Source organism: Dermochelys coriacea, chromosome 1 (genome assembly GCF_009764565.3).
Source record: "Dermochelys coriacea isolate rDerCor1 chromosome 1, rDerCor1.pri.v4, whole genome shotgun sequence".
Taxonomy (NCBI): Eukaryota; Metazoa; Chordata; order Testudines; family Dermochelyidae; genus Dermochelys; species Dermochelys coriacea.
Window position 1 is genome coordinate 246,380,187 of NC_050068.2, and position 72,089 is coordinate 246,452,275.

Genomic DNA, 72,089 nt, shown 5'->3' on the forward strand with positions numbered 1-72,089 from the left:
TTTTGAATCTTGAGATATATAAGTATGTCTCTATATCAACCTTGCAAAACTATCACGAAAGTTTACCAGCCCAGGCACAAAATCTCATGATGATGATGGTGATGAAAACCAAATTACAGTTTATTCTCCTATTTAAAAAATTGACATGCCCAAGGCAAGTGGATGAGTAAAACTTTGCAAGGCTGTATGTATATATATTTATTTATTAAAATATAATCTTGAGGGTTAAAATATCATGGGACAAGAGGACCAAATCTCTAGAAGGAAACAGTTTCTATAGGATTCAGCAAAGGTGGTTTGCAACAAATTTTTTCAAATGTTGGTCCCTTTTTTGTTTTTGTTTCCAGTAATATATAAAGAAGGCCTATGTGTTTGTGTAAGTAATTATTTTATGCTTGGTTTTACTAGAATATCAAGACTAGCTTTCCATGGTTTTTCTGGAGGAAATAATAGACATCTCAGAATATGTTTACTGGGAGCTATCACACCTTAATTAAAAAGCTGGAGGTGATGGATTTTTATAAATAAATTATTATCCAAAATGTTAGTCACTGAAATAAATAGGTATTAACAGAGCCAACCAAACCAAAAAGATTTTTTTAAGTCTGAGTAAAAATCCCCTCCTCTCAGTTTTCATTCTCTTGACTTCTGTCATGTCAGAATCTGGTAGTTCTCCCATCATTACAGAGTTTTTCTGCATAAATAGGACATACATTTCTAATTTTAAACTGTTTTGGGATTTGTTTTTAAACTAAAACCTTTCTGGCTTTCTTTATATGTCAAAAAGAAACAAGCAAACAAACAAACAGAAAAAAGGGAACAACCATAATTAATTTTCCTATTGTAGCTCATCTTTAAAAGTCCAGGGCCCAGTCCTGCAGCCTTTTCTCTATCCTTACTCAGTACAAATTCTCTCACTGAGCTAAACTGGAGTTTTATTGAGACTTGGATCAATACTGCAAAGCTACGTGCTAGTATTTATTCAGTTTTTTAACCAACTAGCTTTAACTGATGCTCAGTTTGTATTTTTTTTCCTTGAATATTCTTGAGTTTACTAGCAGGAACGTTCTATGAGTTAGTAACATTTAAGTTTCTACCTCACTATATTGACAGAAGGCAAATTTCAAATTCATAATCACAGATATTTTCACTGAATGCCTGATTCTAAGAAAAACACTTATCTAGTCATATTGAATTCATAGGAACAGAACAGAACCAATCCCATGTGAACAAGGCATCCAGTCAAAATAGCTTGGATGTCAAATACCACGTAGTTGTCTCCATAATGTCAGTAGGATTGTTGTAAGGGTTCCACTGCATGCATTCATTTGCAGGATATGGTCCATAGGACCTGAACTAAAACCAAATGAATTCAATAGGATCCTTTCCATTGACTTCAGTGGGTTCTGGTGCGGGCCCATGTTGAGAAAAGTAACATTCAAGACAATCATAGAGAAACTGGACATTATGTTGTTAGAATTGTCTTTTCCTAGTACATCAAAAGCTGTAAAGGTTTTCTTTAATGGTCATATACGGTTTAGTGCAAAATTTGTAATTTAGAGGCAAGTTACAAAGTAAGTGTGGTATATGACAATTTTGCTACTTTAAAAGGAATAGCATCATAAACTCCATTTATTTTCAAGTGCTAGTATATATGTATTTGTTTTTTTCTGATTTCCTTCCATCTGCAAAGAAACAGGTTGTATCAAAACAATAGTTTATGACACAGAGAAAAATGAATATCTTTGCATAAAGAAGGAGTATTTTGGCTCAAGTGAAATTCATTCTTAAGAAATTATTAGAAACTCTAATATAAGACTTAGAACAGGAAGAAAATCTATTTTAATACAAAAATATGGATACAGTTCATCTCAGGAAGCCAAACCTTTTGTTAATGTAGGTGTGATGGACATGGAGCTTGGACACTGGATGTGATGAATCCGTTCTCGTGCCCTAGGGTGTAGGTGGTGGTTTTGGTGATGAACAAGACCCCTGGCTATCAAAACTGGTTGCCTGGCCAGGTAACTGAAAGAAAAGTTTTAGTTTTACAATCATCATCAGGTCTCTCCACTCATCATGGTTATTTCTGAGGATGAGAGATCATAAGGACTGTCTCCAAAAGAAGGAGCTGAATTGTACCCCCAATGAAAAAGACTTTTTTAGAAAATGAAAACTTAATCTGAAGTAATTTTTATGCCTCAGGACACACCCTCCTGGAGAATTAACCATGCTAAGGAAACTTTTTTGGGGGGACCTCATAAGGACCCTCCCTGAAACATTCCATTTGGATGTGGTTTGCTTCACCATCTACTGAGTTCTGTCTCCAAACCGTGCATATATTCTGGAGAATCCAGGAGATGGCCAGGAACCTCTGTGCAGTGCCCTCTGAACTGTTCTGGCTCCAGCTTCCTCTCTCTCACACATTCCCTGAGAGTGTAGCTCTGGCAGACACTCCCCAGCTGCCACCGCCCTGGATGCTTCTTTAAGGGTGGTTCCCCACAGTAGAGGGAGCCATGAAATAGTCAGTGCTGCCTCAGGTTGCATCAGCTCTCAACTGGGTTATCTGCAAGGCTTGATTGAAAAGAAGGGGTGAACAACATTTGTCCCCCTGACCCTAATCTTAGCCTGCTCCTTAATGAACTCAGTCTGCACCTCCCAGCCCAAAAGCCATGACTCCAATGGGTGTTATGGATCCAGCAGGATGTTGTCCTAAGACACTGAAGGGGATCTTCTCAAAGTTCACAGTTACACACAGAATTTTCTCTGCCTTAGGAGTAGAGGGTTCAAATAAGAGACTGTTTTAGTATCGCTGTATGTGGTGTGACAAAGCTCTGTCCTTGCCTCCGTGGATCCCGTGTTTCCTGGCCAATTTCGCTAGCCTCAGAGGCTCACTGTGACCCTCCATGTAACCCTTCTCTCTCTAGAGACAAGGGTCACAGTCTACTGAGCCATTTTCATCATAAGCCAGCAAGGAAGGTGAGGAGAAGTTATCCTTCCTTGCACGGTCTCTGTTGTCTCCCAGTCTCAGTGATTAATCAGGGGACAAAGGTGGGAGGGGAGCCCTGTTTTAGAAACATGACATGTACAATTCCCTGGGCTACTTCCCCCACAGCAGCCCTCACTTCCTCAAGCTCCACTTTACCCTTACCTCAGGGCCTCCTTCCTTGTGCCTGATATGGTGTGTACTACTTAGCTTCTCCAACAGCGCAACTTTCTCGTACAGCTCCTGACATGCACACCCACTTGACTAACTGGGAGGCTTTTAACGAGTTTCAGCCAGCCCCTGATTAGCTTCAGGTGTCCCAATCAACCTAGCCTTCTCCCTGCCTTCTGGAAAGTTCTTAATTGGCCCCAGGTGTCTTAATCGAGCAGCTGCCATTTCACTTATCCTGGTACCAGGGATTTGTTTAGCCCGGAGCTAATATATCTATCTCCCACTACTTTTCTATAGCCATCTGGCCTTGCCCCGTCACAGTGGCTACTGGTGTGTAGCCTCAACTCAGCCTACTTAATGGAGAAATCTAAACTCAATATTTTAGTGACACAACTCTCTTTAATGCTAATGATTTCAGATAAGAAAATGATTGCCCTTGAAATATTTACATTTACCACTCCAAAGTAATTTTTAAAAAAGGAGTACTTTTGGCACCTTAGAGACTAACAAATTTATCTGAGCATCCGATGAAGTGAGCTGTAGCTCACGAAAGTTTATGCTCAAATAAATTTGTTAGTCTCTAAAGTGCCACAATCACTCCTTTTCTTTTTGCAGATACAGACTAACATGGCTGCTACTCTGAAACAAGTAATTTTAAGCTACCCTTGGTAATCTCAAAATAAACACTAGGTAGCTGCTAAAAAGATTTGAAAGAACTTTATATCAAAAACTTGAGAGCAGAGCAAGGCAACTTCTGAAGTGACACTTTCAGATCAAAATTCAACCCCTAAATCAGAACCTCACTGATTAAAATAACAGCATAAATCAACAAAAGCATTCTTTAGACGTGAACCGAGTCATAGATTTCTTTTGACTGTCCACTATTTAGAGAAAATTCAATCCATAAACATAAGAAACTTCAGGTCCTATTCAGTGGAGTGCATGAAGGCTTAGGAAGCGAAATCCATCCCTGAAGCCCAGGGTCTATTTCTGACCCCTGGCCTTCCCCAAAGTGGATCTCCATACCAGCCTTTTCAGGGCAGTGCAAGGTGCTTTTCTGCATTATGTAAGGTATGCACAAGCATCTCTGCTTGGCCATTCAACCCTCTCTCACCCATCACACACAACTCTTATGCAAGATTTAAGTGGTATGGAGAGTCTTCCACAAGCTCCTCACAAGGGGAGTGGTACCCACACCTTAGTAACTGTCATGATTCTCAGAGGCTCATGGAAATGAGTTATTAAATGGAGAGAGATGTAGCAACAAGTTGGCTATAGAGATATTCTACTTCTTACCTCTACCAATGGATGCCAATGAGTAATAGGTTTACGGGGGTAAGCCAGCATTTCATTCCAGTGATCTCTTCCAAGTCCTTCAGCATCAAGTCCTGTCCTACACACCCCGATCACCTCATTGTGTCCTACTCTGAGGATTACAGAAGGGCAGAGAAAGCTTTTCGTAATGCAGATAGATTTATTAACATCTTTGAACCATAATGCAGTTTGATTGGTTTAGCACAAAATATTTTTGAAGATGCCCAAAGTGTGCACATTATTGTTATTAATCATATTTATTACAGGATGACTGAAAAATCCCAGGCAGGTTTGCGGCACCATTTTGTTAGGAGCTATAAAATCACAGATGAAGAAATTGGCCCTGCCCTGGAAAGTTTACAGTTAGAGTCCTGCAAATCTGTGGATATCCACTTTAAATCGACAGATATCTGTGGATGCGGATAACCACGAACCATGTTCGCAGGCTGGATGCAGATACAAATTTGGTATCTGTGCAGAGCTCTACTTACAATCCAAAAGAACAGGCAAAGAGTTGGAGACAGGGATAACATACAAATAAATGATCATGGTTTTGAGTATGCAGTGTTGTGGCTGTGTCGGTCCCAAGATATTAAAGAGACAAGGTGGGTGAGGTAATATCTTTTATTGGATCAACAACTTCTTGGTGAGAGAGACAAGCTTTTTTTGAGTTTACACAGAGCTTTGTTTCAGGTCTGGGAAACTTACTTATTGTCACAGCTATTTCTGTATTGGAGCAGGTTCTCTCGGGATATTTGGGTGGCCCATTCCATGAGATGATCTACTTCTCTGGTGGAGTGTCCTTGTTTGATGAAGGTGGTTAAGTGTGTTAACTGTGTATTCCGAACTTTCTCCTTGGAGCATATTCTATGGTATCTGAGTACCTGGCTGTAGCTAACAGATTTCTTGGTGTATTTGGGGTAGTTACCAGATCTATGAAAGTAAGCATGGTGATCCATGGATTTCTTGTATATAGTTGTCTGTAGGTTTTGAGTGTCACAAGTTAGTTAGTTACATGTTTTGCTGTTGTGTTTTAAACTGTGGGGAGAGGGATGATGATGAGTAGGAATTGGAGGAATGAGGGTCCAGCCAGGATCCAAGAGTAACTGCTGATCTTAAGGTATATTTTTCATCTTTAGTCTGTTATAATAATTAGAACCTCAGGTATAGAAACATAAAAGGTAGATCTATGCTTCTTATCAAGGCATTCGGGGTGTAACCATGACTGGCAAAAATCTTAACACCAGCTTAATGCTTAATAGTGCTGACTCTAAGGTTGATCTGTTGTGCGACCTTGATCAAGTCACTTTCTCTCTCTTTCTTATTTCTTCCCTCTGTAAACAGGCAGCGATACTTATCTTCCCCTATGACAAAGCCTTTAATTCTGAATGTCTCTGGAACTCATGAGTAATAGTAGGTGTGAGTGAAGTAGGCTCTGCCCAAGCAGTATTCTGTCAATCCATTTCTAACGTAACTTGCAACCCCCAGGCTATTTTACTCATAGTAACATTGACATTGTCCTCTTTGTGTTAGGAAACTGTCTGGGAAAGGATGGGAGGGGATGGATCTCTGCCCATATCAGAACATAAGTGGGCGATGCAGTTGTGGAGTATTTCCCTCCTCTGTATGGAGACAGAAAGTAGGCAGGATTAGGGTAATTGACCTGAAGTAATGAGTTCCCTGGTTGAATTATCAGCAAGAATTTAACCCAGGGTCTATAGAGCTAAACATTTTTCTATTGCTTAAGCTAAAGGAATAACTCCATTCGCTGGAAGTTTTACAGACTTACAAACCCTTACATGGTCTAGCCACGGAGTTGTGGGGAGGGGAATGGAACAGACAAAGACTCACACTGTTAATGTGGGTTACATTTATATGACAATTTCCAGTCATGTTTAATTTTCTTCATACCATCATTAATGACACTGATAAACAGAAGTAAACACTGAAAGGTATGGTAGCTTTGAATCCTCCAGCAGAGTATTCAAAGGTGTTATTTTAGCGACAGTGGATTTACTTAAAACACGAGGCAGTTAAAATAATAAATCAATTGCAATAATGAGGAAACCACTTGCTGAAGATTAATATTTTCAGGGAACAAATTGCACTTACCGATCGTAGTCCATTACAGCAATGGAGAGGCTGACCTGGTCCACATTCTCTGGAGGGATATCGAAGATGATGGCCTCATTATAAATTGGATTAAGTGTGTTTTTCTTTGTAGTTGTTTTCCGTTTTTTCAGCCTTCGACCCTCACACATCAGTGAGACTTTGACATATGGATCTGAGTAACAGGAAGTCATTTTCATACACTGGTCTCAATGCAGTTGAAATGAAAAGCAAAAGAGCAGCAAATTCTTAGCAAGTGAACATTCATGAAAACCTATGTTGTATAGGTATTAGTGACATAAGACAACCAGAGCTGTCTCTGCTGCAATTTCAATTTCCTGTCTATTCAAAAGAATGGTGCAAGCAGATAGAATAGATACACCCACCTCTACCTCACTAGCTCAGCCAGTAGCTCTAACGTAGACCTCTCCACCTTAACCAGTTCTCCTGAAGTTTTCCTGTGATAACCATATTAGTTAAAAAATAAAAGGAGGAGATTTTCAAAAGTGCAGAGGGCAGTTAGGTACCTAACTCCAATTGAAAGTGAATGGGAGTTGTGTGCCTTTGAAAATCTTTCCCCATGTTTTTAATGCTTCATTTTCTTTTAATTATCTTCCGCTATTATTTTAGCAGGATAGATTAATCCCCATTGTCCTACCCCTTCAGAAAGCAAAGCAAAACTTAACTAAAAAACAAACAAACAAATCCCAAAACTTTGTAGGTGAAAATCAAAGTACAATTTAATGTCAACTATATCAAAACTTTTCACTGGCTATAGAGATTTTTAATGCTCCACTAAAGAGGTGTCTTCTGAAGAGCAGTTCCATTCTGAAAAGTGTCTTTGGTACAACAAGACTGTGGATTTACATGTTTGCCTCGCAGTGCTTTCTGTATCAAGTTTCAGTTTACAACTTTAAAAACAAAACTAAACAACAGTCCTGCAAACTCAGCATGAACTCTAACAGCCAAACAGTGTTTTATCTTATTCAGCATCAAAATAATAAATATTGGGATGGCCAAATTATACCCTCTCTTTCACCTGCATAATCCCTTTGTCTTCAGTGAGTGCCCTCAATGACTATTGCTTTCAATGGCTTTGCATGGAATTGTTTGGAACTTTGTAAACAATTTGGTTGATCATGCAAAAGATTAAACAGAATCCTCATTTCACTCTTTCTGAGCCATGTTGTCTCTGCACAGCTAATAAAAAGAAAATGCAGGAAAAAACCCCAACCCCTATTTTTTCCACAAAACTGAGCAGATATGACTCAGCATATTCAAAATATACATATTTGTTGAGTAAGAAGTTGTTGTTTTAATATAGCTACTTTTCAGACCAGAACCCCACCTTGTTAAGTGAAAAGAAAAATACCCACCCGAAGCGCCAGTTACATCCATGGCTTTGAGATTTCTACATTTGATTACTGTTAACGTCATTCGCCCGGCAGTAGGTAAATAGCAAAGGGAAAACATGATTTCACCCAAATCTATGCTTTCCTGAAAAGGAGAAATATGGTTAGAATTTTGTTCATTATGCAAACAGCTCAAACAATCCAAAACTGTAGAATCATTCAAAAACTGAATGCAGAAACCTATTTTGCTGAAAATCCAATCTCATTTAGATGTGTTTATAAAGAGATTATAAATAAACTTTTCCAAAAAAAATTATTTGAAGTATAAAAATAATTAGAAATGGAGGAATATTTTGGTGACTGGCTTTTGAGTTGCAGATTGAGGACTTTAGTTCAGGAACAACCTCAGAACTCTGATGTTCCAGGCTGGTGGGACCAGAGGCATGTTGCATTCAGAGTGAGGGACAAGGAATGCTGAATGTAGGATCCTTGCATGCCATGGCTCCTTAGAAGTCATACTAATGTCAGCTCTGGAAGGAATTTCATGTTCTACTCTCCCAGCCAGGCAGTAAGGTGGTGAGGTATCAGCCTAATGTATATTCACATAAATTTAAGCCCATTCCACAAATGTGTGAACAATTTGTGTGGATGTGAAAAATTTGCCTCATTTTGTGAGCATTTAGAGAGGTCATTGTACTTGTAAAAGTCATCAACATGAAGCTCGTTACCATTTCCTTCTTCTATGTTCTATTGGTCAGATAGAAGGAAGGAAAGAGCAAAGTAGCATTCCCTACACTACCTCATTCCTTCCTGGGTGCAACACAATCTTGAGGAAGGTGATGTACAAAACTGGGAAAGATGGACAAAGTCCAAATAAAATTTCTTCCTATGGAACTTACTCATCATATTACATAGAGATATTATTTACATACAGGAGAGAAACACTGGCCAGAGATGGAACAAGGAAATAAAGTGGCCCTGTTACATAAATATGAAGCTTGAGAACTGAAGGATAAAAAAAGAGAGATGAATTATGGAGCCTTTCTCCCACACATGTGTACAGTAATTTCCCTACAAACCAAATATATTTGACAGCAGATATGGTAGATATTGTTCAGGTATGTTTATCCAGTAAAATCAACAAACAAACAAACAAACAAACAAACAAACAAACAAACAAACAAACACTTTTTAAATCTTAAAAACACAAAAATGGACAAAAAGAAGGTTGTATAGTAAGAACTAAAGGCTCAATCCAATACTAACGGAAGATAATGGAGGTCTTTCCATTGACTTCAAAGAGTTTTGGCTCAGGCATCAATACCTGTAGTTATATGGGTAGTGAGAGATGTGCTGTAGCTACTTAATCTTAATACATTTGAAATTGGCTTATAAATATATCATGTTACTGGGCCATTTATGGTCAAACAATTATGGTACGTAGAGGAGAACGTGAAACATTTTACCATAATATGCTGGATTAATAACGCCTGTGTAGAAGGTGATACACAGTATGTTGCTGATAATTATGGGCCAGATTGGATTCTTCATTCACATTGGTGAGCAGTTACTCTCATGAGTAGTTTCATTGACTTCAATGGGATTTAAGTGCATGACTAAATTTAAATATATGCTTAATGACAGTCTTTTGCAAAGGTGGATGTAACCACGTGCTTCATTGCTTTTCTGAATCAGGGCCTCTAATTGTAGCTCTAAATTTGAGAATGTAGGTTTCAGAATAGCTTTAAATTATTTCTTGTACCATTAATAAATACAAATAACTGATTGCCCATGTGTGTGAAAAAGCCAAAAATAGCATATAACTTAAAAATTGGATGGTGCCTGCCTGCGAGTCCCAATGATAATTCAACCTGGTGACGAACAAAAAATGCTCTTAACCATTCTTGTAGTTGTTTCCTTTACTTCACAGTGACTCAACAGACTTTCTGAGCATCAGAGTAATCCATAGACATAGTGACAATCTTGGAAGCTTATTTAGATTGAATTTTGTGCAGGTCATCTTATATCCCATTCACATATAAAATAGTTTCCTTGGGCTTTTGTTTTGAAAATTAATAGGTTAATAGGCATGTGCCTATGCAATTTTCATTGCTTGACAAAGTTTCCAAATATTTCAAAAAGACTTCTGCTTACATTCAGTCCACATCAGATGGAATTGGCCACTTCACCTCTTCTCATACCTCTTATTTTGTGACACATTACTTTCAATTTTATAAATTACAATGCATTAAAAACACTTCTGGAAAATATGAGTAAAACATAAACAAATGAAAAGAGACATTTTTCCACCCATTCACAAAAGGGGTGAAAAGCCTTTAATTACCTTTAACAGTTTTGTCATATCTGCACGTTTATTCTAATACAGCCCTTTCAGTTATTAGTACTAATTTACGTACCTGGGGCCAGATTATGACCTGTGTATTTGTATGTGGAAGGTACTCTCTTTGCATGGATCCCATCCCATTACACATGGAAAGATAGTGTAGCTACCTTCATACACCATCCCCTCCACGTCCCCTCCACCCGCAACAAATACCCTACAGATGCTTCTTAACATAGTCTAAGGTCCATGCTGGTGGGGAGGAATAGAGATGGACTGGCCCAGGTAAGGGAGTGGGCTGGCCAGACGAAAGACAAGTGGGACACACATCATCCTTCCATCTAGTCCTGTGGCTATTAAGAGAAAGAGCTAACATAGCCCAGGTGGTACGATCATTCCTAAATAGCCTTTAAGACCCATGACCACTTGGCTGACCTGAGGGCTACCACAGCCAAGGGGATGCCTTGGCAGAGTCTCTCTTTGGCTTTATCATGCATGTTAAGGCTTACAGCTATGATTTGTGATCTTAAATGGGAGTTTCTCTTTTAAATTAGATTTCCAAACACTTCTAATGGAAACAAATGAAACCACAGTTCCCAGAATACTCACGTAACCCAAAGTCTTGGAACGTTTGTATCATTCTTTTTTTGTTAATGGCTATTTGTTTACTAAGCATGAACATGGTGCTTGGCACCATACCAAAAGTACAAATTGGACACAGATTGTTCCTGAAGTGCTTGTACAATTACAGCTGGGCAAAAATTAATGAAAGAAATTGCAAATGTTTTTCAAAATTTTAATGAAAAGTTGTAAGCAAAATTTCAAATTTACTAAAGTAGTTGACCACTCCGTAAGCTAGTTGTAAAAATAGCAAAATATTTTGGGGGGAAATTTTCAAAAAATAAAAATCACAACATATTTTTTGGACTTTTCAAAATTGAGAATGTTTCCCCCTGCAGTTATACTTACAATCTAAAACCTGAACAAATATGGGGCAGGAAGATCCAGAGGATGATGGTTACTTAGATCTTTTAAAAACATTTCTTACAAATATCATAATTCAAGTGAGAGTGACATATTATGCCTTTGTGATGTATAATCTTTGGTTCAGTAGGCGATTGCTAGAATTATTCATACACTAAAAAGCTGTCATTGAAAGTGTGTGGAGATGTAAGTGATATTGTACTGCAAGGGTGAGGGTGATATAGCATTATAGCACAAATTATGTTATATTTGGGATGGACACATTGTGCCCTATTCTTCCCTCAGAAAGCCAGATGTGGGGGTAATTTGTTATACTTGAATGGAAAAATTCTCATTGTACAGACTTGTAAATTCTTAGGATAGTTATTATGTCTTCCTCTCTGCATTCTGCAGTGCTTAATAAATAATAAATAAATAATAATTCATGGCTCTGGATCATCCCTTTTTCATCCATTTAAATATTCCATATACAATGTAGATGGAAAATGACCTTGAAAAATTACTGTCCAAATTCCAAGTATGTAACAATATGTTGGACATTGAAGAGAGTATGCAGGTTACCTTGAATGTAAAGGAAAACATTATTCCTAAATTTCCAAAATATTCTGTTCCACATACTATTACATATATCACAGAAGGAACACTGAGTCATCTGGGAAGCATGGCTATCACAGGAAAAGTAGGCTATTTGGAATGGCCTACACCAGTTGTAGTAGTCTTATTCCATTGCATAGTCCATTTATATGGTGACTGTCTAAAGTGACCATCAGTTAGGAATAGATTGCAGCTGCTTTCAGCTATAGTACAGTAGATCCCTGTTCACTCAAGCCTCCATTAGCCAGCTTCCTATATTAACTGAACAACCAGCACACACCCCGAATGGTTGATGAAACAACTCCATGATTGTGCAATAAAAAAGAGAACCTTTCATCTAAAACAACGTAAACTGTTCAATTTTTTCCAGCCATTATGAACATGAGTGCTGCTGTAACTACCACTGTGCTGTATACAGTATTGTATTTTAATGTGATACTTTATGCATATTATGTATTCTTATTGTTGTTAGTTGTTACCATTGATATTGCTGTTTGTTGCAACTTAAAACAATAATTTCTGCATTTTTAAAAACTGGTACTGGTTACTAGAAGTAACATTTCGTGTATGCTGTAAATAAAGAAGAGCTCTATGTTTTAATGCTTTTCCGGGAGGGGTCAGCTAGTTTAAAAGCAACTCTGCATCTTTAAACTAATGGATAGAAAGCTTTTAGCCCATTCTCCTGATTGTGCAAATTTTGGATTATCTGATCTGACCTTGGTCCCAATTAGGTTAGATGAACAGGGCTCTGCGGTATTATAACTGCTCAGGTGATTTCACCCATTACACTGACATTTGTGCTCCGATGGCTGGACTGCTGGCCTATTGTAGTGTGAGTGTGCTTTAGAATCTTACTACTAGTAAATCTGTTTTTTTTATTTAGCATGAGCATAGTTGTCTAGCCAAGTGATGGCATCTTCAGTGGCGTGATGCAGTTCTTCTAGGCTACCGCTGAACCTAATCAGCAGGCATTCGTCGACAATGTGCGTCATCATCTGTGTTGCTTCACAGCTGCACAAAGGACTGTCATGAAGGCCCCAGTGATACTGGTTGGCTGCACAGAGACCTTGTCCGGCCCGGAACCTGTTCAACAGGGACCATTGGTGATGGAGCAGGTCAAAACCAGGTGGGAAAATTGTGGGGTTGGCAATGAGGGACTGGTTGCGGATTATAACAGATATCCATTCCTCTTGCCAGAGTGTTTCTGCCCTAACATCCTGGTGTGGCAGATGAGATCATAAAGGGTGATGTGACAGCAAACGTGCAACTGGTGGTTTAAAAAGGTCATTGTGCAGCGGCAGGCTTGAGTTGGCGCATACTTTCTCCAGTAACTTGCCAGTGGCAACCTCTCATCCGATATGAGGAGGAGCAATATTGCTCAGAACTGGGAGCCATGGGAATGGAGTAGGACACAGGGTGTCAGAGATGATTCGCATGGTGGCATGTAACTACTTATCCACCAGTTTGGTGTGTGACGATCGGCTCCATACTGGTGCACAATACTCCACCACCAAATATGAGGTGGCAAGAGCTGAGGTCCGCAGAGGTGGGGCACGAGCACCCCATGACGAACCTGCCAGTTTGCTAAGAAGATTTATTTACTAAATAAATTAGTAAATCAGGCCCAGATGCTCTGCCCAATGTCTGGGGCAGTGGAGGGGGGGAAATATTTCCATCCAGGGTGCAGAGTGGCTGAAGAGCAGCTCCACAGAGGTTACTATGGCCCAGTGAGCCCTTTCATGGGACTTCCCGATCTCCACAGGCTGAAGGCTGTGTTTATGCCTAGAAGCAAGGCTCTATACCCTTGCATTGTCTACACATATATCCTCCAGAGTAGCTGCTAAACTGCATCCATGGAGCAGGAGACTGGTGTTATCCTTAAATGACTAAATAATATATAGTAGAATCAGTCTACCTGAGGGAAACTTATTGCCCTATGTCTTGTGACAACAAATGAGTTCTGAACAGACTGGAATAGATACCATCCCAGAGTATCTAATCTCATCTATGCCATTTATAAAGTGTCCTTCACTGAAGAATCAAGGTATCAGAATTGAAATGAATGTTTCACTGAGATAATCCATAGATTCCATCTCAAAGTCCTCTGTCATTGGAGACTGATACTACAGTGGTGTCTAGAGAGAACTGGTATGCACAGATTGCCACGAATGACTTGGAATTCTCTTGCTCTCTGGGTTCAGTATAAGCCATTTCGATATCCTTTGGAACAGTCTCCTGGCTTTCTATTTTTAATTTAATTGTGGTGGCACCATATGTGCTGGGCTGATATCTATATGAAAGGCATATTTTTGGTAAGTGTGGAATGGAGGTTACTAGTATTTTTGTTCTGTTCTTCTTTTATAGATCTGTTATGGCACGTGATTCTGTTTCATATTTGTCTTAATTATGTATATTTTGCTAAGGTATCCAGAAGCATATGGGAACAAAAAATTAAAATGTATTATTATAATATATATGCTGGGCAGTAATTCATATAGGTGAAATCCATCCTTGTGCAGAAGAATAGCACAAAGCCTATGCACCTGCTATTTTGAGGGCTTGAATAGTGCATATGTAAATGACAGTAGCAAAGATTGAGTTTTTGTCCCCCTCTAGAAGCTGATACGCTACAGCTCTCAGCTACTAGTCAGGGTTCTTTAGCTCAAGCAGCAGAGTTCATACTTTTAGTGCTGAAAGTCCCATATTCAAACCCAGCTAATGGACCAAGCAAGGATGTATACGTACACACACACACAGACTACCATGAGATGTGGGTCTATATAGCTGCATCTACACTTGCAACTGTACACAGTTACATGTGTATTGTTATGCCATAATACCCTTATTGTCCACATCTGAAACCCTAAAACATGTCCCTGAAAGAGAGTAAAGGGCAAGAAAGCTAGTACACCTGAGGGGTGTGGGTAAGTGCATGCATCTGCTGGGGCACAGCCTCATACTCATTCTACAGTGTAGTGGAGATGAGGGTTAGGGGTGTGTACGAGGTCACAAGTATCAATAGTCTTCCAGGGCCATCCCATATATTGAACCTTTTGCTGCCTCACCCTTAGGCAAAGGTCCCTGACCACCCTTGGCCAGCAGTAGTAGTGACCTGAGAACCTCAGAAAAGTTTTCTGGGTGAACTCTATAGATCAGCACAGGCAATCATGGAGCACATTCCAAGAGCTGCTGCCTGGTCTCTGGAGCACACCTGATCAATGTGTAGTCAGAATACACCATCCTTTACAACTTCACCCAACAGGAGCACAGACCTGTACCTGGAGATTTTTCAGAGGCTGGAGGAAGCGGGAGTTTACTGGACTCCATCTACTGCCAGGAGCTCATGAAGCACCTCAGACTTCTGTACTAAGGGTGAAGGACAAAGAGTTGCTCTGGGGTGGGGTACGGGGGGATCTAGCTCATGCCCAGGCTCTGATAAGCTGGACTAGGTGCTCTTCAGGGCTGCAAGAACAGAGTCTGAAGTGACTAGTGACTTATGACCCCATCCTCAACCCCACTGGCCTCATCATACAATGGGACACCAATGACAGGCAGTGGGGACCTTGGAGGAAGCCCTGGGAGTCATGAAGGAGGAGGAGCATGCGATTCTGCCTCTACCTGTCAGACCTGGTTGAGGAAGCCCTCCCTGAGGAGCCTGAGAAGGACCCAGAGACACTGCAGAAACCAGAACCCAAGGCTGGTAAGTTACAATACACCCCCATACTCCCTGGAAATATTCCCTCTTGCTCCAGTGATACGTGCCTGAAACAGCCCCTTGCCTCCAGCCCCCTGCTCCAACCTGATATGATCCCCAAGCCAGACACAACTGTAAATCAATTATTTTATTGAAATTCCATACACCACTGTAAAGTATTTAGCAGAAACTATAACAGATAATTAAAAAGCAGTCACTGTGACCCTGTGCCTGTGTCTTTCTTGGTCAGCACTGAGACCTATTGCCCTTTGGCTGTGCAGACTGGAAAGGAGGGAGGAAGAGAGGGAGTGGGTTTGAAAGGGCCCAGGTGGGGAAAGAACAGTTTTGTGACATTTATGTTTGTTCAAAGACCCCAAACCACATATCCCACTTATCCCCCATCTTTCCATCCCCATATGAATGGGAGCTGCATGGAAGCAGGATGGGGGTGGTTGGTGGCTTGGGTGCTGGCCTGCCGATGTCTGGCAGTGGAAAGGGAACTGTCTGATTGTCCAGCAAAAGCCATAGTCATTCATTCTCCCTGTGGCCATTTCAAATGTTTATTACTGTTCCCAGTCCCTGGTGTCTAGCCTCTCCTTGCACTGAGCCACTCTGCAGTAGCCAGCAGAAGACAGGGTGGGTGAAGCATCTGCTTTGCCAGTTGCACACACACAATGCTATGTCCCTTAGCAGTGGAGAAGTAACAGGCTTGAGGTGTTAATCTGAAAGTTCAGGGAAGAAAATACACTTGCAGCACAACTCCCCATTTCCCTGTCCTTTTCCAATGCTGGTCACTGGACATGGGTCCTGAACTTTCTGGTGCTGCAGGGAAGGTTAGGGGGTGGGTGGATGTTCGTTGTACTTTGTTCCTCTTCCATGGAACTCTGTCTGCTAGGTTAAAATACAGTCAACTTCTTCTTGAATTGATTCCCAGTGCTGTAAGCATAATTCAGCAAATGTTTGGTGTAGGAGAGATTCAAGCTGGTTGTTCAGGTTCAATGGCAGGGCAAATGTGTTTGGTCCACCTTTGTAGCTCTCCAAACCCCTCCACTCAGCAATATGTAGAGAGGTGACCTTCAGAAGAAACATTGCACTGGCATAGGAGGCCAGATCTCCTCCACAGGACTGGTAAACCGCCACTCTTTTCCATCCCAATACCTCAAAAACTGCTATGTTCTCCAAATGATGCCTGTCTTTTCAAGAACAAATAGGTGCCTGGTAATGTACCCCCAAAAGGAACCAACCCCACCCCAAATGACTCCTTGATGCACTGTAAACATTACAACTTTTTAATAACAGTACTGCAGAAACCTTACCATTATTTGCCTCAGCTCCTTCCTTGTGGGCTGCAAAAGTTGTCTGAGAAGGAAGGATACTGTAAACAGTTGCATTCCTGTGATATTAAAAAGTATCAACATTGTGGTCTTCAGGAGCACAGTTAAGTTGTGTGTGTGTTGGGGAGAGGGTGTTCATAGGTTCCTTCAAAAGAGAAATGAAATAACACTACCCTTGTGTTTGACTCAGCAGGATGTTCTGATGCCAATGGGGTACCCGTTCTGCCAGGAGGGCAGGAGCAGCACTGCAGAAACAGAGGAGACAGACCTGGAGCATCTGCTCATTGGAATACACAAGAGAAGTCAGGAACAGTTTTGCTTTCTTTGGGCATCGGACAATCAGGCTCTTAGGCAGGGTGGGGCACTGATGAACCAGTTCCTGAATCTAGAGCAGGGGTTGGCAACCTTTCAGAAGTGGTGTGCCGAGTCTTCACTTATTCACTCTAATCTAAGGTTTCGCTTGCCAGTAATACATTTTAACGTTTTTAGAAGGTCTTTTTCTATAAGTCTATAATATATAACTAAACTATTGTTGCATGTAAAGTAAATAAGGTTTTTAAAATGTTTAAGAAGCTTCATTTAAAATTAAATTAATACGCAGAGCCCCCCGGACTGGTGGGCAGGACCTGGGCAGTGTGAGTGCCACTGAATATCAGCTTGTGTGCTGCCTTTGGCACATGTGCCATAGGTTGCCTACCCCTGATCTAAAGTCATGCCACAGGGAATGGGAGTATGCCCCGTGGGCAGAGGATCATACACTCATGCAGTCAGTAGTACAACTGGTGGTGGAAAGCTTTTGAGACCCACCTGCTGCTGGTGACACTGCTCTTGTCTGGGAACCGGCAGCACCTCCTCCTCTCCCTACTCCTCTTCCGGGTGCCTCACAGGCTGCTGCTGATCCAACACTACCCACTCCACAGTGGGGAAGAACATGCTGATCTCCTGGTACAATATCCTTCGCTGGCACCCAAAAGTCCTTGCAGGAGAACCCCTCCAAAGCATACAGATGTTGAAAAATGAGCCTGAGCCATGCCCAGCAGCCCAACCAGTGTTCATCCCTCAAACTCCATGCAGGAGATGTCCCCTCATCTCCCCCACAATTTTTCTCATCTAGTCCCCCCTTGTCAGGGGAAGGGGCCAGACAAGGAGACAGGTCCACAGAAAGTAATGTTTGCACAAGGCTCAGGGAATTTGATCTATTTTTTGGTTCATTCGCAGTTCTGGATAAAAACTTTTGTTCTATGTTCCATAGACCTTTTAAATAAAAGTTATTGTTCACTTCACTTGTGTGTGCACCTTGCTTTCTGAGTATCATCAATGGGATATTTCCCACACGTTTGGGATGGGTCAGCAGGATGCATAGCAAATGACTATCAGTTCTGTAACTTTCTAATGCAGTGATGCCATAGAAAGACAATGAATTTTCTGTCCCTCCCACAAATCCTTCCCGCCTGCTGCCATGAATTTCCCAATGTTTAACAAAAAGAGAGAGAGAGAGACAGAAAAGAGAGCAGGGTTTATGACAATGAACAAAGCTCTGAAAAAACAGTTGCTGTCCAATGCACCAGAATGAAAATCAGAGGAGTTTACTTAAAATGTCTTTATGGCTTTGTCAATAATTTAAGTGAAAATACAGAGAAAGGAAACAAAACTAAACTAATACTGAAGATGTCTGACGCTGAGCAGTGCTTTTACGACCCTTCCTCCTTCACCCCGTCAAACAGTTGCCACATGCAACCAGGGGAGTACTCCCGCAAAGCGGCTGATCATAGAATCATAGAATATCAGGGTTGGAAGGGACCTCAGGAGGTCATCTAGTCCAACCCCCTGCTCAAAGCAGGACCAATCCCCAATTTTTGCCCTAGATTCCTAAATGGCCCCTCAAGGATTGAACTCACAACCCTGGGTTTAGCAGGCCAATGCTCAAACCACTGAGCTATCCCTCCACCCTCAGTTCTGTGATCACTAGTTGCAGAAAACATTGTGAAGAAGGAATGAGTGAACCCCCCAAAAACCTTACAGAACTGTTTTTCAGTTACTTTCAGAATGATTAAGTACTCCTCAGAGAGCCCCATGAAACAGAGTTGTTAACCTATAACAAAAAGATCACTTAGTGCTGGCACTGAATTGCTTTTACACCCTCGAAACCAAAACCACAGCCAAAGGGATTGACCCTGAGGAAGAACCCACACATAATGGTCTGCTTTCATTTGGTACATTAACATGAGTTGCAGGGATCAAAACCCACCAATGGATGCCACAACACAACTATATAGCAATGCTCCATTGAGCTTTTACAGCAGCACCGTAGCATCACATAGCATTCTTTGGTGTCTCTTGGCACAGATCAAAGTCACCTTCTGACCCCCCACTGTTCCATGGTGTGCAAGCAAATAGCACCACAAATTTCCCTTGCCCTCTAAGAGTTGTGTGCACATGTTTAGGATCTGGCTGCCTGTCTTGTGCCTGCTCAGTCCAGAATTATTCCCCCTTATCCTCACATAAGTTGGGCAAGGCACAGCATATCACGATTATGCAAAATGCATAGGCCACATTGGTATCCAGAGGGGTCCGACAGTATCACCAGCAAGTTTTCAGCCTCCCAAATACACACTCCACCATCATTCTGCAGCTATTGAGTCTGTAGCTGAATTCTCTTTTTATTAGATCAGCAATGTTGGGATACAACTTCATGAGCCAAGTTAGGAATGGGTCTGTGGGGTGTCCCAAAATAAATGTCAGACCAAAAACACTGTATATAACCAAGTCATTTCTGGGGAATAAAGTCCCTTCTTTCCGTCTGCAATACAATCCCAGTCCCCTGAGCACCCTGGCATCATGGACTTTTCCTGTGTCCCCAACATTGGTGATCATGCACCAATCACTGTGGTACACCAAGACTTCGAGAATGAGTGAATTGTAACTTTTTGGTTCACATATTCACTTGCCCCCTTTGGTGGATAAAGTACTGGGCTGTGTGTTCCCTCGATGACCCCTGCACAGTTCAGAAACCTGTTCCTCTGAAATCCAGCTATAATTACAGGGACCTGGATTATGACAATCACTTGTGGGCAGATTCAGTATTGATAGCCTGGCAAACCTATACAGCCACCACCCTGATAGTTGACTTCCCAACCTCAAATTGGTTTGCAACTTACCAGTAGCTGGCAGGTGCTGTAGCCACCCGCTTCTGTACTGGTATGGGTTTCTGAAATTGAGTGGCATGGCACTGGAGGGTTGGCGCAAGCTCCTCACATAACTCCATGAAGGTTTGCTTCCTCATTTGGAAGTTCTGCAGCTACTGGTCATCCTTCCAGGTTTCCAAGATGATGTGGCCTGACTATGTTGTGCTGGTTTTCCGGGACCAGAAGTGGAAATCCAGCCATGAGCATACTACTGCAACTGCTGAATTCAATATATCTGTTCCATGGGACTATAGTGGATTTTCATTAATCCTCTCGGTCAGCTCTCTTCAGCATCTGAACTATTTCTGGACCAATTCCATCCAGTATGAGTGAATGAACCTGCATGAACATTTGTCCTGCAAGCAGGAGCAGAACCACATCATCATGGACTTGGCTCTATGTCTTCCACATGGGTTGGTAGAAAGGAGAGGTGAGTGAGAGTTGCCATTGCCAACTGTGTGAAGGTGGCATCTAGTACCAGCAACAAAAAGCCAGGCAATTCCCAGAGTGTCTCCTGTGAAACACAGGTCCCTGGGATACTGTCCCTGCAATGGTAGTGCTACCATCTTGTACCAAAAATGGGGCAGCATAGACACAGGTATATATGCCTGTGCACAGTGTCTAGCTGTGCCCAGCACTGCATATGTAGACACTTGGCACTGGTATGGGTTCCATGTATTAGTAATACTTGGAAACGTACATGGGGTGTACATATAGACATAGCTTATATATTTTATTCACCCGCCCATAGTATTCTTTTCTAATAGTTTGGGTCCCTCTGGGTAACATTTTTGAAGGTGCCTAAATGACATAGTAGCCAAAGTCCCATTGACTTTGAATAAGTTGTAGGCACCTAAATCACTTAGGTGTTCTTGAACATTTTACCCTATATCACTTTTTGTCACACCAGTTCACTAAGTTTTACCTCAGCCATCTGACCAGAGTATCTCAGTGCTATCAGACAAGGTGTAGATTGTCTGCAATGTTCACTTTTGTATCTCCAACACACTTGTTTATATGACCTGTGACTCAAGAGATACAAGCACAAAGAATTCCAGTCCAAAGTTAATCAGATAAGTATTTATTTAACTATAACATCAAGAATTAAGCTTGCCAGAGTTTATTTTAGAAGCAGACTTTTATACTGAATGTTTTATTTTATTTTTTATTTTATTCATAATGGCTACAGGTTTTTTCTTTTTTTTAGGCAACTCCAGTGAAGTTTTCCAAATTTCATTAGTGTGTCGTGAGTTTTTCGTCTTCTTAAATTAAATTAAGGTTTCAGTTAAGAAACTGAGCTAGCCTCACTGAGAGATACTGCTTTACTTTCAGATCCACACTGCTCATAATGATTCACTGCCAAAGGCTTGCAATAACTTGTACAAAAAAAAGCAACACTGAGCACAGATATAATAAAACATCCACTTGGTGGTGTGTATCTTTTATCTATTTGTTTCTTTGTTGTGAACACAAGCCATTATACAGAACCATGGAACTGAAACAATGGTAAGCACTATACCAGCTTACATTTATTTCTATTGCTCCCTGTTTACATGACTAGCCAATATATTTCTGTCATGGTGAGGCAAGAAAGAAATACAAAAATAGGAGAAACAAAATTCAAAATAAAGGCGTCCACTATTCATATCAACTCTATTATTTAACTATCGAATATAGATTCCTTAGACAGCATTACATTCTTATCCTTCACTTAGGGACCAACTCTACAACCACTCCTAAGTGACCCTGAACGTGTAAAACTCCTGTTAGGTTCAATGGGAGTTTTTTGAGTTCACTGTCTGTCAGCTGGGAGCTTGATCCAGGGGCCACTGAAATCAATGGATAGACTACCATTGTCTTGTAATCATTGTCATCTGGCCCACTGGAGAAAACTAAAGCTCCACCCATTCTCTACCTCTACACACCTGTGTGGGAGAGGTAGCAGCAATTCTGCAAATGCTGCTAGGCATGATGCAGGTGTAAGGAGGTGCCTCATACGCCCTTGTTCCCTGGTGGAGTGCACAGGATGGTCCCTGACATGGCCCTTAGGACTTTAGTTGCTGGATAAAGCTTCACTCTTTCCCACTCAGACAAAGACTTATGGGTTTTCCCAGTTGTTCTCAATAGTTTCCATATCAAATTCTTCAGTACGCAATTAAAAACACAGTTCTATAGCGGCAAGCCCTGCAAACTCAACGGGGGATCAAACAACGTCCATTCCTAGTGATAACATCATCAGAAATTCTAACCCAAATGAGGCATGTTGGTGATGTAGCTAACCTGAAGCCTGTATGCCTATTTCCTGCAATATCAGGGAAAGATATTGCAATAAGAATTTAGTAATTCTGTTCATGGGAGAGCTGGGACATATTTCATCTCACTTTCTAATAGCTTTGCGGGTTCTACAGTGCTAACAGGAACAAAGAGCTAACAGGGAGCAGATCTGTGAAGTAAGAAGGTGTCATTTTTGCATTATCATTTTTCTGACCATAACTGTAGTCTAAGCAGTTACTGTATTGTCACATCATTATTTCCTCTCTGATTTTTCAAACTTCCCAAGTAACTCAAATTAACTCCTTCAGCAGCATTTCTCGGTTCGCTACTGCCATGGGCTAGTTAGATGTTACAAGGGCTTGGAACTTTATATTGTTTTATTCATGCTAGTTGGTGATTAATTGCTAGTATTAAAATAATAATGATCCATTTAATTAATACTGAATTACAATGGACATCCCCTAGAATACTGTTGATGACATTAATACCATTCAGATTATTACAATGAAAACCAGAGGAATTCATAACCATTTAGGCTATTATTAATCAATATTTAGTCACTTTACCTGAAATTTCCTGTTAAATACAATGTAAATGTTTTTTTAATACTAGATTTTGTAACAATAAAATAGCAAAAATATTTGTGGGCAGCATCTTTCTATTCTATATGCCATTATGTAGATTTCTAGCAAACCATTCTACACATTTTTGTTATCACCACTTTTTGGTTCACTTTCCAAATGAATCTAATTTACGCTATTATTTTATTAAATAGTGAGTCCTTTTTTCAGTTTCACAAGATGACATTAAAAATACCTACAATGATCTCATCTCCCTCATAGACAGTAAACTCCAGCAGCATCAGTTAGCTCTAGTACACAGTCTCTAAGTGTTACATTAATACGATACTATTTTGAAAACCCAAATGATTTAGGACCCTCTTCTGCCACTTTTACTCACATTGAACAGTACCTTACTCTGGAAAACTAACATTAATTTCAACAGAAAGCTGGCAGAATCAGTCCTGAGATAGTTTGAAATGACAGGAAAGCACAAAAAAGATGTTTTCTGATTTTTAGGGACATTTCAATGTTCCTGGTTTCCACCAAAAAATGTCCAAATGAGTTTTAACATACAGAATAATTGCACTTTCCAATATCCAATCAGGGACTAAATAAAACAATGTTGAAAAATCAGATTATTCTGTGGGTTGGGTGGAAATTAAAGAGGAGATGGGCCTTGGCCTCCAAGAGCCTGATAGAATTGCTCTCAGAATTATGTTACAAAAATTATAACTTCACTAGAGGAACCAGTGTCATCTCAATGAATGATTACATAGGACCCAAACTAACAATTGTGATGTTTGTCTGTCTGTGTATTATGAGCTCATCATTGTGGTATTTACCTTGTAAAAATTACAATAAGTCACATGGGCTTTTCAAAAATGCCTCAGGCAGATAGGAGCACTAATCCTATTGACTTTTAATGGGATTTATCCTTTTCAAAACACCATCCCCAGATGATATTTTGTTCTCTTCCCTTATTCCAGGCACATGAATTTCATTCTTTTTTTCCTTCCCAGCATCATCTATTGACTTAGTTATTCTGCTGGGAGATTAGTGTTATTGTGGGAAGCTAGGCCAAGGAGATGGGTTTTACATTTTGACCTGAAGGCAGTGATGGCTGGTATTAAAAGCTGATAACAGTGCAAGCAACATCAGCATGTCCAATTAGCCTCCATCCATAACTACAAGAATAGCGTCTGAAGCCTGAATAGGTCTAGAGTGAGGTATATGTGATTGCCCATTTTTTAAAAAAATGTGGTATACATATACTTACACCCTATTCAGTAATACCTTCCACTTATTCATATTCAAAGTGCTTTACAGACAATAATTAATCCCATATCACTGCTTTAGCTCTTGGATTTAACCTTCACTCACAATACTGTGTCTATAAGCATGCATATCTTGCACCATTACTATCTCCAGTTTACCGATGAAGAAACTTTGACACAGAGATGTTAGTGACTTATCCAAAGACAAAGGAGTCATTGTCATAGCTTGGACTAGGAGTCAAGAGTTTCTTGCTCCAAGTCCTTTACTCAGACCACTATATAGCATATCTCTTCCTATTGGTAGTCTGGTATCCAAACGTGCAGAGGCACACAAAGATTAACCTGAATAGATTCTACATTTATATCAATAAAAAGCAGAGATTTTATCTTTACTTATACTTCCTGCACTGGAACCCAGAGTAGAGGGCAAGCTGGGGTTCCCCTACCAGCCACTAAAGGATTGGCACCTGAGGCAGTGAATGGGAAGACTGCCCAGGACTGCTGAAAGAAAGACTCTGATAAACCCGGAAGAGGGAGGTCAGAAGGTCAAGTCACGAAGAGAACCCTATGGTTCCTGAGATAAGAGAGGAGCTGCAGACATGAGAGAGAGATGGTGTGACATTGTGTGACCACATGAAAGGAGTCGATCATGAGAGCCAGAGTGACCAAGAGGAGGCTCCAAACAAGCAGTGTGTGGAGCACCCCATGACAGATTTAGAAATATAAGAGTCCAACCCAGCAAGGACTTCACATGCCAAATTCTCATTAAGATGGAGTAGACTATTTCTTTTACTTGGGTTCTTTGCATATTTCTTTATATTAAAAACCATCAAAGTGCAGCTGGAAGGATTCATTTATTTCTTTGTTGGCTGCCTTTCATTTTTTAAAAATCAGTGGATACAATGAGCATGTTTTGTGTGCATACTGGTTTCATTTTCTTGAACCCTCTTACAACAGATTGAGTGAAGTCTATGACTCCAACCTTGGAAAAGGGATGGCAATACACTTAGGCACTCTAAGGGAGCCGAATGTGACCATATATGGACTCTCTCAAAAGCTTTGAATAAGAATCAGGTTCCATGGATCTAGAACATAAGATACTCCCAGAGCTTCCATATATCTGCAGCCCCCATAAGGAATCCAAGGATGCATCATTATCCTGGATATGGTGTTAATTTAAATTCTCAGCACATTTTACTGTTTCTATTAAATAGAATATCTTGATATTGTTGGGCATACTAAGAAATTTTACATAAAACATTTAAAATTCTCCATCTTTAAATTGACAACTATGTGTACATATGCTTATGCTTGCAAAATGCATTGAGTTTCTGATAGATTTCATTTATTAAAAATACTACATTTCTATGTGTAGTAAATATTACCTAGACATGTCTCTTGTATATAACTAATTTCTACTGTGTATGGTAAGAGAAAATGACATAATAAAATCAATATTTTCTGTAATATAATTAATGCAAGTGTTCAAAAAAATTTTCTGTACATAACATATTGTTAGTTAGACATCTATTACAAAATTTCTGTGACTGGCTGAAGATTCCAACTCACACATTATCTTTTCTCAAATGAATATGTCCATAATAGTTGGGGGTGGGGGGGAACGGGAGAGTCAGTAAGCTGGTCTACACAATGAGACAGAAAAACTACATTAAAGTTAATTTAAGACAGAAGATGAATACATTTCATTCTTTTGACCAGAAAATCCTGGTTGAACTACAGCATAGCTCTTGGAAAGACATCCAATCTTGATTTAAAGACTTTGAGTGATAAAGAATCCCCCATATTGCTATATTGTTCCAATGGTTAATTGCCCTCACTGTTAAAATGTTCACTTTATTTCCGGTCTGAATTTGTTTAGCTTCAGTTTCCAGCAATTGGATATCATTATGCCTTTGTCTGCTAGAACCAAGAGCCCTCTGCCACCAGAAACCTTATCCCCATGTAGGTGTCTTTTAATGTAGAAAGGGGAACTAAGGGAATTCTTAGCCATACTCTACTTTCAGAACAGGACATGAATATTTTTCTGTGGGAGGGAGGTGGTCCTGGGAGGGCTTGAAAGTCTGAGGAGATGCCACTCACCCTTTATTTGGTGAGTGTTGCACCAATCCCCAGATCCAGACCTAGGGTTGGCTCCCAGTTACCTACAGTGTCAGTAAATCTCTAGGCATGCTTCCTATGTACTGGAAAGCATGCCTGGATCCATTGGCCAGAGGTGATAAACTCCACAAAACAAACAAACCTGTCCAAAAACATGGGGAAGATGGGAGTGAGGCAAGGGGGAAAGAAGTATCAGAGAAATATATCTATGTAGTGTCTCATTCCCCTTGCTCCTGCTCCAGACATTCAATTTTTAAAATTATCAGCTGATCACTAATACGGGAAGGTCAGCTTGTGATGAAATCCATTTCCATTAAAGCACATTCATGTACCCAAGCATAGCTTTTCTCATTCCACATTAATGGCGCTAAAGGAAGCAGAAAAGTGCATAAGTAAAAAAAAAACTGTTCAGGGCATAAAGTTTACTCTCAATGTCTGCTGAATCAGTTTGAGCACCTATTTCTCAAGGGATGACCCATATCTTATGGACTTTACTGGCCGAATCCAAAACATTTTGGCATCTTACCATTGACTTCCCTAGACTTTTGAATAGGTTCTTAGAGTATAAATTCCTCATCTCATCTACTTAAGTATTGCTTAACCCAGTGCAGAACTGGACCCACAGTCTTACAGTTTCTGCAATGTAAGAATTGGAAATCGTTAACACTAACCTGATTTTCATGAATATAAAATAACTAAAATAAACTTCAAAATAATCCAAAACACAAGTTCATGGTAGCACATTCCAGCTTGTATATTTTCGTGATTTATTATAGTATAGTTTTATTTTGCCAGTAAAAATAATCCAGTCAACTACTGAAAAAATGTTGTTAATAATTCAAAGATTCAAAAAGTCTATGAAGTCCCAATATGGTTATACATAACTACAAATTACTTTAATTTTCACGTGTTCATTGGTAATGGTTTCTAAGTGGTAGCCACTTTGAAAACAGGCTATTTGCACTAATTCAACACTGTACATAAAATTGTGCTTACAGTTATAAGCTCCTTGCTGAATGACTGAAGCTCAGAACACAGCCACTACTTCCTAAACTGCATATTTATGATTTGAAATTGTAAAATAGTGGTTCATTAACACCAAACAAGATACTACCACACTAAACTAAACACTATAATTAAGTGGTTTTGTTTCTCAATGCTGAGGAGAGTTGTACTAATATCAGCAGCCAAGAACTGCAATAATTTTCAGCTACATGCATATTAGCCTGTCTCTCCCAGTAGCACCATTTGGTATGGCATTCTAGTCCGCCCAAAAAGATGTCAAATAAGTTTAGAATGATGAGATCATTTTGGTTTATTAAGTAAAAGGTTTGCACTTTTGCCTGGTCTAAAGGACCAACAAACATTTAAATGTAAAATCCCTCAAAACACACCAGAATTAATAATAATAAAAAAGCAATGTCATTGGGCTTCTTTTCAGCAAAGAACTTAAAGCACTCATTGAAGTCAGAGCATGTGAAAGTTAAATACATACCTAAGTGCTTTGCTGGATCAGGGTCTATGCGAATGGAAAGCTGGGATTTTAAGTTTTAAGCCCTGAATGTTCATTGGAAACATAAAGAGATAATATTTGTACCTCAGCTGTAATTTCAATTAAAGTCTAAAAGACCATTTGAGTCCCATTTGCTGCTGACATCATGAATATTTGCTGTTTCCACCTTCAAGAGGAAGATGTTTGACTTATTCAGATATTATAGTATGATATTTTCTCTACTTAGTCTGATTTGCTTGTGAAATCATCAGCAGTATGAGTCTCAAATGACCTATTAGATTTAGCTAGAAGAGAGAGCCGGATGGTTTTTCTTTATCTTTTGTGTGACTATCTGAATTTTCAGATATTTAATATATTAAAACAAATGTATTAGTTAGTTGACACTCATGCTTTATCATCACCTATAGGTAGGGCCCTACCAAATTCATGGCCATGAAAAATGCATCAGGGACCATGAAATGTGGTCTTTTGTGTGCTTTTACCATACAGCTTTAACAGGCGAGACCAGTATTTCTCAAACTGGAGGTCCTGACCCAAAAGAGAGCTGTGGGGGGAAGGGGTCAAAAGATTATTTTAGGGGGGTTGCGGTATTGCCACCCTTACTTCTGCGCTGCCTTCAGAGTTGGGCAGCCAGAGAGCGGTGGCTGCTGACTGAGGGTCCAGCTCTGCAGACAGCAGAGCAGAAGTAAGGGTGGCAATACCACACTATGCCATCCTTCCTTCTGTGCTGCTGCTGGCGGCAGCTCTGCCTTCAGAGCTGGGCTCCCAGCCGGTGGCCCTGGCTCTCCAGCTGCTCAGCTCTGAAGGTAGTGCGGCCACCAGCAGCAGTTCAGAAGTAGGGATAGCAGTACCTGCAACACCCCCTATAATAACCTTGCAATGCCCCCCACAACTCCTTTTTGGGTGAAGACCCCTAAAATTACAGCATCATGAGATTTCAGATTTCAATAGCTGAAATCATGAAATTTATGATTTAAAAAATCCTATGACTGTGAAATTGACCAAAATGGCCTGTGAATTTGGCAGGGCCTTATACATAGGTATATGTCTACACTGCAGTTAAACACCTATGTCTGGTCTGTGTCAACTGACTCAAGCTGGGGCTGCGGGGCTGTTAAATTGCAGTGTAGATGTTTGGGCTTGGACTGGAGCTCAGGCCCTGAGACTCTTCCCCCATGGCGGTGTCCTGGAGCTCAGGCTCCAGCATGAGCCCGAACATCTATATTGCAATTTTAAAGCCAAATAGCCCAAGCCGCAAGAGCCCAAGTCAGCTGACACAGGCCAGCCACAGGGATTTAATTGCAAAGTAGATATACCCTTAGGTACTCAAATGGCACCAGTTACCATAGCATCTGATCTGAGTACTTCACAATCTTTAAAGCATTTATCCTCAGAACACTCCTGGGCTGTACTATCATTTCAATTTTGTAGAGTGAGGAACTGAGACAGAGACAGACTAAGGTCATGTCTAGACTTACCTCTGGAGCAATCGATCCAGAGGGGGTCGATTTATTGTGCCTAGTGAAGACATGATAGATCGACCACCGAGTGCTCTCCCATCAACTCCGGTACTCCACCGGAGTGAGAAGTGTAGGCGGAGTCAACGGGGGAGCATCAGCAGTCGACCTACAACAGTGAAGACACCGTGATAATTAGATCTAAGTACGTTGATTTCAGCTATGTTATTCATGTAGCTGAAGTTGCGTAACTTAGATCGATCCCCCACTAGTGTAGACCAGGCCTAAGTGCAACATCATCCAAGAAGCTTGCAGAAGAGCAGGGAATTGAACCCATGTCCAAGGCTAGCATTCTGAATCATCCTTTCCATGTTTAAGATCCACTGTTTCATGTACTTGTGAGGCCAAAGAAATATTTTGGCAGTCTGTTAACTCTTCAGAGGTATTGGTACTGGACCTATGATCAGAAAGAAAGTAGGTCCCTGTATCCTACCCATATCTGCACCACTGAGCTGCACCCAGAAGCTAGAACCTCCAAAGCACTACCATCCACTTGAATCTAGCAGTACCCAGTCCCACCACTTCTGATATGCCTGTCCTGAGGGTGGAGAGAACAAAGGGGAGGGTGATTCCTTCCCCCCCAAGGTTTGGTAGGGGTGAAAGAAAAGAGGAGTTGACTTCCCACATTAAAGAGGAGGAATGCCTGCGGTAGCCTGTGGTCTGTAATTCGGCCAATCCACCCCTCTAAAAAATTGCATGAGTTCACCACTATATCCCAGCTCTTGCTTAGATATTCAGTCAAGCTGATCACTTTGTTCAGGAGGAAATAAATTAAAATGCATATGAGTGATTTTTTATTTTATTTAATTTTTAACTCCACTGGTATTGTACAGAAGATGGAGCCAACAGAACAAACCATCCTAAACTTGTACAATTGATTAGTGAATGTTTGGAAAACCCTTCAAGATCTTTGGAGGAAAGGTGCTGTATAAGTGCAAAGCATTATCATCACCATGAAACAGACTGACCTTCAAAAACAGACTTCTAAAAACAAAATAATATGCTCAAGAGGACTAAGAAAATAATGAAAAAAACAATTTCCTATTCAGCCAAGAAATATTTTAATGTTACCTATGAACCTTTAAAGTCTACACAATGTAGCAACCAGGGCTGATGCTGGGGCAGTGGAGGTAGCTGAGACAGTTGTTCCAATCCTGTGCATGAGATGTTGGTGCTCATTGGTATCTCTAGTGGTGGGTCAGTGCTCATGCACTGCTCTATAGAGCAGCACAGGGTCTCACTAAGTGCAACAGCAACAGGAGGCTAAGCCATTAGCAGTTGCAGCTGTAGAAGAGAGCCAGCAGCAGGTGACTGCCGAGGAGGTGCCAGGCAGCATGAAGAGAGCCTGAAATGAAACCCTGAATAGGCCCTGGCTATTCCTGGAAAAGGCGCAAAATGGAAGGCAGACTGGGAATGGGGAAAAACAGGGGCACAGGGGACACAAATGAGCGGAGATGTGAAAAAATGAAGGAGGGTGAAAAAAAACAGGGCAGAGAGAGGAGGGTGTGTGTGTGTGGGGGAGAGAGAGAGAGAGAGAGAGAGAGAGAAGGGCACAAATAGAGGCCAGAGAAAAGAGGGGAACAGCCAATGGAAGAAGGGAGCCAAGGCCATCAATGTGAAGGGGGAAGGAGGAAAACAACAAATGGGGGACAGAGACAAGGTAAGAGGGTGAGTCCTCTGGAGAAAAGGGGAAAACAGAAAGGACGGTGTAGAGCTCTCACCTGTGAGGGAGCAGCCCTGCTTTTGTTTTATCTCCTAGACCCACTAAATCTTAAGGACAGCACTGTCAGCAGCCCACCTCCTTCTGAAAAAGCATGGATAAGGCAGGCATATGGCTCAGAGTGATGTAGATACCCTCAGTACAACAAGATTACAGGAAGTTTCCTTATGAACAGTGTAGTATTTTAGAAAAAACTGATTTGTTTTCTGAAACCATCTGATTCCAAGTGGAAAAGATGAGTTTGGCCTTTTGACCGGTAAAAATAAGGTTGGAAGATAGCATTTGTTAGTAGTTGCAGCATGTTACCTATTTGCTTCTGTTCACAGGTGAATTTTATAGTCTACAGTTCTCACTTGAAACAGTAAACCAATTCTCTCTGTTTCCAAATGCTCCCCCATATGTCCTTCTGTTCTCCATCAACATTGAGTGTCTACAGTAGCAACAAAGATACATAGATATTTCATATAGGATACCCTGCGCATGGGACAGCTGTTAGAAATCATTTTAGACACTGGATCATCTTAACCTCCATCTCTTTTTTGATTTAGATTCCAATATGTGAAAGGCGGTTAATAATACCAAAGTGGTTTCATGGCATATTAGTACATGAACATTTTGAAGGACAGCATGGAAATGTACATATGTTTTGCTAACAGGAAAATATTAACTGTTCCTGTTAAACAGTGACACTTAGGGGTGTTTGATTTAATTAATAAATCTAATTTCCATTTGTGTAGTGTGTCATGAAGGTAACTATGTTCCCAGAAGAGTTTTTTTAAATTACATTTCACGGCTTCCCAATTATCTTATATTCCATGCTCAAAGGAAAACACTGGCAACTCTTTCTTTCAATCTGTGATGATAGACAGTATATGCTTTCCATAAAGTACAAAGGAGAAATGCAAATATCAATTTGAACACTTTTGGGACACATTACTTACTGTGGTGGCACAGTGGATGTCTTTCCACACAGTGGCTTCCCTGGAGAGATCAGAGACTTCAAAAAAGTTATCAAGAATAACTTCCCCAATCATGTCATGTCTAGAAAATCTGTCAAAATCATATACACTGAAATGCAATTTCCTGTTGCTGAGCTGATCATAGGCTACAGGAAACTGAAAGGTTTCATCAAAGACAGGATTTAAAGTCTTTCTGTGAACCCGTGTCTGAAACTTCTTTTTCCTGTCTGGGAGAAGGTAAATCTTAACGTAGGGATCTGAGGTTCCTGTGAAGTCTTTAGCAGGTAGCTCTAAGGCTTTGACAATGGTAACAACAAGGAGTTCATTTTCATAATCATACTGGAGAGTAAAGTTAAGTTTCCCACAGATTTTCACATCTTCTTGCTTGTCTTCCGAATCAACAGACTTCTGTTTATAGAGTTCTGGTTTAATTCGCCCGATGCTGGTTGTTGTCTCACCCCGTTGTAAAATTGGATCTGTCCCCATGTTAAAATCAACACTGGACACTTGCATCTGCCTTGGCAAGTGCCTCCTGAAAGAATTATGCCTGCACACACAAAAAATTAGTTTGGATTATCTCCATGAAAATGTATGGGTTTTCCACCAAATAAAAATATGAACAAAAATTCTAAACAAATCAAAGCTTAGGTTTAAAAACAAAGAAATTGTTGTGGAAATCCAGTCTTGAACTAAGAATTACCATTAACACCATACAACATAATTTTACATGAAAATGGATCTTCTTATCCCAAAGGACAGCCAATTTCCTAGCAATACAACACATACCTTGTTTTGAAAAATGTGTACCTGAAACTGCAGTAGAAATTATATGACTCCCCAAACTTCAGTAAGACTAAAACATCACTGTAAATTAATACCTGAATTTTTATGGTAAGTGCCATATGATTTTTTTTAATAATCAGAATTGGCCAGGACTTCAGTTTTATATCTCATAAAATCAGAACTCTAACACTGATCTCTAGCACCATACTGGGGTATTAGTAGTGTTGTTACACAGGAAAAGGTACTGCCTACCACTCATCAACAACACTTCCTGTAACTCTTGGGCATTCCTTGGAGGTTTTCCATCTACGTATTTAACAGGCTCAACACTTCTCAACTTGCAAGATCTGTAAAGATCATAAGGTACTAGGCCTGCAGGTAAAAGTACAGCACTTAACCTGTAGAGGCCCTAATCCTGTAAAGATTTATACATATGCTTAAATCTTTTCAGGATTGAGATTATAGTTGGGTTCTCCATTGGTGATTTAACATTTAATTCTAGTCATTCTACCATTTAAAACTTTATTAGACATTTGTATGTTCCATTTTTTCCTGCTTTTCTATTCATCCTACAGTATGTCAGAAGATGAATTCACTTAATGATACCAAAAGAAATAATTTTTAAACCCTCCTAATTTGGATTGCAGTATAGTACATTCATGATACTTAAGGCCTTATGCTGTCTACAATAACAGTGGGAACTTTCCCACTGCCTTCAAAAAGAGTAGGATCTGGCCTATTATGTGTTTTATAGTAGTATAAACTGTAGGATAATATACTTACTATATTTAATCTGGTGAAGACTTTGTGTAACCTAAATGTCCATTTGATTTTTCTGCCATTATAAAATTTCCCTAGTAAACTGTGCTGTAACAAAGTCACAGATTACTCCTATGACTACACTTATACTTAGTTGCCATTAAAAACCAATTTAATTGTCAGAATTTCCTCACTTTTGAACAATCTATTATTTATTAATGCCAGATGTAAATGTGCATTATTGCTCTGTTCTTCCCACTGTTCAGCATGCTGAAACCAAGAGGAGTCACAGCTGTATGTTTATTTCTTTAAACCAGGAAAACAAATTCTCCATTTGAAAATGATTGTGAGTAATTTCATGGAAAATATTCTTATTTATGCTTTATGGAAGAGGCTGCACAATGAACAAAACTGCTGTGGATCCTCTGAGTGCTGCACCAAGGGGGCAATCTGCAACCATTAAATAATGAACAAGAACATTTTCACTCTGGATGCCTTAGGGGTGTTGACTGCAGGGAACGGTCCTCAACACAACCATAATTTGGATTTGAACTGGTTACAGGAAATCTAAATATTTCAAACCTGAAAGTTAGATGAATAAAACACACTTCTGATCGCACACATTTCTGTATCAGAGAGAAACTCTCAAACTGAACTCTAATCAAATTTAAAAAAATAAGTTAAATGCCACAAATGTCCTCGAGTCCACCTGCAAATTTGGAGGGATTTATAATCACACATTTTTAAAAAATATTTTTCTCCTCCATGTTGTATGAAAAAATCTACACAAACAACAAAAGAATCTGACTATGCAGTGGAAACTGTGAAACAAACGGCTGTCAGAGGAACAAAGTAAGCAAACTGGAAACATACAAAAATGTTCTTTGATCTCTTGCATTTATAATAATCTGTGGTAGCATTTGTAAAAATAGTAGGTAACATTTTTTGAACAAATCTAATTTCTAAGTTGCAAGAGTCCTTTCAAAATTAAAAATATTCACACACACACACCCACTGTAATATCCTCCAGTGAAACTAGTCACTGTTTTTAAGTGTCACTTGATAAAACAGTGCAGCTGTAGGATTGCTCTCTGTGGGAACCAAGGCTCAGTAGCACTTTTACTCTACTAAGCCAATGCCCTAATTACACAGTACTTAGTGAATGTTCTGAGTCACAACTTTTCAACAAGACAGATAATTACTCTTTTAATTATTAAGGTGCTTCACTGTCGTCATGGCAACATAGTTACGTTCCTTTTTTCTGCCATAACAAAGGGATTAATGACTGTAATACTGAAGTGCAAGGATCTCAGCCAATTGCATTGTCGAGATGCTGCACAGTTACAGACTCATACCTCTACCAGGGCTTTCAGTGACAAGAGAGTGCAGGCCCATGCACTCTGATTCACTACTGCCCCTAAAATCATCATCATAAATAATGATGCTTAGCTCTTATATAACATTTTTCATCCGTAGATTTGAAAGTGCTTAAAATTGGCATCCATATCCCCCAAACAAGCATGATTTCCTCAAATCATATGAAAAAAACTTTGTGTCATAAATGTTTACTCCCTAAATATTTTCCAGTAATAATAATATTAGTAATTATATAACAATTAGTAACATGACAGTGCTTTCTGTTAACTCAATAAGATTCACACCCAAAGAAATAAGAGCAGACAGATGAGACTATGATTAAGGCATCGGACTGGAAGTCAGGATATATGAGTTCAATTATTAGCTATTTTACAGACTTCCTGTGTGACTTTGGGCAAATCACTTAGTCCGTAGTTTAGCCAAACATATAAGTACATGCTTAACTTTAAACATGTGCTTAAGTTAATCCCTAGAATGGAACATAATCACATGCTTAAGTACTTTGCTGAGTATGGATAGACCTAAGGATGTGCTTAAGTACTTTGCTTTAAGATCATGGTGACTCAGTTCCTCATCTGTAAAATGGGGGTGAGGATGGGTTTTGATAATACTCCTTTTCTCCCAAACTTAAGCTATCTTGTCCAGTTAGACTGTAAGCTTTTCAGGGCCTCTTTGTATAAGGGGGCTGCATTTTCAGTTGGGGCCTCTAGACATTACTATAGTACAAATAATAAAGAGTAATAATTTGGCCTTTGGCTTTAGTGTTTACTTAACCCAATATAGGATTATTAACTTGCACAGAGAAAGCACATTCAAGTCATAAACTAATTATAAAATAATGAATAGTATAGAACAGACAGTTTGGACACACTCATTTCTCCTTTTATATGGTACAAGGATATGGGGACTTACAATGAAATTGTAAGGCGGTAAGTTAGTCTGTTAATGGTTGCTCCAGCCATAAAGCATAACAGTTTCTCTCTCTTATTTTTAATCATATCTAATGTAACTATTATGTTCTAATTATCTAAATAAATGTCTAATTCTTTTTTCAATCCTAGACTCCTAGTCTGAATCCTACTGTGGTAATTAGTTCCATAGGTCAATTTTGCCCTGCATTTTTTCCCCATTTGATCAGTTTTAAATTTGTTGCCTTTTGCTTTTGTTGAAAATTCCCTTGATCTTGTATTATAAGCAAGGGTAAATAGATGCACCCAATTTACCATGAATTATTTTGTGTACTTCTATCATCTCCCCTCTTATTCATCTCTAAACTGAACTGTCTCAGTCTTTTCAAAAAGAAAAGGAGTACCCGTGGCACCTTAGAGACTAACAAATTTATTAGAGCATATTTGCTCTAATAAATTTGTTAGTCTCTAAGGTGCCACGGGTACTCCTTTTCTTTTTGCGAATACAGACTAACACGGCTGCTACTCTGAAATCAGTCTTTTCAATATCTGCTCATAGCAAAGTCTCTCCATGCTACTAATGATTTTAATTTCTTCCTCTGGAACTCTTCTATTTTTGCTATATTTGTGTTGACTATAGTGGGAGTTCTGAGCTCAACACCTATGAAAATCTGTTTGTACGAATGTCAACGTGGGCATCCAAAAATGAAGGTATCCAAAGAAGCCACCTTTGCAGATTTGGCCTTAGTGACTTTCTCGAGGTCATACAGTGAGTTAGTGGCAGAGTTAAAAATGGAATCTGAGTCTCCTCATAGTCTTGCATTCACCCCAATAGGCAATAGCTGCCTCCTGCAGATTTCAGCTGTCCCCTTCCTTTTTCTATTGTGATTAATTTCTTAAAAAGCAAATAATCTCTACTGCAAAAGCTACTTTAAATTTTACTCCTACTTAGTTAATTTCAGTGGATGAGCTGGAGGAAGGAAAGAAAAGGAAAGAAAGAAGCTGGGCTGAAGCGGGATTGATTTGGGAGTGTCAAAAAGTAAGAAAGAGGAATTTAATAATTTCCGCCATGAGACCAACTTCTCTTCTAGAGATATTATGGATTGTTCCTCTGGATAGTTTCAATTCTCACCTTCTGTGAGTGAATTAGTGAATTAAATCAAGGGCTGTTTAATAAGCCCAGTTTAGATTTTTCAGTAGTTAAACTAAAGTTGCAAATGGCCAGAGGGCCACAAACTGCTTCTGAAAGGACTTCTGGTATCCTGGGGAAGAAAGAGACCAAACAGTTCAAGATCTTTTTTAAAAGCTGAAGTTAGATGAAATTTGTTAGAAAACAAATGTAGGTAAGGGTATTTGTAACTTATGCCCCACTAAGAACTCCAGAATGGATGGCTATGTTACAATAAATAGCTCAAAATGATTTTTAAAAAGTTTTTTCCTTTCTGAAAATGTAAATCATCACTAATCATTTACATTTCATAAAAGTAAGAACATACACTAGGGAGTGTGTTCCTGGCCTCTAGTGAGTGTAGTTCTCAAGTGGAAAAGGTACAAACCCAAAATGTACCCAAGAGGTGCAACAATGCTGAAGAAATGTTTGTCTTGTTATAGTTTACTGCTTAGTTGGGATCAAGACACTGAAGAGTGACTTTTTTAATAAGCCAACCTTCTTCATATTATTACAAACTATGATAATGATACAAAATGTTCCAGTTAAGCTGAGAAACCTCATTTTCCTGAACATGTCTCTGTGTTAAAAATACTATCCAGAAATTGTGATCAGACACATTGTTAGGTTTTGAATAATGTATTATATGATTATAGTTATAATCAGTTAATATCATGCAGTTTGTTTGATTAATAATTAACTAATGCAAGAAGACCAACAATGTATCTCATTTGCATGACAGACTCCTGTCCAGATCATCTGCTCTAAATCTAAGTTCAGCATAGGTAATGGGGGCTATTAAGGGTTGGTTACACTCCCGAATTCTCTGCTCCAGTACAGGTTGGAGAAGCCTAGGAGCTACTCTAACTTTAGCCACCTGGCAAACTTTACTGATCGGCTATGCTCAGCTGGCAGATGGTCTAAGTGCAATGCATTCTGATCATTTTCTGTTGTGACTTGCCCTTGCTGAATAGTGCTTCTGCTGAGAGTGGTATAGAAGCCAGCTACGCCACTTGTATGCTTGCTAGGGACTCTCCTACCGCTACAGGTATCCCAGCAAGGAAGCTGTAGCAAGATTCTCAGAGTGACACAAAAGCGACTGAGCAATCCAGAAATTGACCTTTGTGTCTGATCTCCTGATATATAAAGTTTTGGGTCATGATAATTACATTACTGAATGTGAGAGGTTCAAGGAGCAGTAGGTAGACAGCTATATGAAACAAGTGTAGGTATGGGGAAAAGGTATTTGTAAATACAGAAAGGATCATGTGGAAGGCTACTGTGAAGCTTTTATGGGGGATCTGATTCTAAAAATACACAAGTAAGTATTTTGTATGATAGACACTCAGCTTTGAGGGGAACCCTAAAAGGGTTATGTCTCCAAAGATCCTACTGTCAAATGGCAGCTCCAAAGCCAGGAGAGATGAAAGGCCGATCTGAGTGAAGTTTTCCCCTTGATAATCTGGAATGAGCAAGAGAGAAAGACCCCCTGGAAACACTACCAGCTGATACAAGTGAGAAGAGGAGAAATAACTGCTTATAGATTGTCCTCGGCTCCAAGACTTTTTATGGTTTTAGGATCTGATCCAACGCCCATTAAAAATCTACAGGAATACTTCCATGGACTTGAATGGGCTTTGGATCAGGATCCTAGGAGTTGTTTCCTTTCCTATATGATACCACACATAGTACTTTGGTTTGTTCTGCAGCTAGATATTTCTTCTATCTATTCATTGACTGATGTTTCTTGGAGGTTTACACTACCTGATGGAGATTTTGGAGCATGAGAAGTGATGGTATGGGCAAGAACCTTCCACTTAATATCAAATTATTCTATGTAATATTCTCGTCATGTTAAATATTACCAACTTTGGTCTCTCTCTGGCCAGGATGACAGTTATGATTTCATGGATGTCTCTCCAGCATTTTAAAAAAGTTCCATGTAACAAGTCAGATTCTGTGCTCTGCCTCTTAGGAAGTGGAGCACTGGACTTGGAGCCCAGACAAAGTGGGAGAAAAAGATTGCTTTAAGTCATCTGTGCATCTTCCTAATTCAAGGATGTTTAAGAGGATTGTGCAGTTCCTGTTGTGAGTGAGACCTTCCGTAAGGAATGTTTTGATTTATGACAGCCTTACATGGCTACTTCACAGCCTGGAACAGTGGCAGAACAAAGCACTCCAGCCACTCACCATCCCATTCAGAATACTCCCCCAGCAAATCCCTATGCACAAGAGGTCAATATAAGGTTCTCTACGTACATATATACTGGGCATAAAGGGGCCACTGTGGGGGACAGAATCTGTCTCAAGATGTTATCTTCAACATTTGCCTGAACTGTTCATGTATTTTTGCTTCAGTTTCAAGTGTACATTGTACAAATCATTTATTGAGTAAAAATGAAATACTTTATATTTAGCATTTATTGGTTTCATTTATGTCATGATTCACAGCATATCTCTTCCCTTCTTTCATTTTCCCTGTGTCTAAAAAGCATTACTAAATTATTTCAGATGTGTGATTGATGTTGTATTTCACTGTTTAAATGTCTCATGTGCATTAAATACTTAAGTCACAAAAATTCTTTGATACTACAGGTACTACTACATCACAATATATCTTTAGTTCACCACATATTGACATAATCCAGTACTTGAGATGGACAAACAGTTGGTATTCTCTAAATTGTACCAGGGCTTTCAGAGCTGCTTCAGGTTTATTAAAAAACCCTCTGTATTATAGGTGTAATGTATTAGGAATATTCCACAAAGAGGTATATTTTGTTGAGTGTTGAAATTTTAATCCTTTTAAAATGTCAATCCACATCTTAAAGAAATGTGCATCAACTACAATGTTTGTAATTTATTTTATGAGTCAAATTTTCAGTTGATAGAGCTGCAAAAATATGCATACAAATTGTACCTGAAAGCAGGAGATGTTCTATAAACTTGCCTGGCTCTGGCAAATTGCCCTAAAAGATCCTCCCTTAATAAAAGTTTTTATGGAAATGTGTCACAAGTACAAATACATATTTCAGTACAATAGTGGCAGACATAGACTTGATCTTTGCATTTATAAACAATGAAATATTTCAATTTAAATTTTTGAGAGAGTGTTCTTTATGGTTGTTTACTGAAAAATTTGCAGAAATATTGATGCTTTTGCTTAATATGACTGTTTTCCCGAAAACGTGTAAGTACTGGACTGAGAACGCTCCAATTTTGAGACCTTAATTCACAACAAAATGCTCTGGCTCTTATCTATACCCTATAAATTGCTATAAAACTGAGTTTTCCTTACCTGGATGAGGATGTAGGCTCAGTGATCTGTCTCTGCATGCGTGCATGTTTAATTAGATGTTCTTTCAATGCATTCTGGACTTCTGCTGGAATATCAGGTGAAGTGTGGCTAATTTTCATTGCAGCCTCAAGTACCTTCACTGAAGGTTTTCCATTTTCTTTAATTTCCTTTTTCTCGTTGGTTTCGAAAACCTCATTAGGAGCACTACAGGTGCTTTGAGGGATATTACTGGTATTAGAAATAAGAGGTTTGCTTCTCCAGCATGGCCAACACAACTTCCAAAAGACAAATAGCGAGACTACCAGCAAGGCAAGCCCACAGAAGCTGACGACTACTGCTAGCAGACTGACTGAGATGTCTGCAAATAATCAAAAACAAAGATTGTCAAGACAATCAAGCACAGAGAAAAAGAACATGACACAAGCAAGGAAGCAGAAGATTTTAGATATTTCTCTTGTATAGAGCTTTCAGGATATGACGGATTAACATTTTCACTCTTGCAGATATCTAAACAATATACATTTTAAAAGTTTTATTCACTAATAATAATTTAACTAAAATTCTATTAATTATTGCTTTGTTTACCAGCAAATGACCAGTTTCTGCCAGTCTTACTCACACTAAAATGAATGGGTGTACATGAGGAGTAAAGTGCTAATCATTGAGAGGAAGCATAGCCTGTCTTTCCATTGATTTTAGTGGGCTTTGGTTTAGGCCTTTGGTGGACTTTGGGTTAGACTCTTGGGTTAGGCCCTGGCAAGAACTTTAATGGAGTAAAACCAAGAATGCATCTGACTCAAAAAATTAAATCACAGAAGCTATCTTCTTTGAGTACACATTAATATAGATCACCATATGCACCCTGGCAGATATATAGTTGTTCAGCATCTTCCAAACTTTAGTCACATTAGGAAATGTGCATTGGATGCATTGGAAACATGTCAGAAGCCCAAAGGCAACGCATAATTTGCATAAAATAGAACAGGATACAGCTGCTCTCTTTTTTAACAAGTATGGAGGTACGACCGGCACAGGCTAACATCTGAAAGCTGCTCAGATCAAGATGGCATTTAGCGTGCTGGTACCTGGAGTCTTCATGGGCTATCCCTCTGTACTGAAAACGAGGCTCACCACAGCGCATATTGTAGACCATATGCTGCACTTTAGCTACCCCTGCTATCCAGCATTTGATTGGGACTGCCACCATGGCGAACATGTCTAATAACATTACCAAAGTAAAGAAAACAATTTCATCTCAGCTTTGTGAACAGATTCAAATTTCAGGGGAAGGTTGACGTTTGGTAGTGCCAGTAGGAGTCCTCATTAGGAGAGTTATTATATGATACACTTCAGTTTGATTTCTTTCAGTACCATGTTATATTATAAAATATAGACTTAAAAATCCTCAAACTCCTTGTCTTTTGAAAAGGGCCTTTCACATGTTTTAAAATTATTCAATCGGCCCCAATTAAATCTTGTGGAGAATTCTTGTCCCTTAAGCAATTGCTGCTACTGCTTGCTACAACAAGGGTTGACAGATCTACAGCTAATACTTTGCATCTAGAGCTTCAGGTTCCATGCAGCTAAAATGAACCAGTTGAGAAGCACATTGAGCACCTTAAATACAAATTTGCTAAAAAATCACAGAAAGAAAAAGTCCTTGAACTACACAGTGGTTCTATGAAATAGTATGTAACTCACTCTTCCCTTAGGGGAATTAGAAGTACAATTGAAATTAGAGAAGTTTTTTTAAACATTATAGTTATGATTTCCAGGTACATATCTTTCAATAATAAATATTGAGCTCAAGGTCCATATACCATGAAAAGGAATAATAGTAAAAAAAGAAAAAAAAAGAAAGATTTAGATCCTGGGGAAAATTTGAAAGGACCAGAAAACCCTTGGGGTTTAAACTAAACCAAATCAAAATAAAAAGGGTACTAAAAATCAAAATGCAGAACATTTTATACCAGAGAAATGAAACAATTACAGAATTTTAGACATATATATTTTGGCTAGTTGTCTAAAATTCTGGAATTGTTCTATTTCTCTAGTTTATAGAGCTTTGTCTCTTCATATATTAAGTAACCCTTTAGAGCTAAATTGTGGCTTGCCCTTACATAGCCATGATGGAGTAAGAAGGGAGTAAGGAATTGTGCACTCCCCTTGTTTGGCTTGAAAAACTGAAATTGAAACCTGTGCTCTGGGAAGAACAGGCTAGGTTTACTTCTGAGTTGCCCCAGTGAACTCACTGGAAAAGGGGTGAAGGAGCAGGCAGAATCACAGTTCCACCTTTCTTAACCTCACTCATCTAGTGGCCAATCACACAGCAGGAGATTTGAGGGAGCATACTGCATGCTTTAAATGGGTATAGGCAAATTACTCCCTCCAATGCAACTGGAGAGCTGCAGAAGGCATTGTGCCTCACAAAGGCAGAGTGTTTCCCACGACTTCTCTGGGTGGGTGTTGCTTTGCTAGGTTCTAAACTCAGAACTGAGACTAAATGCTAACATTTAGCCCTTAAAAATCCATTTCAGATCAATTTTAAGATTAAAAAAATGCATATTGCTAATTTCTATCACACAACAAATTAATACATTACTACAGCTAATCAAAACAATTGTGAAAAACAAACAAATTTCAATGAGAATCATTCATTCTAAGGCCAGAAGGGACCATTATATCCTCTGTCTAGTCTGATCTGTATTTCACAGGCCATTCAGTTTCAGTAACTAATTTTAATTTGTCTGACTTCAGCTTCCAACCATAGGTTCTTGTTATGCCTTTCTCCACTAGAGTAAAGAGCCCTTTAGTACCCATAATTTTCTATCCATGCAAGTAGTTATACACTGTAATCAAGTTGTTTCTCAATCTTTTTGATAAACTAAACAGATTGAGTTTTATGTAGAGAGGGGTGGAAGATGGTTCCCCATCCCAGACTGTGATGAACAGATAGTATTAGCTCATTTCCTCCGTTCTGATGGTCACTCAGCTGAGCAATTATCAAAATTACCCTGCTGTCATATTAAGCCAGAATTCATTCAAGCCCATCTGTGGAATAGTATTAAACCTGAGCTTTCCAAATCCTATGTATCCAACTGGAAAATGTCACCTATAATGTCTTTTTCACAAAAAGTTTGATTTGATAAGAGAAAATATCAAGAGACATTTCTTCAGACGGGAATCTCTTCGTATGCCCATCAAGGAAGTTTAGTACTTAAGACTGAAACTGGCAACAGGAATGGATTGCATTCCCTATATGTCAATAGTGTGCTATTTGTCCCTAACTAAGACTTAAAGCTAGAGACAAATTAAGAGCCTAATTTAATTTTTGGATGCAGATGGATGTACATTAATTCTGTTATGGCAAAAGTTATGGGTGTCTGTATTCTGAGATGGCTGCTCTAACCTGCTCTGGGTTCAAAGATGGGTCAGGAAATTGAGGACCTGTAATCAGCTCCCTGACAGTCTCATCCCCACAGCTGCATTCAGCCATTTGCCTTTGATGGTATCTAGAATAGGGCATCTCAAGTTTTGTTCTTATGCTTCACAATATCTTATAAGAGCTGTGGATTGCATTTAGCATTCCTGTCCCCATGTTGTGCTATGGGTGAAATATGTGCAGATTGAAGTCAATCACAGATCTCCCATTGACTTCAATAGGGACAGGATTTCACCTAGGGTATTTTTTGTACAGCATCCAATCATTTGCCATAATTTCATCTCCACAAGCTAATAAGAGTTTATGATTGCAATAACCTGTCATTTTTCTGTTGGTTTTTCAATTAAAATGACTCCTTCAAGCTGTTGTATCTTTGGGCCATTTTGTATTTCTCATTTGAGTTTGTCACATTTATTTTTGGAAATGCAGAGTGACTGAGTAGTATTTACTTCAAATTCTTCTTCCTGTAGCTCCTGGCTTTCACTGTTTATAGGCACCCTTGAAAATACATCCACTACAAAAAGCTCATTGTCAGCCAGTATTTCACATTAAACAAGTACTCCATGAAATTTCATGATCATTTTCTGGATTCTAGGCAGTGCTTTGCACAATAATTTCTGTAATAGAGCATCCAACAATTTATGGTCCATATCGACTTCAGTTGATTTCAGCTCATAAAATCATCCACTACCAAACACACTGCCTGCATTTCCTTTTCAATCTGACTGTAGTTTTGTTATATTTCAGTGCTTTGGAAACATATCTCACTGTTAACCCACTCTGTTGGCATCTGGATTTGCTCAATAAGTACTTTTACGTTATTGTTCACTGCTAATGGACCTGTCGGTTGCACATATTTTTGGTGGCACACTGGGATATATATATATGAATGTGTGATTCATTATCTCTTGAGAGAATAACAATCCAGTCATCAAATATATTTTTCATCCTGAGCAGCAGACAAGTTACATATCCATTTGATCATTGGTACTTTCAGATTGCCTTTCAACCCAAGCATCCACAAGACTTTCCTTTTTCACTATTTCAGGCTCTACTTAACAGTGTGTCATTATACAGTGTAGTCTATAGGAAGTGGGTAATGTCCTATTAAATAGTTTGTGAGTCCTCTAGGGTATGTCTACACTGGGATAAAAAAAAACCCCGTGGCTGGCCTGTGTCAGCTGATTCAGGTTCGTGGGGCTCGGGCTTTGGGGCAAAAAAATTACTGTGTAGATGTTCAGGCTTGGGCTGGAGCCCAAACCCAGGGACCCTGCGAGGGTGGAGGTTCCCTGAGCTCAGTGCTTCAGCACATAATACTCATGTGCATGGATGTACATACTGCTATTTAAATGTTCTGTATTCAAGTGTTTAGATATTTAAATATGTTAACATTGTTAATATTTTAACAATAAATGTGTGTTTGCATTACTTTTCTGGTGTCAGTAAATATTAAATTATGTTTGCTAACAGGGTTTTAATTAATGGGATTGTTTTTAATTTAATCTGAGTGTAAATTCAGTTGATGAGCATCATCTGATGGCAATGGTTTGAAGAGGAAGAAGTGTTTGCAAATAAATGCAAATGCTCCTTCAAGAATAAGTCATTAATTGAAATTCACATTCATGTTCTAGCTTTGAGAGAAAAGATTATCTCAAAAAAATTGCATGATCAAATGCAATAATTGAAGAGAGACCAACACTGACCATTGACTTTCAAGTATGATAGCATACATAATACAGACATTTAATATAGGTTTTCGTTTGTATGATCATGCATAAAAGGCACTCACTATATTAAAAGAAAGGCAAAAGCTCAGATTGTGCAATCAATGTCCTGTATCATCCAGTGACGTCTTGCACTGCTAAGGAATATAACTATTCTGTCTGTAGAGACATGGTTACTTTCAAACACAAATTAAGTTATAGTACAATTGATAGTAATCTTAATGAACACTGATGCTCAAGTAGAAGTATACATGGCTACAGAAAAAGCTTCCCATTCTTCAATGGAGAGATAAAAAATGTGTAGGAGGAGGAAATCACTTTTTCATTCATGTCTCTTTGGAGTAGACTTCCTACTATCCCATATTTGTGGTGGTTCATTAATATGATTTTACTAATATGAGACAACTAATATGATCTCTTAAACATCCTATATGACACTCTAAAAATTTTGGACTAGATTCTGCCACCCTTACTCATGTTGAGTAGTTTCTTATTTGGCAAGTAGTGCCATTGATATCAGTGGGACTATTTACTAGTACTACTCTCTGAATATGGTACTATATGACAAAAGTGGCAGAACTTGGGTACGGCTATCTAACTTTTGGCCTGATCCTGCTGCCTTTCTTCAAACGAAACTCTTCTGTGGTCACGGGCAGATTGTGAACCCCTTACAATAATGAACAGCCTCTCACACAAGTAATCCCGATGATTTTAATAGCACTACTCATGGAGCAACTGTTCATCATTGAGAGTTAGGGGTTTACGGTCCAGCACCCAGTGAGTTCAGTGGAAGTTTTGCTTGAAGAAGAAGAAATGCTGGATCAATGTCTCTGGATCAGTGCATTAGTGGCCTCATTTAATGTAAGGAACAGTTTAAAAATGTTAGTGAGTTTTAAAACACACATCTACATATTGATGAGAAATAAAGAAAATGTCATACTACAGAAAAGAATGCCTTTATTTTAAAACACGCTTTATGTTTATTCATGTGAAGATGCTCTAAGATTCTATAGCTTATTAAAATGATGTAGATATACTCAAGACAATGTATTTGCTGAAGAGAAGTTAAAATTTTAGCAAGCATTCATCAAATGGAAGACATGTAATCTAATATCCTGATAATTTAGAAAATACATCCTCTAGCATTATTCTTTATGTAAGATGTGTTTCTAGTAATCTTATGAGCAAGCAATTTTATATTCTCACCTCAGCCACTTTTACTTCATGACAAATTGTTATTGCTGCAGAATACAAAATTTAAAATCCCAGGCCTTTTGGCAAACAGTTGCATTTGGTTAAGCATTATGAATTTAAAATACTGATAAAATTGTTGGCTTTGAAGAAATGCTAAAAATGAAGGTATGCAATCTAATATGAAAACACGTGCTGAATTTAAATTTCTAAACACGATAATTTGCTTTATCAGTACCTTGGAGAGCACCTTTGTATCTTTCATATATTATTCCTTTATATTACATTTATGTTTGTTAAAATAAAATTAATAATGACCCTCAAAAATTAATATACAATGCACTAGGTGCTCTTTTACTATAAGTAAAGCAACCCTACTGGAAGATTTTGAAGCTCAACACCAACTACATTTGATATGATTCAATCTGGATCAAGATAATTAACATATGCTGGATTATAACAAATATGCTAAAATATACTATATTTAATTAAAAATGCTAGTGGGAATACTGTGTAGTTCAACCAAATGAAAAATAATCAATCACATCCACTAGCAACACTTCCGCATACACAATCTATTAATCTGTCCATCCATTTATAGCGTGTACTATATTGTATGTATTCCTCGCGCACACAGACACATTGAAATACACACACCTCTTTCCGCCCCTGCTTCTCCTCCCCACCCCCCATCGATGCAGATAAACTTCCTGCTGGATTCTGTTCCCACTGGAAACTTTGGGACTTTTGCCACAACGCCAATAGCAGTAGAATCACTTCCTTTGTTCTTGGCTCAGGTAAATAACCATATAAAATGATCCAGAGGCGCCAGCTAGCGTTAACTTGATTAGAGAGATTTCATTATGGATCCCTGTATTCAAGGTGTGTAAATGCACCTTAGAATAAAACTTGGCACACGATGCCTTAGCCTATGAGAAAGAACTAGAAGGGTGGTTGTTGTTATGGTTGTTTTGGTTTTGTCAACAAGAGTTGGGAAAAAATTAGATCCTCATTCCTCTCTCTTTTTAGGTGCGGAGTTTCTCTGTTCTGAAGTGGGATTGTTGAGTGCTATAAAACTCCACCCTACTGCTGAATATGCACTAAAGACTTTGGGCATTAAAAGAAAAAACAAACACAGGTGGGACATTTTTACTACTGCTATTGCTTTTCATAATGATTTTTAAACTACATGTTTATTATTTTTCTCTGTTGTTCAGGTCTAGCCTGAGAGAGCATAAGAATAAAGCACCAAAAATGAGCTAATTTTTAAACGCTCCCTTTAAAAACATTATCATAGAAAAGGCAACGGAATCATGAACTATGACAAAATAAGATGAGAGAGCTGACCTGAGCCAGAAACCCCGGGACAAAGCAGAAATGAATCCGAAATTCATTCCCTAACCTTGATGTGCCTAGGTACAAATAGTAAGTGTCCAAATATGGTACCACTTGAGCTGCGTTAACTAGTCAAAACAAGACAATTTCACCTTTGATAGATTATCTTGCTTCTTAGGATTTAAATCAGTCCCTTATTTTCTTCAAGTCTTCCCTGATGGATCCTAGAACAGATCTGTCCCCAAAGCACTTCACTGAATCTACAGGTTTCCATTTGTACATTCCCATCAAACCTAGGCAATGTAAAATACACATCCTTAACAACAACCTCACCCTTAAACGGGCGCTCATCCTATGGGACAAATTGAGACTATTTTATTAAAATAACTGTTCCTTTCATTCATAAAACTCCTTGGTGTTGCCAGGCTTTATGGCTTTATCATCAGTAAGAGATCGCTGCAACAGCTGGTCATCTAGAAACATCCGAAAGTGCACACAAAGGTATATTGATGGCTTGGTTTGGGGTCCCCCAGGATATTTTTCTCCCATAACTATAACACAATATACCTTTCTTCATAGTTAAAACTTCAACAACTAAAATCGGGTTTTCACATTAAAAAGCATCTAAACACCGTGTCTCGGCTCTGCGAATAGGGTTCCTGTCCATTTCCTTCCCTCCACTCCCTCTAAAACTTGAGCAATGTTATGTAGAGCAAGCCTTCATTTGAAGCGCTTCCGATTCATACAACCTGTTGGCTTGGTGGCTGCCGGACTAAAAGCCTGTGCTCGAAATATCGCAAGGAAAAATAAGGGCCACTGGGAAGAACAGAGAAGGAGAGACGTGGGGTAAATCATACATGTAGACTAACACTTCCTTCCCCCGGAACATACACCATTGTTTATAACACTAAACCAGCAGCCTCTTCCCCCTCCTTACATTGGTGCGACAGGAGCAAATAGTTTTCCAGCCTTAAGAAAGGAAAATTTCGTTGCAGATAAAGCAAGAAACAATGAACCATGGAAGTTCAAGTGTGTGTGCGCGGGAGGGGGGGGGGGAGACTAGCCCTGGAAAGAGGGGAAAGGAGATGGGATACAAGGCGGGATATTTCCTGTTGCACAAATCCAACCAACTGTTGGGCTTTCACTCTGGGGGTGATTCTCTCTCTCTCTCTCTCTTTCCTCCACTCCCTGTTCCCCGATCCAAGGTCCTGACACCCCCCACCCCCGCAGCATTTTCCTTTCCTTTGTACTTCTTGTCCTCACGCTCTGCAGCATCGCTACAGCAGCAGCCCCTCCGCACAGCGTCGGAACCTTCCCGGGGCTCTGCTTTGTGATCAGCACCGTACATAGGAAACGAGACTCTTGGGCACCAGCCTCTGCTGTGCTTGCGCTGAGTGCGGTCCTGAGCACTTGAAGACAAACTGCTTCTGGTTATTGTTATTTTAACATGGATTCTCCCCCGCCCGCTTCCCCCCCCCCCACCTCCATAGGCAAAGCAAAGAAAAAGTTCAACTTTCCGAACGCCCACACAAACTGCTGCCGCTGCTATTAGTAGACAACCGTCCCACACGCGTGTTCCCCCCTCTTTGCACCAAGGAAGCGAAGTAGAGGCAAGGAGCAGAGTGAGGGGGACGGGGCAGGGGGGAAAGAAGCTGGGGGTGGGGGGATGCAGCAGAAGACTAGGGAGGAGCAGGAGAGGGGGGCTCTGCAGAGACTCCACTGTACCTGTGCTGCCTATACCTTGCTTGGTGGTCTCCAAGGGGAAGAAGATGCCTGAACATTTCTCCCGCTCCACCTGGCCCCCCAGGCACAGCTCTGAGATGATCTGCAGCGCCTTGTGACACAGGCTCCCCACACCATCCTCCTTGTGGAAACTCATCTTCTTCTTCTTCTTCTTCTCCTGCCTCCTTCCCTCTCCTCTAAGCCATCGCTTGCCTGGGAAGGGTTTTCTGGATGTCACTAAAAAGCCACCCAGCTACCAAGTCACCATCCCCGGAAGAAAAAAAAAAAAAAAGAAAAGAAAAGGGGAGAGGGAAGAGCAGAGAGAGAGCCAGTGCAGTTGACACGTTGCAAGTGAACCAAGGCTCTCATCAGTAAAAGGGGGGGGGGCGCAAGAGGGGGGGAGGGGGAAAAAGAAAAGGAGGGAAACGAAATAAGCATCCGCTTAGCAACGCCTTTTGTGCCTAGCAGGCTTCGGTAGGCAGCGGCGTCCAATGGCAGCGGAGCGCGGGCGCTTGCCTGGGGAGGGGTGCAGGTGGCAGCAGCGCCGGGCGGGATGGAGAGGCCCCGGGTGAGTCAGTCCCAGCGTGTTCCCGGGGGCGGGGGCGGGAGGAGCAGCCTGGCTCGCGGAGCTTTGAGGGGCGCCGCTTTCCAAGGACACTTCTTGCCTCTGTGCCGTGCCCTGGCCCCTCGCTGACACATCCCGGTCCCCGCAGGGTTTCCCCCACCCAAGCAGGAGCTGGGTGAGGCGGGCGGGGGGTGGGGGGGGGTGTTGAAATCTGACACTCCCCTTCTTTACTGGGGGGAGAAGGGACCCCTTACATGCACATTCGCCGTGGCCCTCTGTTGAATGTCAAAGGTTGCCTTTCATAGCCCTGGGTGCTGCATGCCTGAGCTCAGACTGTGCAAGAACAGAAAGGGAATTGGGTTCCCCTGTTTTGTTGGATGTGAAACTCCTTGGTTTTCAGTTCACACTTGATGGAACATGCTGAGATTATGTGTAAACACACTCTTCTTAATTTGGTGAAATCTTCATTTGTTCAAATGGCATGGGCAGTATAACCTTGAATAACATATCATGCACAGGTTTCAGAGCAGCAGCCGTGTTAGTCTGTATTCGCAAAAAGAAAAGGAGTACTTGTGGCACCTTAGAGACTAACAAATTTTAGCTCACGAAAGCTTATGCTCTAATAAATTTGTTAGTCTCTAAGGTGCCACAAGTACTCCTTTTCATATCATGCACAGCAGTATCAGAGGACTTCACTCATCAAATCACCACAGGAGCTCTGGTGTTTAACTAATTCTTTACTTGTAAGGATAGTATTAGGCTTGAAACTGCCCAGTTGCTAAACAAGTTAATGTCTTACAGATGCTTCATCACAGATTTAGATGTTCTTGATACTTTGTGCATACTTGATATTTTTTAAAAAGTCCAACACAGTTTCATTCTCAGTTCAGAGGGTTCAATAGTTTTAAATAAGTATCCACTGTTTAAGGGAATTAAGGCTTTATACTATTACATTAATAAACTCCTTAAAAACTACAAAGCATTTTATATAGTGATGAAATATAGTCTATTCCATGACTTGTGTATATTTTTCAATGCTAATCAGTGTTCATTAGGCATAGGTTGAAAATAATTTTGGTAGCAGTTTGCTTAGTTAAACAGCCACTAGTCTGCTCTAGTTTGCTACTTGGATTCTTGTGCTTCATGAGCAAGAACAGTTAACTTGTTCATTATTGAACTTTTTCCCAGTATGGAATTTTTAGTCTCTCACTGTCAAGTTAATTTATAATTGATTTCTAATAAAATGTAAAAACTGATAATGTTCCTCCTGCAATTTTTTTATGCATAGACAATTAAGAACATAAATTGTTTAAGTATTATACAGTATTTCTATTTTCCATTCTGAAAGTTATGTATTTTGAATATAGAGGATATGAATGTGTGTGTAAAAATAAGTTTTGTTAGATGAAGGCATATGCATTTATGCATATTAATTGATATACATTTACTTTTTCTGTTTTCTTAGCAAACTAGTGTAGGACTTAGCACACTGTAATACAAGAAAAAATGCCAGGTTTTCTATAATGTCTTTACTTTTCTATGTCCAGATAATTTTCTGAGAACTACATACAAGGTTAGGATTCCTAGCATAGCACATCTGGTCAAAGAACTGTACAATCATAGCTGGAGCTCCATTTAATCTTTATAGAGACAAATATATATGATTAAGTAAAATATATTTTAGGGTTACAAACTTTATGTACATCTTTCATTAAAAGTGAAGGAAACTATACCCCTCAGATTTGAAAATATGAATAATTATTCATTGTTAGATTTAGAGCTCAGTACTCAAAATAATACCATACATGACTGGTTAATAATTAAGGAGTCTGTTCACCTTTAAGGGTATGCCTGCGCTGCAATGGAAGCCCAGATCTGTGGGACTGGAGCCCACAGGCTCAGTGTTTGTAAGCCTGTGCTTGAATGTACACCCTGAATATTGACCCTAAGGTTAGAATGTCTGGACCTGGATTTCACACTCATGTGTCCACACTGCACTACACAAACCTGAGTCAAACCAGCCTATCCCAGGCTTCCTAGTGCCCTCTCCAGCCTATCCCAGCTCTAGCCCTTTGTGCACAGTGGGATAATTTGGCTGTCCATCCTGTGGCACTTCATAGGAAGTTGTCACAGCATGCCAACACATCACTGAACCTATCTTTTGGGTCTTCATGCTCCCAGCAACCAAAGCCAGCAACATGGAGGCAATACCATTTGAAGAAATTGTCCTGCTTTCTCTCTTGTGTCAGGAAATTGGTATAGCAGGCGTGAGACTGTGGTGGACATTTTGGCAGCATTTTCTAACCTACCGAAGGTAGCTGTCAGAAGAGGACAAGGATGATGACAAAACAAATATAGCAGACTTGAACTGGCTGATACTGCCCATGACTGTTAGTGTAGCTGCTGATGCCCCTGATGAAGACTGGTCTTTCTGGAGCAGGGACACAAATACAGACTGGTGGGATCACATCACTGTATGGATCTGGGATGAGCAGCAATTGCTACAGAACTTTTGCATGAAGAAAGTGACATTTCTGGAGTTTTGTGAGCAGCTCGCCCTGATTCTCCAGTGGGAGGACACTCCCACAAGGGTGGTCATGCTGATCCAGAAGTGGGTTGTGATAACAATCTGGAAGCTGGCTACCCCAGACTGCCACAGGTCCATTGCTAACCAGTTGGGTGTTAGCAAGTCAGCTGTGGTTGTGAAAATTTCTGAGGTGTGTGATTTACCCAAAGGTGGTGGGCATAACCAATGTCCCTGAAGTCACTGCTGGTTTTGAGAGAATGGGGTTTCCTAACTAAACCAGGACCATGGATGGGACCCATGTGCCCATAATTTATCCTCCTCAAGGAGCACATGAGCATATAAACCGCAAATGATACTACACTCCATTGTTATACAGGACCTTGTTGACCACAGAGGCCAGTTTTTGGATGCCAGAATGTGCTGAATTGAAAAATTCATGATGTGAGGGTTCTCTGCTGATTGGGAGTATACATTCATAGACAGACTGGGACATTATTGCCAACAAATGACATTGTCATAAATGGAATTACTGTCCCCACCATTGTGCTGCAGGACCCCGAGTACACCCTATTACTTATGAAAGCATACTCTGATATCAGAGGTCTTGGCAAAAGAAGGTTTAATTACATTCTCAGTAGGTTTAGAATGGTGGTTGTGCTTTTGGCAGATTGAAAGCCCACTGGCACTGTTGATGGAACGGTTAGGATTCCATTGTCATCAATGTTGTCCACATTATTGTGTCTTGCTGTCATCTTCACAATTTTTGTGACTCCAAAGGTGAGCCATTTGCCCTTGACTGGACCTGTGACAGTAATGGAGTGCTGAACTGTACACTTGGCCAAAAAGTGCCTCTGTCATAGAATCATTCTGCCTCTGTGTGAACAATGGAAGAGGGAGAATGGTATGTTGATTAATCTATTTGTACAGCAATATTAACAGTAAATGAAATACAGTCTGCGTACGGTGTTAGCGTGTGGGGAGGGAATGTGACTGTCATGAATTTTTAGTCACGGTTTAGATGATTGCTTATGTAATGGGGGGACATTGCCTTTTGTGACATGAACTGTGGATTTTCATTATGGATTGATCTGAAAAGATGTATTGAGAAATTGTGTTTGGATACAACTTCCTAGATGTGCCTTATTATGTCTTTATCTTTATTCTTTCAATACACTTAGTGTACATGATAGGATACAGTGAAGGTAATGAACTTTCTTAATGACAAATGTTAACATGGCTGTATTACAAAAAACAAAGAAAATAAAACAATATTAAAGAATTGTCAGGCAGGCCAGCTGCCATTAAAACACCAAAGCTAGTAATGAATCAAAGCACATAACAAATACTGAGCAGTGCAAAACAGTGCAACTAATGCAAACAAATAAATTCCCTACTTCTGCATGTCTCCTGGCCCCATTCTACTTTCTCTTTCTACCATGTTTAGCATGCACTTGGCACTAAATGAGAGTGGAAGACTGCAGGGGGTATGTGTGCCCTTTCCAATTAGCATTCACTCCCACTTTTAGGGGCAACCCAACCAGAGTATTCACCAATGCATTCCTGGTCTGTGGAGAGGTACTGTGGAGGGGACTCAGGATGTGGTGCAGGAGCCTGACCATGGCCATTAGTGCAAGCAGCAAACATGTCTTTCTGCTGTGTTCTGCTCTGCTCCATCTTCCTCCTTCAGTCACCATTCCTGGTCTAGAAACTACACTGCAAATCTCTCCTATACTCTGTAGCCTGTCTGTGCCTTTTCCCTAGCCATAAATCCTTTTCCCTTTGGTACTGTACCTGCTTGTTGGCCCTATCCAAGATATTCACCATAAGTTCATCATGGACAGGCATGCTTTTCGACTGCTTCATAACTGTTCAAAATCCCTGTCTCTTGCTGGGCTGCAGAGGTGGAAAGACCTGAAAATAGACATCAAACAGTACATTATTATCTCAGTACTTCAGAAAAGGTTAAGTACATCCTCAGAAAAAGTTACATTTTGAATCGCAAGGCAAAAAAAAAAAAGCTTTCTAAAACTCAGCTTCAGTATATTCTCAGAGCAACACTTACGATCCCAGCTGCTCTATGCACATAACACAGTTAAGCAGAGTGAAAAGGCTGAGCACAGAATGGTAAGGTGAAATTTACAAATGCTATATATTTAAAAGTTACAGACTGTTTTAGCCTTGGTGTGTGTGGGTGTTTACTTCCTAAGCTTTCTCAGTCTTTTCAGGCATTCCACCTTCTGGAGGATAATAATCGTAGAGGTTCCTGAATGGCAAAGGAACATTCTACTCCAAGTTACTGATTGGAAGCCAGCTGTGTATGCCACAGAGGTTTTCAGGTTTAGGATGACTGAGCAACACATCTATTAGTGGAGTGGGGTGACGTCCTACAGAGGAGGGCCTGAAAAATACTCTCTTCCCAGAAATGTAACGACCTATATGAAGTTCCTTCTACAGGAGAAGTTTGCAGCTTTGAGCTGTGATTAGGTCAAAATTCATGGGGAAAATCAACAGGGTGCTGTGCTAGAGTCCACATGTATTACTGCCTCTGTGTAAGCTGCTGAAAACTCTCTGCATTCCTGCCATTACTGGGTGCAGCTACAATTTATGATACAGCCTGCTTTGGCTACATCTACCTATGGACTACACGCAAACAAACATGACAATATGGACTCTCAAAGAACTGCATAGCCAGCCCTTCTCCTCCTTGGCACATTTCTGGCCTGCATAAACCCAATTCTCTAAAATACAGGTAGGATTTAGTCATCCATGCACTATATTTTTCCACACCCTGCATACAGCAGATGATTCATTGTGCTGTGGGATGGCCGATTTGCATGATGTGGTGTACTAAAGGGTAGCACACCACCAAATCTTTGTAATAATGTGCAAGTATCTGGTAAAAAGTTTAATGTTAAATGCTTGTTTAACTGCTACCTATGGCTTGTAATAACAATGCATTGGGTCATAACTCAGAAATCCCTCCCATTCATATATTAAACAACAGACATGGAGCCAAACACATACCAGATGCAGAAGTAGTCTGGAGCCTTCTGCTTCCAGTTCTGAAGCAGGCTGATCTTCCAGGATGGGGGTCATCAAACAGCTCCTCTGGGTATGGGCCCAGGATGAGCTGCAGCTGCTCTGGTGGCAAAGCCCACTGGGCGACTGACAGTGGACACCAGAGTCACTTGATTTGGCAGCTGCTAGCTCCCCTCTAGTGCTATACTAGATCTTGGGGTCAGAAGGTTGCCATCCTGGTTGACTGAGCTATTGTACCCGACACTCAGTGAAAATCCTCATAAAAGAAGCAGGATGATCGAGATTTCCCAAAAGTGTGGTTCTCATGCCTGGCTTTCCAGGAATTACTCTTGATCTGCTTAATCGGCTCCCTGCACTGGTCACTGTTCCATTTAATCCCCAGTGCTTCCAGATTGTCTGTTATTTTTTGGTACATGTGGTCATTTCTGGTGCTCTTACTGAAGTTGAACATCTTACTCACCTAGCACCAGAGATTTACAAGACTCTGACTGTGGTGCCATGACCAGGTAGCAGCATGCTTGGCAAAGGACTACTTCTTCTTGGTGGCCATCGCTAATGCAGGAGATGGTTCATTTTATTTGCAGTTCGGTGGTTGGAATGAAATGGAAGAGTTAAATGCCAAACAGTTGTACTAGAACCAGGGGGTTTGCTTTCCTTTCCTGGGAGCTGATTGGCTAGTCTTGGGATAGAAAGGGCAAGGAACACTGACCCATGGGATGGTGTTGGCAGACCCTCAGGACATGAGTCTGGGCACCCAGGCCCAAGCTGCATCCACCTTGCAAAATTATGCAGTTTGGACCCCGTGGAACTTGGGCTTCAATCCTGCCCCCCCCCCAGGTCCCAGGTCCTGAGGGCTTACTGGCCCGAGTCAGACAGATTTTCATGTAGATGGAAAGGGGGGTTGGGCTCGAGCTGGAGTCTGAGCCCAGGCTTACATTGCAATGTAGACAAACCCTAAAGTCATATGCATAGCTCTTACTGAAGTTAATGGGAGGTATGAATATGCACAGAGGGAAGATGATAAATCTGTCTAGAACTCCTAGTGTTAATAGAAATAAAGACTGAGTATTACTTTGTCTTACACTCGGGAAGTTCCACATTCAGTTCTGAGCTCTGCCACAGACTTCTTGTGTGACATCTGTGCTCCATTGATATCATTGAGTGTTTTTCCACTGAATTCAACAGAGCATAGGTGCTGGAACTAGGGGATCTGGGGGTGCTGCAGCATCACCTGGCTTGAAGTGGTTTCCATCATATACAGCAGGGGTCTCAAACTCAATTTACCTTAGGGCCAGTGCCAGCCCTCAAATCCTCCCAGCGGGCCAATAATGTCACTCATGCCACCCAGAACCCACCCCCCAAAACTCCACCCCCCTCCTTTCTAAGACTCTGGGAGGGAGTTTGGGTGGGGGAGGAGGTCTGGGGTAGGGGATTGGGGTGCAGGCTCTGGGAGGGAGTTTGGGTGCACAAAGGGTGAGAGGTTGGGCTCTGGGAGGGAGTTTGGATGGGGGAGGGTGTCTGGGGTGCAGGCACTCGGCTGCGGGGGAGGTGGGGGTGCTGGAGATGGGGGATAGGGTGTGGACTCTGGGAGGGAGTTTGCGGTGGTAGGGGGTGTGTGGGAAAGGGGTGGAAGTGTAGGCTCTGGGAGCGGGTCGAGGGGTGTGGTGCCTCTCTGGGGCCCTAAGGCAGGGCGGGCCAGGGGGCCTCAGCACACTGCTGCCCCCAGGCACCACCCCTGCAGCTTCCCTTTTGCCATAGGGGCACTTGGAGCGGGGGCAGCGTGTGGAGGCACAGCCCTGCCCCACCCTGGGGCTGCAGGGAGGGGCTGGCAGACACATGGAGTGGGCATGTAGACTCTGCTCAGCTCTGCTGCACTGCCGGGGCCCCAGGCCATTGTGGAGCGCCCAGGGGTGACCCAGGGAGCGACCCAGCCCCAAAACTGCTGGAGCCCCACAGCCCACATTGGGGAGGTTTGTGGGCTGCAGGTGGCCCGTGGGCCATGAGTTTGAGACCCCTGATAAACAGTTTGGTTCAATGGCTCTCAGCACCTCTATTATAAAAATTGTTCCAGCACCCCTGCCACAGAGTCAAATTTTCATCACATATAAGATGGGAATAAAAATATTTCCCTTCTACCCTTTGTATGTCTTGTCTATTTAGATTATAAGCTTTTGGGGGCAAGGTGTCAGGGGACTGGGTCACAGACAGTTAGGCCTGTGACGAGTTCGGTCACAGAGCTCCCCCTTCGGACTATCACCTGCCATGCTGGAATTTCCTCTGAGCCCATTTTTCGTGCCTGCTTGGGACTCCAGAACCATGCCTTATTGAGCCAGACATGCTAGCCTGCTGCAACACAGACCCAGGTCTGGTCCGTGTCCCCAAAGCTGCTCAGCAGCTTACCTACCTCCAGCACCCAAACATCCAGTTCCCAAGGGGATCCAAATCCCAAATAAATCAGTTTTACTCTGTATAAAGCTTATACAGGGTAAACTCATAAATTGTCCCCCCTCTGTAACACTGATAGATATGCACAGCCTTTTGCTCTTCTAGGTATTGATCACTTACTCTGGGCTAATTAATAAACAAAAGTGATTTTATTAAATATAAAAAGTAGAATTTAAGTGGTTTCAAGTAATAACAGAACAAAGTCAATCACAAAGCAAAATAAAGCAAAAACATGCAAGTCTAAGCCGAATACATTAAGAAACTGATTACAGATATCTCACCCTCAGAGATGTTCCAATAAACTTCTTTCACAGACTAGACTCCTTCCTAGTCTAGGCCCAATCCTTTCCCCTGTTACAGTCCTTGTTAGTTCTAGCAGACATCTTAGGTGGAAAACAGGGGCTTTCTCATGACTGGAAACCCCCTTTGTTCTCTTCCACCCCATTTTATAGCTTTGGCACAAGGTGGGAATCTTTTGTCTCTCTGGGTCCCCCTGAAATGGAAAAGTACCAGATTTAAGATGGATTCCAGTATCAGGTAACATGATCACATATCCTGTGAGACCCTAGCCTCCATTCTTCTTGGGCTGGCCCACATGCACACAGGAAGGTTGTAAGTAAACAGAGCCTTTTGCAACCAATTGTCCTTGTCAATGGGAGCCATCAAGATTCTAAACCACCATTAATGGCCCACACTTTGTATAATTACATTAGGACTTCAGAGTTATACTTCATATTTCTAGCTTCAGAAACAAGAGTGATGCATACATACAAATAGGAGGAACACATTCAGTAGTTTATAACCTTTGTTATGATACCTTTCAAGAGACCTTTTGCATAAAGCACATTCCAGTTACATCATATTCACACTCATAAGGATATTTCCATAAAACATATGGAGTGCAATGTCACAAGGTCTAGTGGCCAGAATCTGAATGTCTGAGCCCAAGGTCAAAGCAGAGTCAGAGGCAGGGGCCAGATCTGATGTGAGAGCTCTAATGCCAGGGCTAAGGGTTGAGGCAGTGTCAGATTCGGGAATCAGAGCCACCATCAGACTTGGATTACCTGGAGTTGGGAGCAAAGTTGGTTCCAAGGCAGAAGTAAGTCTGGGACAGGACTGGAATAAGACTGGGTGCAGGGCAGCATCTAGGGTAGAACAGTGGAGGAGCAGTACTTGGAGTAAAGTGACCCCAGGGAGGTAGAGAATCCACAATCATGTGTGTTGAGCAGTCAGCATGCTACTGCTGCTGCTGGGTTTACAAACTGGCCTGCTAGCTTCCTAAGCCAATCTGGCAGCATAGCTGACCTATTAGGCTGTCAGACGCTGAGCAGGCACAGCTGCAGGGCCTTACTCCTGACCAGGGTCCTTCTCTTACTATGTTTACGGACAGTGCCCATCACAATGGCACCTTGATCTCAGTTGGGGCCCCTCTGCACTGCCATAATTCACTTACTGATTATTGTTATTAAGCACCTATGTAGGGTATAACACAAACCAATTAAAAAATAAAATTGTACATGGCTGTTTTTTAAAAGGCTATTAAGCCTGGGACTTTCAAAGGAACCAAAGAGAGGTAGGCGCCTAACTAGTTGGACACCTAACTTCCTTCAGTTCTTTTGAAAAATCTCAGCTTGAAACCCTTGCAGTTTGTAAGGGTGCAAAATCAATCTGTAATTACTCCTATCCCTTTATTGAATGCAATCTGCATTCTAACTTGAAAACCTGGATATAAACTTTTTGGATTCATCGGGGGAAAAAAAAGTGTTGCTGAGAGATTAGTTAAATGAATGATACTGATGGCTGGATGTGTTAGAACTATCTTGTCCTCAGTCCTGTGAAGCCATATGTTTTGCTGTTGGGGAGAGGTTGTTTATACAAGGTGATTCCTTTTTTGTTTATTCAGGGAATTCATTTGGAAATATTTAATCAGAATAAGAGTCATAGCTTTCCCCTCAAACTTGTCCTTTCAATGGAAAATCGTGAATCTGAATTGGAAGTGGTATGAAAGCTTTTCATTTTTTCCTAGCTGGTTGACCTCACAATTTCATCACATGCCCTTGTGTCCAAAACACTTGATTATTGCATTTCTCTCTTCGTAGGGCTCTCTGTAAGGCTGCTTCATTGCTTGTAGCTTGTTCAGAATGCAATGGGATGATTACTCATTGGTTCAAGCTGTTGTGATCATATTATGCCCTACCTGTACTTGTAAGGTTGACTACCAGTAATTGGCAAATTTATATTGGGTCTACTGTTTTGTTTTTTATAAAGGCTATAAAAGTGTTGACACTGGCTAGAAATTTGCTCTTTGAACTTTCTAATGGCCATTATCTGTGCTCACAAAACTGATGTCGGATTAAACTAGCCTGGGATGCTAAAGACCTGGGATCAATCCCCTGCTCTACTGGAAATTTCCTATGTAACCTTAGACCAGAACCTGGGGAGTTTATTCAATGCCATATGGATGGATGCAGGGCAGAGGTGAACAATGAATATTATAGTTTTGGACTTCAAGAGTCAGGGTTAGATTCTCAGCTGGTGAAACTGGTATAGCTCCATAGATTTCTATGGGGAAGCATGTTGGTTTAGTAGGTAGGGAGTCGAAGAGACATGGATTTTATTCCTGGCTCTGCCATTGACCTGTAGTATTACTTTGGAGAGGTCATGTTACTTCTCTGTGCTTCTATTTCCCCTCTTACTCTTTGTGTGTCTTTTCAATTTAGATCATAAGTTTTTCAGCACAGAGATTCTATCTCACTGTGTGTTTGTACAGAGCTTAACACAGTGGAGTCCTGATCTTGGTTGGTACCTGTAGGTGCTACTAGAACACAGATAAGGGCTTGTCTACACAAATACTTAGTTCATGGCAAGCTGGGAGGTAAGTCTACCCCATGGTAGTCTGCCATATGCTAAACGTCCTTGCTGCCATACACTAAAAGTTCTGGAGTGATCTTTGATTACTCCCCTTTCAAAGCAAAGTAGTTCAAAGTGCACTACATAATTTTTCATGTATGGCAGCAGGATCCACACAGACACAAGGGGCATGGCTACGCTTGCAGATGTAGAGCATTGTGAGTTAAACCAGCCCTCGGAGAGCACAGTAGGAAAAGCACTGCAGTGTGTTCACACAGTGAAAATCAAGCGCGGCCACATTAGCAGCTCTTGCAATGCCACAGAGAGCAGTGCATTGTGGTAGCTATCCCAGCGTTCAAGTGGCTGCAACATGCTTTTCAAATGGGGGGGGTCACAGGGAGTGTGTAGGGGGAGAGAGTTGTTTTTTTGGATTCTGAGTGTGTGTCATCATGCTCTCTTGTAAATTTAGACAGCAGCAGACCCCACTCCCCCAGCCTCTCTCTCACACACTCACAGCAAGCATCATTTCACAGTAATGGCTTGCTTTGTTCTGGTGCAGATAAGCATGCGGGCTGTCAGAAACGGAGCTTTGAAATGGCATATCCACATTCCTACAGCCGAGTTCAAAACAATGACCAGAGTGGCCACTTGTCTTAAGGGATTATGGGATGTTTCTGGAGGCCGATCACAGCGCAGTAACGCAACACCTTGTTCACACTGATGCCCGGGTGTTTCAGCCGAGGCACAGCAAGCATTATGCTTCTCGTGGAGGTGGAGTACCAGGAGTGCTTCAGCTGCAGAGTCCAGGCGCTCTAAATGCCTTGCTAGTGTGGACAGGTCGGGAGTTAGGGCACCCGGGGCTGCTTTAATGCGCTCCAACTTGCAAGTGTAGCCAAGCCCTTCATGTGCAGCAGGCCAGTGCAGGGTAGGTTTACACCCCAGCTAGCTGCGAACTAAGGCCTGGTCTACACTAGAAACTTACATTGGTATAGCTACATTGCTCAGTGGTTTGAAAAATCCACACCCATGAGAGATGTAGCCACACCAACCTAACCCCCAGTATAGACAGTGCTAGTTAATGAAAGAATTATTTTGTCGACCTAGTTACTGCCTCTCAGGGAAGTGAATTATTTACACCGAAGGGAGAATCCCTCTTGGTGGTATAGGTAGTATCTACACTGAAGCACTACAGTGGCCCAGCTGCATTGCTGTAGCATTTTAAATGTAGACATACCCTAAGTATTCATGTAGACAAGCCCAAATCAGTTTACTGCAGCTGAGAATCTGGCTCTCATAATTTCTTTGGTTTAAGGATCAATAACTGGGAATATACAAAACAAGCAACAAAACTGGAGAAAGTTACAAATTTCATCTTCAGGTTTTTAATTTATCTGTAAAAAAGTTAAGTAAAAATGATTACATACACGTTCACTTTTAACTGGATTATCTTTTGAAATGGATTTTTAAAACTATATAGCAAAACTCCAAGGCACTAAGGATTGCTTTAGCTTGCCTGAACATTTTTAACCCTCTAATTTTGAATAAGAAGTGTCTTTCACTGCTAATGTAATAAAAAATAGCTGTCCGATAGGCATTATTGCAGTTATAAAGCAATCCACAGGGCACAGCTTGTCAAAGCTGAGCATTCCCAACAAGAAAATTTTGAACAAAGGGTGTCATAAAGAGTGGAATGGTATCTGCAATAACAGACTAACACATTGTGGCAGTAGGGTATGGGAATGCTGCTTTCATTCATTCATTTGCTTTCAAGATAAAGGGATGTGGATGAGATCTCTTCGGTCAGAATTTGAACTCCACTCATGAGGTGAAAGTTAGTGCACTAAGTCACTGCATGAGATAATTATGTCATCCTCTTTTCTGACATCAAGAGATAACTGTTCACTTTGCTTTGTGATCCTATAGCTGAAGGTCAGAATTATTCAGGAGGCACCTTCTAATTCTTTGAGACAGTTCTAAATGTACATGGAGAGGGATGGCCTTGTGGTTAAGACATTGGAGAGGGACTCAGGAGTTCCAGGTTCAAATCCCAACTCTAGCACAGTGTTGTTGTAGCCATGTCGGTCCCAAGATATGAGAGAGGCAAGGTGGGTGAGATAATACCTTTTAATGGACCAGCTTCTGTTGGCGGAAGGGACAAGCTTTCAAGTTTCACAAAGAGACCTAAAGAAGAGCTCTATGAATTTCATACACCGAGATGTAGGTGGTATGACCTAATGGTTAGAGGAGAATCAGAGGGTGTGATCAGAAGGAAAACCAATGGTTGGAGCCAGGAGTCAAAATGGAACCAAAAGCCAGAACTAGAGTCATGGTCAGGAGACAAGCCAGTGCTCAGAGCCAGGAATCAGGAGTTCAGTGCTAGGCAGGGACTAGGGCTGGAGTAGAGCAGGCCAGGGTTGGAGCAAGGGCTGGACTGGAAGTAGGTCTGGCACAGCTGTAGACTTGGAAAGCATTGAGCAACTACTTTGTTGTTGTTGCTACAGGGCTACAGCGGTGATGTGTTGGCTCTTCTGACCAATCAAGGACGACAGTCTCTCAGTGAGGGCTCACCCAGTTGAGCTCATTGAGTTGCTAGATGACTGAGCCCACAGGCAGCTGAGTTCCTAATGGTGAAGCTCAAAAGTTTTTCTCATACACCAACAGAAGTTGGGTCCAATAAAAGATATTACCTCTAGCACAATCTCTCTTGTGAATTTAGAGAAATTGCTTCATTTCTCTCAACTCTGCCATCTGTGAAATGGGTACAATAATCATTCCTTTCTCCCATCCTGTATCTTTCATGTCCATTGAGATTATGAACTCTTTTGAGCAGGGGTTGTCCCTTAGTGTCAGAGGTGGTCAAGAATTCTTTCAATTTTCTCTCACATCAAAATTTGAAATGACAATTTTTGATTCTTCCCCCCGTCACCCCATCTCTATGTGCTATGTATTAGTGCAGGTCCTTAGATGATATCTCCAGGCTCTACCTTAATACATGTAACAGACGTGTATACACACTTTGTATAAATGCATGTTGGCCTGATTTTCCAAAGGCTGAGTATACACAGCTCTCATCGATTTTAAAGAGTTTGGTGCTGTTATTATTCTGATTTAAATTCCATTGGGTTAGACAAAGCAGTGAAGGTCTCACAGGTCTTTTACAGATACCTGAAATCAGAGCCACATAATGCTTTACTTTTTCTAGAAATGTTTCTCAAAAAGACTTACAGCACAGAATAATTTATGGAGATTTAGGAGAAGATATCATTGCTTAAGATTAATGTTTAGGGAAAGGAGAGGAGATAATTACTAAAATCTTTTATTTCCAGTTGCCTTTGTACATGATCAATGCATAAACTGGGGAATTGTTTTGGCATCTCAAAGTCTTGAGTCCTCTATGCATAGTTGTTGGCTTTCCAGTTACTAGTTGGTGATTAAATAAAAAATGCTTGTCTGATAATTCATTAAAGTGTGATATGATCTTTCCCGTGGCAATTTAAGCTGAAGTAATAAGCATGGAATTGGGAGTCAAAAGGTCCTGATATCTAATTCTGGCTCTTACGCTGACTGTGTGGACTCAGTTGCCTCATCTGTAAAATTAGCATCACAACAACATTTACCTACCTATTTACAGCAAAAGAGGTTGTGTAGATTAATTTGTTAATGGTAGTAAAATGCTTTGAGCATGTAAAGCGATATCTAAATGATAAATATTAATATTATTACCTGAAAAAAACCTATGCTAGCTGACCTCTTACCATAAAAACAAAGATGGGTAAGGCCTTTCTGTCTTGGTGGTAGCTAGCCCAGCTCATGCTGGTCTTGGATGTTTAGCCATTCCTCCATCATAAATTACTGACAAACTTGTGACAGCTAATAAGAGGCCACCGACCTTAGTGAGGCAGCAACAACTTCTATCCTGTGGTGACAGAGAGATGGACCTTATTTTCCTTTGGGGGCGCTGGGAAGTCTGGCTATGGTAGATCTTCTAGAACTTCCCTCACCTGACAAGTTGCCCCTCAGGTAAAGTTTCTTGAGATATAAGGGGGTTATTGTATCATCTGTCACTTAGCAGAAATGCTTCCTTGTCTGGGCCCTCTTAGGCCCCACTCACAGAACTCTGGACCTACCCTATCTCTTCCTGGGAACCTCTCATGTGCTGTTCAACAAACAGAGGAATGGGAGGTTCACACCAAAAATAGTAAACCCAAGCATGTATGTAGGAGACTGTAATCATAGAAATACACTCTGATACAACAGGTAGCATGTTAATAACGTTGGCCCTTCTTTTCTTTCATCATGGAAAGGAACGATGACTTACTACTGAAATTTCGTCAGCTAGAGATAAGAAAACCATGTTGGCCCAATGCTGTGATTTGGAAAATACACATGCTTGAAAAGGTCATTAAAAAGAATAATAAAAATTGTTTTTCAAAATTTTCCCGTGAAATGTCAGGGCCAAATTCCCCAGTATACTTTGACTGCTCTGATGATACAAAGACGTCAAGAACCTGAGTGAAGTAAAGTTTAAGGCTTGGTTTGTGTCATTAAAGCAGCACAAAGCACCCAGACTGTACTGGTAAATTTGGCCCATCATCTAATACATTCCAATTTCTGCAAGCCAGTCAGATTGCCAAGGGCATGCTCCTTATTTACTTCTAAAAGTTAATACAGTATAACTATATCCCATCCAAAAAACAGTTATTTGATTTATCCAATACTTTTTGTTTGGCTCTTACAATGTGTCTCAATCATAAGAACTGAAAAAGGAATTCTGTCTCCCATTTTGACTTCCAGAATGTTTCATTTGGAAGTCTACCAAGAAGGATTCTGTGGCCCACTGGTCCTGATCCTGGTCTTATTGAAGTTAAGAACTGAATTAATTTCTTATCACTGAATATAATGGGAGCATGATTAGACCTTATAGACCACAGGGCAAGACTCATTGAGCCAATTCATAGTAGTATGGTTAAATAAACATTAATTATGATAAACAGTTCTGCTTGGCTATGGTACATTAAGAAGCCTTCTCTCTAAGGCAATCAGAATAAAACAGGTCAAATAATTGTGCAGTGAATGTGTTATCTGCTGCAGCCGTATCCACTGGACAAAATTACTACGTATATATCAGTCATTTAGTTCATCATAATAAAAATAATTAGACCTGAACATTGCTTTAAAAATGCATCAGTTCTGCCTTGACATTTATTCTTGATAAATGAGCTTCCCTTCAGCATTTGTGCAGCAGCAAGAGACCTTTATCTTGTGACATTGTTCTATTCCATTGACATTATTTCTTAATTATCACTGCCATCACTAGTTTGGAGCCCTGCATGTTATTGGCGAAATTCAGCTTTGGCTGAAGTGGGCATGACACTGTTTGATCTCAATGGGATCTGTGCTTGCTATGCCAGGGTGGAACGGGATACTCTGTTCTCAGGCACAGTTTGTATGGATTGAGCTTTGTATATTTACTGCAAATTCTGGAAAATGAGTACAGAAAATTAATTTTAAAAATAAGAAGGCACATAATACAAATCTCTTGGCCAGATCCTGGTCGCTGTATTTGTCCCTTTTACACTATTCTGTTGGCACCAAGGGGAAGGAAAGCTGCCTTAACAGGGCAACCAGTGTAGCCATCTCCTTGGTGGGCTGGGGACTGGAGCTGGAATGTGGTGCTTCTGGTGAGGAGCTGTCCCAAGGGATAACTGAGAATAAATCAAATTCTCTCTGTTGTGCTCAAGCCATTAGTACCTGAAAAACTGCTGCATAATAATTTTGCTTGGCCAACAATCTGCTCAAATGTGAAATATTTCCTTTACAAATCTTGAGAGAACCCAGTAGCCTGTGTCCACTTCCCTAGTAGATCTTGATAAATAAATAGTTAGACATAAAGGGTGTCAAGGTTCCTTTCCCACTCTGAACTCTAGGGTACAGATATGGGGACCTTCATGAAAACCCCCCTAAGCTTATTTTTACCAGCTTAGGTTAAAACTTCCCCAAGGTACAAACTATTTTACCTTTTGTCCCTGGACCTTATTGCTGCCACCACCAAGCGTCTAACAAAAATAACAGGGAAAAAGCTCAGTTGGAAATGTCTTTCTCCCCAAAATCCCCCCAAGCCCTACACCCCCTTTCCTGGGGAAGGCTTGACAAAAATCCTCACCAATTTGCATAGGTGAACATAGACCCAAACCATTGGATCTTAAGAACAATGAAAAAGCAATCAGGTTCTTAAAAGAAGAATTTTAATTAAAGAAAAAGTAAAAGAATCACCTCTGTAAAATCAGGATGGTAAATACCTTACAGGGTAATCAGATTCAAAACATAGAAGGAAAGGAGTACTTGTGGCACCTTAGTAATCCTTTTCTTTTTGTGAATACAGACTAACATGGCTGCTACTCTGAAACCTGTCAAAACATAGAGAATCCCTCTAGGCAAAACCTTAAGTTACAAAAAGACACAAAAACAGGAATATACATTCCATTCAGCACAACTTATTTTATCAGCCATTTAAACAAAACAGAATCTAACGCATATCTAACTAGATTGCTTATTAACTCTTTACAGGAATTCTCACCTGCATTCCTGCTCTGGTCCCAGCAAAAGCAACACACAGACAGAGAGAACCCTTTGTTCCCCCCCCCTCCAGCTTTGAAAGTATTTTGTCTCTTCATTGGTCATTTTGGTCAGGTGCCAGCATGGTTATCTTAGCTTCTTAACCCTTTACAGGTGAAAGGATTTTTCCTCTGGCCAGGCGGGATTTAAAGGTGTTTACCCTTCCCTTTATATTTATGACAAAGGGCTATATTGAAAAAGAAACATAGCCATCCAGAAAAATCACTGAGATTCACGAAGCCTGGGGTGAGTGCCTAGGCTTCTGATACAATGAATGGGGAGAGGCGCCTTAGAATGGATTCACAAAGCCAGCACACTTGGAGGCTCACATACTTGCACATGCACACACCTACACACACACGCACACACTCTCTCTCTCTGCGCCAATGTTGAAACTGCTGCACTGTGGATAAATAATGAAAGATTAATTGGGAGGGGCATATGGGGGGCGGGGGGAAGAGAACGAGGGAATTACTCTGTAGCCTGGTGATTACAGTACTCATCTGGAGATGGGAAATCCAAGATCCTGCTCCAATTAATTTTTAATGTATTTATTCACAGTGGAACAGCTTCAACAGAAGAGACGAAGGGAGCACCACATCAGCATATCCCATAGCTGAGTGGTTATAGACACCCCCTGGGAGATGGCAAATGGTTGTTCAAATCCGTTCTTCCCACCAGGTGAGTACCCTAACCACTGGGCTACAAGATATGAGGGATGTCCTCCTTTTCTCCTCCCCTGCTGTTTTGTGTAAGCTCATGCCTAGGAGCCTGCCTCGATAGGCGAAGTCTGAGCATGTGGACGACTATCCATCTTCTCTTGATTTGTGGATCACTCTGGGGCTTAGACATCCAGATGGCTGTTGTGAAGCTGCAGTGAGCATGCTCAGAGGCAGAAACATGCTCAGAGGCAGAAACACCTAGGGAACTTTTACTGCAAGAGGGAGGTGTTGAGCGAGTTTAGATGCCTATAAGTTGTGGGGTAGCTGAGTGGGGGTTTTGTGAATCCCAGTGGTGCCTGATTCTAGGATTTAGGTGCCAAAAGTGGCAGTTAGGAGACTAGGTCCTTTGTGAGTCTAGCCAAAAGACACTATTTGTTCTCTGATTTTGTAATAATCAATCAGCCATCAATCTCCAATTAAAAGGAATCTCCAATCGTTCTAATGGACACAGCCTCAGTTTGACATAACCTATCATTTCCAGCTTTCCCCCCCTTCATTTCTCTCATTTTAACCAACACTCTTGCTTGAGTTTACATGCAGAGTGTACAAACTACAGACTAGGCATAAATATGACGTTTTCATAGCATACAGGGGACATTTACCTGCCTGTTGAGTCTGGCATACAGATTCCCATTAGCGACCAGATTGCAGCTGTTACTCATTGTGAGCGCATAAAGGTTGGATGATGATCGTGTGCCCATCACCCCAGTGGGGCCAGGCCCCAAATTCTCTCTCCCCCAGATGACAGGATGGGCAGGCCTGGTGCAATGGCAGAAGTGTGCTGCACCCCCATAAAAGGGAACAGCTTCCCCTCCACTTGTGTACTAGGGAGCTTTAAGAATCAGCATCGCTCCCAGACCACCTCCCTTATGGAGTAGGGTGGCTTTGCAAATGGCACAGATAAATCGTAATTAAATTGCTAATCAAGCATACGTCAAACTCCTGTGTATTAGTCACCAAATTATATGTCCTAATACACAACCTTTAAGTGATTCAGCAGTGTTGAAGAAATCTACAGTATACAGCAATATCCCTTAGCCATAGGTACTAGTTATTTTTAAGGCTATTTCTTATTAGGGTTACTTCACTTGAGATCAACTATACTGTTTTGTGTTTGTTACCTGTTTAAAAACTGCATTAATAAAACTCCATTAATAGATCCTCCCTCAGGGATCTCTCTGTCCGAACCATGTGCTCCTAGGCACCTGCCGGCTTTCCCCAGCCCTTAGTTTAATAACTGCTCTATGACCCTTTTAATTTTAAGTGCCAGCAATCCGGTTCTATTTTGGTTTAGGTGGAGCCCATCCTTCCTATATAGGCTCCCCCTTTCCTAAACGTCTCCCCAGTTCCTAATAAATCTAAACCCCTCCTTCCTATGCTACTATGGAGGTCCTGGACTTCAATCTCTTACCTAACAACCTAAATTTGGCATCCAGGATCTCTATCCTATTCTTCCCTATGTCATTGGTACTGTGACAAAGTTCCTCCTCTGTCTTGGTGGGTCCTGCGCTTATTGGTGGATTTGCTCGCCTCAGAGGTTCACGGGAGCCCTCAGTTTGGCCACTTTTTTGTGGCTCAAGTCTGCCGTTCACTCAGTTAGCCTCATCACTGGCCAGCATGGGGAAAAAAGAGTAAGAACAATCCCTACAGTTTCTGCTGATCCACCTATTGGATCGGGGAACAGGCCAGAGACCTTCCCCTCTGGTGCAACCCACAGTCCAGGTCAATTCCTCCGGTATCAAGTAGGGAGTTGGGGGAATGGAGGGATGGAGGGAACCCAGGCCTGCCCTCTACTCCGGGTTCCAGCCCAGGGCCCTATGGATTGCAGCTGTCTACAGTGGCTCCTATAACAGCTGCGTGATAGCAACAACTCCCTGGGCTACTTCCCCGTGGCCTCCTCCCAACACCTTCTTTATTCTCACCACAGGATCTTCCTCCTGATGTCTGATAATGCTTGTACGTCTCAGTGTTACAGTAGTATGCTTTCTCACTCTCAGGTTCTTGCACCTCTTGCTCCCAGCTCCTCACACGCACACCACAAATTGAAGTGAGCTCCTTTTTAAACCCAGGTGCCCTGATTAGCCTGCCTGTCTTAATTGATTCTGGCAGCTTCTTGATTGGCTGCAAGTGTTCTAATCAGCCTGTCTGCCTTAATTGTTTCCAGAAAGTTCCTGATTGTTCTGGAACCTTCCCTGTTACCTTACCCAGGGAAAAGGGACCTACTTAACCTGGGGCTAATATATCTGCCTTCTATCACTCTCCTGTAGCCATCTCGCCTGGCCCTGTCACAGTACCTACATGTACCATGACCACCAGCTCCTCCCCAGCACTACACATAAGTCTATCTAGATGTCTCGAGAGATCCGCAACCTTTGCACTAGGCAGGCAAGTCACCATGCAGGTCTCCTAGTCATCGCAAATCCACCTATCTATGTTTCTAATGATCGAAACACCCATTACTAATCATAGAATCATAGAATATCAGGGTTGGAAGGGACCTCAGAAGGTCATCTAGTCCAATCCTCTGCTCAAAGCATGACCAATCCCCAACTAAATCATCCCAGCCAGGGCTTTGTCAAGCCTCACCTTAAAAACTTCAAAGGAAGGAGATTCCACAACCTCCCTAGGTAACACATTCCAGTGCTTCACCACCCTCCTAGTGAAAAGCTTTTTCCTAATATCCAACTTAAACCCCCACTGCAACTTGAGACCATTACTCCTCGTTCTGTCATCTGCTACCACTGAGAACAGTCTAGGTGCATCCTCTTTGGAATCCCCTTTCAGGTAGCTGAAAGCAGCTATCAAATCCCCCCTCATTCTTCTCTTCCGCAGACTAAACAATCGCAGTTCTCTCATCAGATTTCTTTTGGCCCAATCCTCTAATTTGTCTAGATTTCTCTGTATTCTATCCCTATCCTCCAGCGTATCTACCTCTCCTCCCAGTTTAGTGTCATCTGCAAACTTGCTGAGGCGCAATCCATCCCATCCTCCAGATCATTAATGAAGATATTGAACAAAACCGGTCCCAGGATCGATGCTTGGGGTACTCCGTTGATATTGGCTGCCAACTAGACATGGAGCCATTGATCACTACCCATTGAGCCAGACAATCTAGCAAGCTTTCTATACACCTGTCTCTTCCTAATAACTAGAGTTCCCTTCCCTGGAGAGGTATCCTCAGTGCGAGAAGATATCACAACATCATCTGGAAGGAGGATTCCAACTATGGGATCATTTCCCTTTGCTCCAGTTGTATGTTCTCCTTCCCTGAGACTTTCATCCTCTTCAACAGCAGAGAGGCTGTTAGACCTGGGGTGGAACCATTCTACTGTGTCCCGGAAAGTCTCATCTATATATCTCTCTGTCTCCCTTAGCTCCTCCAGTTCAGCCACTTTGGTCTCCAAAACCCGAACACTCTGAGGGCCAGGAGCTCCTTGTGCTGAATGCACACACATGCCACCTGCCCATAGGGCAGGTAATCATATATGTGCTTTTCATGGAAAAAATCAGCATGTAGCCTTAATTGAGATAACATCTTCCTTAGATGCCTGTGTAGCTATCTGAGAGATGGGCAGTGCACAAGGCCTGGATGGTATTCAGCTAACAGTTGTGAAGGAAAT

General features: G+C 40.9%; 1 protein-coding gene across 2 annotated transcripts; it reads right to left on the minus strand.

Moving 5' to 3' along the window:
* Window positions 1-1,836: 1,836 nt before the first annotated feature.
* SYT10 (synaptotagmin 10) lies at window positions 1,837-50,073 on the minus strand. 2 transcript variants are annotated; one of them, XM_038418818.2, is made up of 7 exons: window positions 49,725-50,073; window positions 40,293-40,650; window positions 31,982-32,546; window positions 7,954-8,074; window positions 6,581-6,752; window positions 4,451-4,580; window positions 1,837-2,025 (listed from the first exon to the last, which is right to left on the minus strand). In XM_038418818.2, exons 1-7 carry the CDS (start codon window positions 49,861-49,863, stop codon window positions 1,954-1,956), a joined length of 1,557 nt encoding a protein of 518 aa, XP_038274746.1. In that variant the 5' UTR covers window positions 49,864-50,073; the 3' UTR covers window positions 1,837-1,953. The 2 variants fall into 2 exon arrangements, with proteins under 2 accessions (XP_038274746.1, XP_043374436.1); XM_043518501.1 differs by having other exon boundaries at window positions 49,710-50,073.
* Window positions 50,074-72,089: the final 22,016 nt, after the last annotated feature.

What these genes read in the sequence shown, in the direction of transcription:
- SYT10 (XM_043518501.1), bottom strand. Translation starts at nt 49,863, where the DNA reads ATGAGTTTCCACAAGGAGGATGGTGTGGGGAGCCTGTGTCACAAGGCG. An exon ending in GCAAGGTATAGGCAGCACAG is followed by an intron (nt 40,651 to 49,709) that starts GTACAGTGGAGT and finishes GATTATTTGCAG; the next exon opens with ACATCTCAGTCAGTCTGCTA. An exon ending in GCTGTAATGGACTACGATCG is followed by an intron (nt 4,581 to 6,580) that starts GTAAGTGCAATT and finishes TGTAATCCTCAG; the next exon opens with AGTAGGACACAATGAGGTGA.